General features: G+C 43.8%; 2 protein-coding genes and 1 pseudogene across 2 annotated transcripts; 2 read left to right on the top strand and 1 right to left on the bottom strand.

Moving 5' to 3' along the window:
• Window positions 1–10,628: 10,628 nt before the first annotated feature.
• LOC109753651 (DDB1- and CUL4-associated factor homolog 1) lies at window positions 10,629–20,542 on the top strand. Its single transcript, XM_020312564.4, has 14 exons — window positions 10,629–11,028; window positions 12,143–12,233; window positions 12,334–12,450; window positions 12,577–12,755; window positions 12,860–13,670; window positions 13,784–13,881; window positions 13,985–14,408; window positions 14,515–15,114; window positions 15,207–15,389; window positions 15,503–15,976; window positions 16,501–16,611; window positions 16,983–17,098; window positions 17,179–18,742; window positions 19,469–20,542. The coding sequence occupies exons 1-14, from the start codon at window positions 10,793–10,795 to the stop codon at window positions 20,165–20,167; spliced, it is 5,703 nt and encodes a 1,900-aa protein (XP_020168153.1). The 5' UTR covers window positions 10,629–10,792; the 3' UTR covers window positions 20,168–20,542.
• A 28,466-nt stretch (window positions 20,543–49,008) lies between these two features.
• On the bottom strand, window positions 49,009–51,728 carry LOC109774625 (F-box protein At5g49610-like; annotated as a pseudogene).
• A 457-nt stretch (window positions 51,729–52,185) lies between these two features.
• LOC141041866 (protein FAR1-RELATED SEQUENCE 5-like) lies at window positions 52,186–55,165 on the top strand. Its single transcript, XM_073509401.1, has one exon. The coding sequence runs from the start codon at window positions 52,365–52,367 to the stop codon at window positions 53,994–53,996; it is 1,632 nt and encodes a 543-aa protein (XP_073365502.1). The 5' UTR covers window positions 52,186–52,364; the 3' UTR covers window positions 53,997–55,165.
• The last annotated feature ends 16,924 nt before the right edge of the window (window positions 55,166–72,089 follow it).

Here is a 72,089-nt window from a genome sequence, read left to right as displayed (position 1 = left end):
GTAGCACCAACCGGGACCAATGCACACCTTTAGTCCCGGTTGGTGCCACCAACCGGGACCAAAGGTCAGTTTTCAGCAGCCCAAAGACCAAAGGTCAGTTTTCAGCAGCCCAAAGGGCGGGAAACAGAGACCTTTGGTCCCGGTTGGTGGCACCAACCGGGACTAAAGGGGTGCATTGGTCCCGGTTGGTGCCACGAACCGGTACCAATGCTCCCCTTTCGTCCCGGTTGCTGCTACCAACCGGGACCAAAGGCCTTGCGCTGCCTGCGGCCAAAAGTTTAGTCCCACCTCGCTAGTTGAGAGGAGCTCGGAGTGGTTTATAAGCCCCACTGCGGCTGCCCTCTCGAGCTCCTCTCAAATGCAGGCTTACGGGCCTAATATAACACTACACTGCATGTGGGCCTACTGGGCCTTCTGCGGGCCTGAATCCTGGCCCATGGTTAGGTTTCTAGTCGTATTCACGCCGTGGTGGCCCAGTAGGTGGCATTTTTTATTTTTCCAGTTTTTTGTTTTCTGTTTTGCTTTATTTATTTTATTTTGTTTCTACTTACAGCAAAATACTTACTGTTTTTAAGTGATTCTTTTTGCTTTTAGGTAATAAAAATTATAAACTTTCTGTTAGTGCCATTAGTTTTCCAATTTGAATAGTTTAAATTTGAATTTTTTGAAATTTGTGTGAATCACTTGTTTGTGAATAACTTTACTATAAAAATAGATTTTTGAGTGATTCTTCTTCCTGCTATTTAATATTACTGTGTTTTATCATTATATTCAATCTGGTAATTTTTTGGTTATTTGAAATGTCTGTTTTAATCAAAATTAGATTTTTTTTATTTTAGTTTGCTATTAAAGTTTCAAACAAAAAAAATTCTTTATGAAAATTCTTTTTGCTATTAATGTTTTGAACAAAAAATACTTTGATAATTTTAGTTGCATAAATTTAGTATAATTTTAGTTTCAATAATACTAGGGGTTTATAAAAGCTTTTTAGTTGATTCCTTTTGCTATTAGAGTTTCATTAAAGTTTTCTAGTTCATTCTTTTTGCTATTAGAGTTTCATTAAAGTTTTCTAGTTCATTATTTTTTCTATTAGAGTTTCATAAAAGTTTTCTAGTTCATTCTTTTTTATATTAGTTCATTCTTTGAGCTAAATGACCCTGAAATTGAAAAGCACTTCAAATGAACTCTGAAGAGGTTGAATGTTGGCATGGTATCATCATTTCACCCACATATCATGTGCTAAAAAGTTGAGAGGGTTACGGCAAAAACTGGATGCACTTCGTGTACAAAATGGACAATCTTTTTCGAAGTATCAGGGTTTCGGACCAAAACTCATCTGTTACAAAGGGATTTCATTTTTTTGAACTTATTTGAACTCCAGACTTTTTGTGTGTTCAAAATGCATCATTCAAAGCCACATCATCAATTTTCAACCCTTTCTGACTTCATTTGTTATTTTTCATGCATTTACTGATTTTTTTGAGCTATATGACCCTGAAATTGAAAAACACTACAAATGAACTCTGAAAAGGTTGAAAGTTGGCATGGTATCATCATTTCACCCACATAGCATGTGCTAAAAAGTTGAGAGGGTTACAACAAAAACTGGATGCACTTCGTGTACAAAACGGACAATCTCTTTCGAAGTACCAGAGTTTCATACGGAAACTCATCTGTTACAAAAGGCATTTCATTTCTTCACATGTAAGTGCAGTGATATTCTAGATCAAAGGCATCATCATAATAGTTGTGGAGAGAAAGTCTTCACTTTTTCTTCGCTTGTGTCCTTTGCTTATTGCGTTGTAACCATGGACAATCTTCATCGTTTAACAGGGTGCTTGGGTCAGCCTTGACTTTGAAGGGAGGAATTTCATGAAACTTTTCATAATCTTCAGACATGTCTGTCTTGCCCTCCAATCCCACGATGTCTCTTTTTCCTGAAAGAACTATGTGGCGCTTTGGCTCATCGTATGATGTATTCGCTTCCTTATCTTTTCTTTTTTCTCGGTTTGGTAGACATGTCCTTCACATAAAAAACATGCGCCACATCATTGGCTAGGACGAATGGTTCGTCTGTGTACCCAAGATTGTTCAGATCCACTGTTGTCATTCCGTACTATGGGTCTACCTGTACCCCGCCTCCTGACAGATTGACCCATTTGCACTGAAACAAAGGGACCTTAAAATCATGTCCGTAATCAAGTTCCCATATGTCCACTATGTAACCATAATATGTGTCCTTTCCCCTCTTGGTTGTGGCATCAAAGCGGACACCACTGTTTTGGTTGGTGCTCTTTTGATCTTGGGCGATCGTGTAAAATGTATTCCCATTTATCTCGTATTCTTTGTAAGTCAATACAGTCGAAGATGGTCCCCTGACCAACGAGTACAGCTCATCAGAAACAGTGTTATCACCTCTATGACGTGTTTCCAACCAACTGCCGAAAGTCCTGATGTGTTCACATGTAATCCAGTCGTCACACTGCTCTGGGTGTTTGAAGCGCAGAATGTTCTTGTGTTCATCGACATACACGGTCACCAAGGTAGAGTTCTGTAGAACTGTGTAGTATGCTGGAGACCAAGAATGCCCGTCCCTACATATTATTGAGTCCCCTCCTAGCATGCCTTTTCCAGTCAGTTTCCCCTCATACCGCGATTGAGGGAGACCAATCTTCTTAAGGTCAGGAATGAAGTCAACACAAAACCCAATGACATCCTCTGTTTGATGGCCCATGTAGATGCTTCCTTCTGGCCTAGCGCGGTTACGGACATATTTCTTTAGGACTCCCATGAACCTCTCAAAGGGGAACATATTGTGTAGAAATACAGGGCCCAGAATGACAATCTCGTCGACTAGATGAACTAGGGCGTGCGTCATGATATTGAAGAAGGATGGTGGGAACACCAGCTCAAAACTGACAAGACATTGGGCCACATCACTCCTTAACCTTGGTAGGATTGCTGGATCGATCACCTTCTGAGAGATTGCATTGAGGAATGCACATAGCTTCACAATGGCTAATCGAACGTTTTCCCGTAGAAGCCCCCTCAATGCAACCGGAAGCAGTTGCATCATAATCACATGGTAGTCATGAGACTTTAGGTTCTCGAACTTTTTCTCTGCCATATTTATTATTCCCTTTATATTCGACGAGAAGCCAGACGGGACCTTCATACTGAGTAGGCATTCAAAGAAGATTTCCTTCTCTTCTTTGATAAGAGCGTAGCTCGCAGGACCTTCATACTGCTTTGGAGGCATGCCGTCTTTTTCGTGCAAACGTTGCAGATCCTCCCGTGCCTCCGGTGTATCTTTTGTCTTCCCATACACGCCCAAGAAGCCTAGCAAGTTCACGCAAAGGTTCTTCGTCACGTGCATCACGTCGATTGAAGAGCGGACCTCTAGGTCTTTCCAGTAGGGTAGGTCCCAAAATATAGATTTATTCTTCCACATGGGTGCGCGTCCCTCAGCGTCATTCAGAACAGATAGTCCGCCGGGACCCTTTCCAAAGATTACTTGTAAATCATTGACCATAGCTAGTATGTGATCACCGGTACGGATGGCGGGCTTCTTCTGGTGATCTGCCTCGCCTTTGAAATGCTTGCCTTTCTTTCGACATTGATGGTTGGCCGGAAGAAATAGACGATGCCCTAGGTACACATTCTTCCTGCATTTGTCCAGGTATATACTTTCGGTGTGAGCTAAACAGTGCATGCATGCGTGGTATCCCTTGTTTGTCTGTCCTGAAAGGTTACTGAGAGCAGGCCAATCATTGATGGTTACAAATAGCAACGCATGCAGGTCAAATTCCTCCTGTTTGTGCTCATCCCACACACGTACACCGTTTCCATTCCACAGCTATAAAAGTTCTTCAACTAATGGCCTTAGGTACACATCAATGTCGTTGCCGGGTTGCTTAGGGCCTTGGATGAGAACTGGCATCATAATGAACTTCCGCTTCATGCACAACCAAGGAGGAAGGTTATAGATACATAGAGTCATGGGCCAGGTGCTGTGATTGCTGCTCTGCTCCCCAAAAGGATTAATGCCATCCACGCTTAAACCAAACCATACGTTCCTTGCGTCACCTGCAAACTCCTCCTAGTATTTTCTCTTGATTTTTCTCCACTGCGACCCGTCAGCGGGTACTATCAACTTCCCGTCTTTCTTACGGTCCTCTCTGTGTCATCGCATCAACTCGGCATGCTCTTTGTTTCTGAACAGACATTTCAACCATGGTATTATAGGAGCATACCACATCACCTTGGCAGGAACCCTCTTCCTGGGGCGCTCGCCGTCAACATCACCAGGGTCATCTCGTCTGATCTTATACCGCAATGCACCGCATACCGGGCATGCGTTCAAATCCTCGTACGCACCGTGGTAGAGGATGCAGTCATTAGGGCATGCATGTATCTTCTGCACCTCCAATCCTAGAGGGCATACAACCTTCTTTGTTGCGTACGTACTGTCGGGCAATTCGTTATCCTTTGGAAGCTTCTTCTTCAATATTTTCAGTAGCTTCTCAAATCCTTTGTCAGGCACACCATTCTCTGCCTTCCACTACAGCAATTCCAGTACGGTACCGAGCTTTGTGTTGCCATCTTCGCAATTGGGGTACAACCCTTTTTTGTGATCCTCTAACATGCGATCGAACTTCAGCTTCTCCTTTTCACTTTCGCACCGTCTTTTTGCATCAACAATGACCCGGCGGAAATCATCATCGGGCACATCGTCTGGTTGCTCTTGATCTTCAGCTTCCCCCATTGCAGCATCACCGTATTTAGGGGGAACATAGTTGTCATCATCCTCTTCTTCTTTGTTGTCTTCCATCATAACCCCTCTTTCTTCGTGCTTGGTCCAAACATTATAGTGTGGCATGAAACCCTTATAAAGCAGGTGGGTGTGAAGGGTTTTCGAGTCAGAGTAAGACCTCGTATTCCCACAGCTAGGGCATGGACAACACATAAAACCATTCTGCTTGTTTGCCTCAGCCACTGCGAGAAAATTATGCAGGCCCTCAATGTACTCGGAGGTGCGTCTGTTACCATACATACATTGTCGGTTCATCTGCGTGCATTATATATAATTAAGTGTGTCAAAAACCATTACAGAACATCATGAATAGATAAGTGACCAATCTTACAAGTAAGAAATTTTTTTCTTTTAGAAAGAAGATAAGAACAAGAGGCTCACCACGGTGGTGTGCCGGAGACGAGATCGGCGCGGGCGATCGACGGCGGTGAAGACGGGGACGGGATGTGACAGACCGCTAAACCTAGACAAATCTTGAGGAAAATGGAGCTTGGAGGTCGAGCTTGGAGAGGAGAAAGCTTAAGTAGTGTGGCTCGGGCATTTCATCGAACACCTCATGTGCATAGGAGGTGAGCTAGAGCACCACAAAGCTCTCCCTCGCCGGCCAGAAAAAACAGAGCAGTGGAATGCTCTGCTCGCAGGCGAGGGGGTATATATAGGCACCTCATTGGTCCCGGTTCATGGCTGGAACCCTTTGGTCCCGGTTCCAGCCACGAACCGGGACCAATGGGCACCATTGGTCCTGGTTCGTGGCTGGAACTGGGACCAAAGGGGACAGATGAACCGGGCCCAATGCCCCACGAGGCCCGGCCGACCCCCTGGGCTCACGAACCGGGACCTATGCCCCCATGGGTCCCGGTTCGTGACTGAACCGGGACTAATGGGCTGGCCAGGCCTGGACCAAAACCCTGTTTTCTACTAGTGGAGAGAGAGAGAGAGAATGGGAGTCAGAGGCGGTTGTGGCAGCTGGAGGACATCATCTATTTCGGTCAAAACCATCTAACCCATTTACCACATCAACTAAAAAAATGCTTAAGGGGGTGATTTAAATGTCGTTGCATGTACACTCGCATAAACCAGACTAAATTTCACTCCAGGAGTTATTTATCGGCTTCAAATAGACTTATCTTTACTGTTAAAGGGGGTTTGCGGTTGTGATGGTAGGTTTGATGTTTATACGTTCGTTGGTCACCCCTCCTCCTATCAGTGTTGTCCTTTCCTTCGAAACAAACATTACCAGCAACTGCCACCATACCGACCTAAAATGCTTTAGCGATGCGTATGGCAACCAACACACGTCGTACCCCCGCTAAAGCCACTGTATCCCCCTCCAGGAATGCGCATGGCTACCGTGAAGGAGGCGCAGTGCTTCCGCCCGCTCGATGAGGCGTCCCTGGTGGCCTACATCTGGGCCATCTGGCTCTCCCTGCCACGACGCGCTCACTTTTAGGGAGGCTCGGCGACAGCAACCTCAACTTCATGTACAACTCACCTCTAACCCTGGCGTCGTCGTCACAAGTAGGTTTGTGCCTCTGCCCACCGGTGCGCCACCGTCTGCTCCTTGCCCATGTTTTATCAACCTCTTTGATCCCATGCATGGTCGCGCTCACACCCGTCCTTGTCGTCGTAGCGTACATCTTCCACGTGGACCCCACCTCCGTCATCAGGGGTGATTGGTCAACGGTGCTGCGCAAGCATGTGCAAGCTAATGTTGTCGTGTACATCCCAGTGATTCCCCGACATCAAGTCCCGTGATGCACATTGGAGTTCGCAGTTGTCCGCCTATGTGTTGCACCAAAGGACACAATCGCTAGGTGATGTACTGATGTCCACTGTACCTACAAAAACTGGACTGTATTTGAAGTTAGAAGTAATTGAACCCAATCTGTTACTTGCACCTTACCTAAGTTTTGTTCTTGCAGTTTGTCCTTCGTTTCCCTTATCATCTAATTATCTGTAGAAGCTACTACATCAAATTAAGTAAGTACATCCTTCTTTCTTCTCCAAGTTTGTTCTATTATGTTCATTAAAGTGGAGTTGGGACCAAGAGAGTGGCGTAGATTTGCTTGAGGTTTTGAATTATTTTCTACTGTCATATTTGCATGTTATATTGTTTGCATAATGATCAGTGTCAAAAAGTAGTGGCAACCATTTGGTTGAGTAAGCTCATGTTTTTACTCAAATCCAGAATTACCGGTAAAACACAGAAGTTTATTGTGATATGATTTGCATGAAAACGCTCATTTGACTTTGATGAATGCTTCATCTAATGTATATTCCTCCATACAAATAATTTAATTTAATTTGAGCGGAATACTTTATGGATGGATGCAAGAAGAGGACTACTAAACACGATTCTTTTATAGTTAGTTGGCTCTTTTATTTGGAGTGAAATATAAGTTGCAACCCAATTAGTTATTTTATCTGCTATCACATGCTTCATGTGAGAAATTGCAAAGAATATGTTTTGAATTAGCACTTTAGCTCTTGATGCACCATCATTCATTGCCACCTCATAGAGATTATTGGCAAGATAGCTGAGAGGAAGAGAGTGAAACTATGATAACATATATTATAGAGATTTTAGACCCAATAGTATTTGCAGTCTTGTTGTGGATCGTTTGCAAGTTTTTTGGCTAATAAGTGTCAGCATTGCATGCCTGATTGGGTTAGTCAACCCCAATGTTCTCTATTGCAAGTTAGAAGAATTTAAGATGATGATCCTAAGCTATGAAATCAACAACGTCATTAAGCATAAATATAATCTCGATGTCGTCAATAAATGTTCTTGACAAAGCCTTTTCAGATAACATAATGGAGCTTTATTTGCAAAGTGGTAAATGGATCTAGTAAAGGTTTTTTGGACCATTATTCGTTTGATACAATTTTGTAATCTACACATGGTCGCATTTAAAACAACACTACCTTTGAGTGAGGTGAGCATTAGTGAACAATCATAGCTGACAAGGAGGAAGATGGGACAACTATGAGGAGCTCGTCATAGTGGGATCTAGGTTGTCGGTTGGCCTTGGTCAGGAGGTCGGAGGAAGGGGCGAGAGGCACCGATGATGGAGGTGTACATCCTGCTTCCCCCTCGTCTCCCTAGAGATGGAAGACCTCCTTGACAAGAGCCATGGTTAAATTTGTAAATTGCAAGACATTGTGCATCAATGTGCACATATCATAATGTAATGTGAGAAGTTTAAAGAAAGAGGGGAGAGTGTAGCTAATCATGTTTTTTTTTTTTCACTTTGATTTTCTTAGCTACGCATCATGTTTGTTTTTCTTTATATTCCTTTGGTGAGTGTAGCTCATCATGTTTTTTTTACTTTGATTTTCTTAGCTACGCATCATGTTTGTTTTCCTTTATATTCCTTGTGGTCACTAAATGCTGTCAAAGAATAAGGAGGGACAAACATCATTACGTGCATACGTCATCAGACAATGTGCCACCATCTCTTGGTGAGTCAGAACCTTTTTCACTTGTATGACACGTACAATACAACATCATCTCTCGCCGAGGACCATTTCATAGAGTTGTTATTAAAGTTATAAAAATGTGCCCACTCAATGGTAAGCTGAGATGGCCAACTTTTGAAACGACAATGGTGCCTGGTTACATTTTTTCTCTTCATGTTGTGCGTCAAATGTAACCCCCCCCCCACCCCCCCCCCCCCCCCCCCCAAAAAAAGCGCGACACCTCCCCTATCTGGTTTTCTCTTTTTTGGTTTTGTTTGCAAGGTTTTTCTTTTCTCTTACTATTTCATTTTCTTTTTTTAAATTCATGAACCTTTTTCTCAAATTCATGAACATTTTTCAAATCCATTGACATTTTATTAAATCCATGAACTTTTTCAAATATGTGAACTTTTTTTCAAATGCATGAATGTTTAGCAGATCCATGATCTCTTTTCAATCTGCATGAACATTTTCCAAAGTCCATGAACATTTTCAAATTCGTAATCAGTGAAGTTTTTCAAATTCTATTAACTTTTTTCAAATGTCATGAACTTTGTCAATATTTTGAACTTTTCTTAAATTTGTAAACTTATTTTCAAATTTCATTTTTTTCAAATCTCACAAAGTGTTTCAAATTTGTGGAGCCTTTTCCAAATTTGTGAATTATTTCAAGTTCTTGATGTTTTTCTCAAAATAGTCATTTTTTGTAATTTTTTTCCATTCTTTGTGATTTTTTTCGAATTCAGTTTTTTTGCAACTTCGAGAATTTTTTTGAAAACCGCAAAGTTTTCTCAAATTCATGAAATTCTTTTAAATTCATAAACTTTTTCAAATCCACAAACTTTCATTCAACTACACGAAACTTGTGATTGTTTTCAAATTCATGAACTTTTATGAAAGCAACCGAAATCCTCAAAAAAGTCAAAATTGCACGGTTTTTTCAATTCATAATTTTTAGATCTTTTTTGTGCTCAGATTTTAAACTGTATAAAACCAGTGGTCATGCCAGTAACATTAGGAAACAGCTAACCTAAAAGAACAACCAATGATCCTCATTTTTTTGAGGAACAATGATCCTTGTTTTTCTTTTTGAGCGGTACCAATGATCCTCTTTTTTTAGGAAGCAGCTATCCTCGCGTGAGGGAGAGGTGGGATAGTGGGTTGCGTCCTAACCCAATGAGACACAATTTTTTTTCAAATGGCTGAAGTATGGGAGCAACTAACCAAGGGGTACCCCTTGTGGGAGCCCCATAAGAGTCACTAGTGGTTGAGGGGCCACCCTGTGGCGCCGCTTGAGAGAAAGTTGTGTGCATGTTTTCATTTAAGAAAAACATGTGGTCCTCGCCTCTATCTAAAAAACATCTCAGAAAAAAATCCTCACCTCCATGTAAAAGAAGAAAAGAAAAGAAAAATACCACCGTAGCCTACCGGCGAGCGCCACTTTGCATAACCCTTCATTTTAAAAAATACGTGGGTTTCTGACCACCATCCAAAAACATTTCAGAAAAAATCTTCGCCTCTATCTAAAACATATTCCAAAAGTTTTCTCATCGCGGTCAACCAGCTTGCGCCACGTGGCATGGCTGGTTGGCCGCCAATCTCGCGATGCTTAATAGGTTTAATTTTTGGTGGGCAGAGAATGCGTCACTTGGCGCGCTTTCAGCAGTTGCCATGTGTCGCGTGCTAGACGTTACCTTGTGTTTTTTTATTTTTTTGTATGCGTTTTTGGGTATTAGATTTTTTTGGTTTCTTTTTGAATTTTTGATTTTCTTTGATTTTTCTTAGGTTTTGGTGAGAAAGAAAATGTGTGAAAAATGTGTTTTTTATGAGAGACACAGATTTGATTCTCGTGAAGCACTGGTTTGCTTCCGCTAGAGGCACATATATTTTTCTCATGGAGGCATTGGTTTGATTCCTCGAGAGGCACCGATTTGCTTCTGGTGTAGGCACATGTTTTGCGTGGAAATTTTTTGGCCAAAACATATCAACGCTGGATATAGTTTCGAAGATCTCGATGCTAGAAATCCAACGATAAAAATGTTTCGCAATTTGGGTGCACGGTTTAATAAATGAAATATTTTAAATAAACGAATCTATGAAAAAAACTAGCAGGTTGTACACATATATTGCGTTACTTGTGGCAACCTGAGAAGAAAGGTGGGAGTGCGCGAACGTCTTGGACGCAGCAGCAAAGTCTGTGTGGGAGACGTTGCTGCTGGGCCTGCACGCGCCCGGCCCCGAGACTTCGGGCTGCGCACAGCCGGCCCACGCAGCCCATGGCCCGCGAGCGAGAAGAGAAGGGAAAACCTGGCCCTGGCCGCTAGAAAGTTGCGTGTCCGGCTCCCCCACCTGCGCCGCGCCGCGCCGCAACGCCACCTCGCCTTTCCCTTCCCCCCTTCCCTTCTTCCTCCTCCCTTTCTCTCTCGCCCGCCACCATTACCGCCGCCGCTCCCCCCACGCAACCCTAACCCTACCCCGCACCCCCGCCACCCCGGCCGGCGCTCGAACCCGCCCGCGCCGATGGAGCCCGAGCAGCCGGCGGCCGACCCCGTCGCCGCCGAGCCGGAGGAGGAGGAGGAGGACGACGAGGAGGAGACGGAGGCGCCCGACGCGGAGCAGGAGGCCGCGGAGGACGAGGAGGACGCGCTGCTCGACCGCGCGCAGGCCCTGATCTCCCGCGTCGTCGAGCAGGAGAGCAACCCCAACCCGCGCCTCATCCACACCCTCGCCACCATGTGCGAGGTCCAGGAGGCCAGGTACTCTCTCACCCATCCTCCCCTCCCCCTCTCCCTTCTTCCATCCCGCCGTTAGCAAAATTCGGCTCCGCCCCGCCGCCGCCCGCTGTGTCGAATTGATCGATTGGTTGGTGTCTAGGGCTTCCCCTCCCCGCGTTTGCGACACGGCTTGTTTCTCTCGCGGGAGAGAGGCATCAGTTGATCTCGGGCGCCTTCTTGCAAAGTCTTGATACTAATTTTTTTGTTCCGTTAATATGACATTTGTACCGTTTGCTTGCGGGCTAGGAAGCTGTTGTATGTAGTGAAGGAAGGCATAAGAGATGGAGTGGCTATGCAAGTCAAGTCCAGCTAGTGGAGTGGAGTGTAGTAGAACAAAAAAACAAAAAACAAATACTGTCGTGTGCTTGCCAGTGTGTCATCATGCGTACAAAGCAGTTGGGTTGACCATGTAGACCCTGTATTTTTTCTGATTTGATCTCGGCAAAATCGGTGATATCATGTCGAGGTTTTCACAACTCGGTGCAAGTTTCATCTCTTTACTTGTTATGTAATCCACAGTAAGTGTAAATGAAGCACCTGCTTGATTGAGATTTGTAGGCTTGTAGCACATAGTGTTTGCCGAGTCACATTGCTCCTGAGACATTCTTTATAAATTCCTTTAGATGGTGTTCTGTTTGAATAACATTGATGAACTAGGAAGTTGCTGTATATGAAAGATGGATTGCTTGCCTCAGTTAGTCTAGGCAAGTTTGAGCGCACTCAGTTTGAGGCTTGCCTTTAGATGGTACTCTGTTTTAGTAACATCTACTCCCTCCGTTCCTAAATATAAGTCTTTATAGAGATTTCACTAAGAGACTACATACGGATGTATATAGATATATTTTAGTATGTAGATTCACTCACTTTGCTCCGTATGTAGTCCCTTATTGAAATCTTTTAAAAGACTTATATTTAGGAACGGAGGGAGTATGAACTAGCACTTGTTTCATTTTACCACAGGAAAATCTGCTATGTGGTTTACAGTATGAACCCTCGTGCTTGATTGAGATGTATACCTCTTAATGTTTTTGCTGAATCACATTGCTCCTAATATTTCTCTTTTCGCTGATCATAACCATGCCTATGTCCCCTGCAGACACCTGCAGGAATGCGCTAGTGATCCGTCCTTCAATAACACAAACACAAGGGGCTCCCATACTATAGGCAAGCTGGCGAGTTTGATCAGGGTGCGTCTTCTGCTTCTTTTCTGCGTCCATCAGCCTAATAACCTGAGTCTTACCTGTTTATTGCTGAGATTAATCGTTGCTGCCTCAACCGTGTCTGCAGGAGAATGATGATTTCTATGACCTAGTGTTTTCTAAGTTCTTGTCAGATACATCGTACCCTTTGCCAGTACGCTGTGCTTCTGCTAGGCTGCTCCTAAGCATCCATGATGCATTTTCGGTTAGCTTACCGCCCCTACCTCCCTCCCTTCATGCATGCACACTCTTTTGCATTGCGATCATACTTCAATCTTCTTCTGTTTCCTACACTACATTCTATTAACTTGACGCGTGTTTGTGTCCTCAGCCTCAGTTTTCTCATCCTTTTGAAGATGCTACCCTAGAAAATATAAAATCCTGGATAAAGGAAGATGGTGAAGCATCGGATGAATGTGATTGGAAGCATCTAGGAAGTGGTAAAAAACCCACAGATACTGAGATGATGAGAACATATGCTATTGGGTTGCTCTCGATGGCGTTGTATGGGTACTGTCATGTCTTACCAATACGAGATCTTATAGCATTCTTCTTTTCTTCATCAGCCTTTCTGTTATCAGTAATCTGATTGTTGCATTTTGTTCTTTTGCCAGTGGTGGGCGTTTGGTAGAAGATGTCTTGAACATGGGAGTATCAGCCAAGCTCATGCGTTTTCTGCGAATACGAGTCTTTGGTGATGCCACATCTCCAGAGAAAGATGCCAATCTTCCACTAGATACCAAGCATCCTCGGGGTAGAGATGAGAATAGGGGCAAAGTACGATTGCTTCAAGACAGTTCTATACTGGACGGAACAAGGGCTGGAGATGGAATATCGACTGACCCAACTTTGGAAAAACAGTTTGATCGTGATGTTGGGATGAGGCAAGCACACGGAGAACAGGGGATGGATGACACTGGTTACCTGCTACGTGATGATGTTGATTCTACAATGGATCCTTTTGATGCAAAGTCAGTCGATGGGGAAAAGTATCCTGCAGGTGAAAGCCTGAGAGATGAACTCTTGAAGAGAAAGTTCAGCCGTACAGGATCTCGACTAAGAGGGAAAATCAAACCAGGTGAAGGCTTGCCTGAAAGTGAACGGACACCTTTATCGCCAACAGGATTGAGAATGGGAAGTCGGACTAGCAAAGAAAAGAATGCGGCTAAGGCCGAGGACCCAAAGAAAGCAATCGATTTGAACAATATCTCTGCAGCCCCCGAGTCTGATATTCTTAGTATTTCTAAAGAAGAGTATGAGGACCGGTTCAGGGATTGCATTATCGGCTTGAAGGATATAACTGACATTGTTTTGAAGGCAGTGAGAGCTGCAGAAGCGGAAGCCAGATCAGCGAATGCTCCTGAGGAAGCTGTGAAAGCAGCAGGTGATGCTGCTGCTGAGCTTGTGAAATCTGCTGCTTTAGAGGTATGGAATAAGACATCTCTGGACCTCCCAAAATAGGAATACTTATGCTTGATACTGATTCATTTTCTGCTTCATTATATGTTAGTAACTTTTGACATGCTGTGTTTTTGAAGGCTTGGAAGAGTGAAAATAGTGGCGATGCCGTTGTATTAGCTGCTGAGAAAGCTGCAGCTACTGTAGTCGATGCTGCCATGTCCACTAGCGTCTCAAGGTAATGGAAGAAACACATCCTCTCTGTGTGTGTCTGTCTGTGTTTGTGTCGTCTTATTTCATTATATTATTGTTCTTTTTCTGAGTTTTGTTTGGTATTGCAGAAGCTCTGACCAGGTTAATGAGGAGCATGTTGTTGAAGAAGCTGTGAAAATTAGTGAGGACCAGGATCTGGAAGATTTTGTTATCATTGACCAGGAGCAGCTCTTGCTACTTAGGGAAAAATATAGCATTTTGTGCTTGCAGTATCTTGGAGAGTACGTTGAAGCTTTGGGTCCTGTTCTTCATGAAAAAGGTGTTGATGTTTGCCTCGCATTGCTGCAACGGGGAATCAAAGACCAGGAGGGATGTGGCCACGTTTCACTACTTCATGAAATTCTTAGATTGATTTGTGCCCTGGCCGCACACCGGAAATTTGCTGCGCTATTTGTTGACCGGGGTGGTATTCAGAAGATCCTCTCTGTCCCTAAGATTACTCAGACATACACTGCTCTGTCTGCATGCTTGTTTACTTTTGGTTCTCTCCAGGTAAACATATAAACCTAAACTGGCTGGTCATGCATTCTGTTGATCTGTCCATGGTTTCCCTTGACCGTTCATTTATCTTATTGCTAAGCATCCTCTGTTCTTGCAGTCTACAATGGAACGTGTTTGTGCGCTTTCACCTGACACACTCAACAATGTGGTTGAACTAGCGCTGCAACTCTTAGAGTGCCCACAAGATGCAGCTAGAAAAAATGCAGCCATATTCTTTGCTGCTGCATTTGTGTTCAAAGCTGTTCTGGATTCATTTGATGCACAGGATGGGATGCAAAAACTTCTGAATATATTACAAGTTGCTGCATCCGTAAGGTCGGGTGGTAACTCTGGAGCATTAGGATCCTCCAACGCGAATCAAGGGAATGACCGATCGCCTGCTGAAATTCTGACTCAGTCAGAAAAGCAGGTCGCGTATCATTCATGTGTTGCACTACGGCAATATTTTAGAGCTCATCTCCTTCAGCTTGTTGATTCCATCCGACCAAGCAAGAGTATCCGTAGTATTGCTCGGAATACTTCCAGTGCAAGAGCTGGTTACAAACCTTTTGACATCGGCAATGAGGCTATGGATGCTATTTTTCGTCAGGTCCAGCGGGACAGAAAGTTAGGACCTGCTCTCGTAAGAGCTCGCTGGCCCGTGATGGATAAATTCTTGGCCTCTAATGGTCATATTATCCTGCTAGAGTTATGCCAGGTAAAAATATGGTATTGTTTTTCTTTTCTACTTCCTCTGAGAAATACAATGTTTGCAGTTAAGCTGATTTGATTTACAACAATCTGTTTCAGAGTCTACCTGCTGATCGGTATCTTCATGACTTGGCTCAGTATGCATTTGGAGTTCTTCACATCATAACTCTTATGCCACACAGCCGCAAATTGATGGTGCATGCTACATTAACTAACAACCGTATTGGTATGGCTGTTATACTAGATATAGCAAACAGTGTTGTTGGCTATGTTGATCCTGAGGTGTGTTTTTCCTTCTCAAGCTATGCATTAACTAAGCTTTACAAATCCAACAGTATTTGCCTTGCTGAAATTCTTCCAAATAATGTATCCTTTTACCATCCTTTGTGCATTAGGTGATTTGTCCAGCATTGAATGTGCTTGTCAATCTTGTATGCCCCCCTCCATCGATCAGCAACAAGCCGTCCTCAGCTGTTAATCAGCAGCCTGCAGGAAGTTATTCAGAGAGCAGAGACAGGAATGCTGAAAAAAGCACTTCAGAAAGAAATGTTGCAGCGAACCAAAGTGAATCTCGGGAACGATATGGTGATGGCACACCTGTTGTGTCATCTGGAGTTGTTGGTGACAAGAGAATATCGCTAGGTGTAGGAGCTGGGGGTCCTGGTCTTGCTGCTCAATTGGAACAAGCTTATCGCCAAGCTCGAGAAGTAGTCAGAGCCAATAATGGTATAAAGATTCTTTTGCAGCTTCTTGGCACTCGGATGGTTACACATCCTTTGGCTATTGATCCTATTCGAGCCCTTGCCTGTCGTGTACTGCTTGGCTTGGCTAGAGACGATGCTATTGCACATATACTGACGAAGCTCCAGGTATCGTGGACATCAGATCAATGCACTTCTTTTCATGCTCTAGCTATGACCTGTAATGTAGAAACTTTATCTTACTATTGCATGACTACTATCTCAATAATGAGCAACTGCTAGTGACTACTCCCTCTGTTTCACATATAGGGGTCTATCCCTTCCCCCCTCTTGCCTTGTTTCGAAATGTAAGTCTACTACAGAATTAGTAGTGTAGTTAATGAGGTATTGCTGTCTTACAAAGGTTGAACACTACCTATTCAAACTAAATCATGGGATAGTTGGCTAAACATGTTCGCCTTTCCCTTTCCCCCTCAATTTCTCTTCCTTTGTCTGTGTGAAAAATGCCATGAGATGAAAGGGAGTGAGTGGCAACCAAGCCTATTCTTTGTTCTGATAATAGGGCTGGCAAACTGCCCCTCTCTGATATCCTTCTTTTATCATCTCTTTACACGTCTCCTATTCCTGGGCAACTATGTTTTTGCGGATGTGCCTCCTAGGTCAGTAACTTAATTATTAACATGTTATTTCAGGTAGGGAAGAAATTATCAGAACTGATTCGTGATACGAGTACCCAGTCATCTGGAGGTGATAATGCAAGATGGCTAAATGAACTGACCCAAGTGGCAATTGAGCTCATTGCGGTAAGGAACACATATTGTACTGTGTTACTTTGAGTTGCCCAAGATTTAATATTTGTTGAGTTTTTTGCTGGTATTTTGCTGTTCATCAAGTCAATGAACACACTGCTTGTTTTATCTCTTTGATGTTCCTTGGTTACTATGGATATTGTATAATCAAGCATGCTTATTAAAGGTAAAAGTAGTGCTGATGTGGGAGTACAACTTGTGGTCCTTTGATGTTATCCAGTTATGCTTGCTTGCAGTGGGATGTTTTATGTGATAGACTTCCCTAATTTAAGATTTTAATGTGTGCCTAACATACTGTGGTTTGAATTTGCACAGCTGAAATGGGAAAGATGAGCTGAATGAATGTTTTTTTTTTCTCCTGATAGGTCTTGACTAATTCTGGTAAAGAAACAACCTTAGCAACTGATGCTGCTGCTCCAGCGTTGAAGCGCATTGAGCGAGCTGGCATAGCAGCTGCTACTCCTGTCTCTTACCATTCCAGGTTTGACTTCGTGTGATATTTTCCTTTTTAATTACCTTTCCAGCTTCAGGATCCTACATTTGCTCTTCTTTTGTGTGTAGGGAACTGATGCAACTGATACATGAACATCTCCTTGGATCTGGTTTGGCTGCTACTGCTGCCATGTTGCAGAAGGAGGCTGACCTTGCACCTTTGCCATCAACTGCTGCAGTGCTACCTGTCCACCAGCCCGCTGCCCTGGAACCATCATCTGTTCAAGTTCAACAACAGTGGCCTTCTGGCCGTGTTCAGGGATTTCTGTCCGACAAAACAATGATTGCTGCAGATCAAGCTGGCCAACGATCAGATTCTGTTGTGCCTTCGTCTAAGAAGAAGGCACTGGTATTCTCATCCAGTTTCTCTAAACGAAATCAACCCTTTGTTTCGTTTTCTGGTAATAGAGCAAGCAATAGCCTGAAAAGTCCTGTACCTGCCGGAAATGTGGACGGTATGACTTGCTCTGCCTCTGCTGCCAATACTGGAGATGTGGAGACATCGCATAAAACACCAATGCCCTTGCCACTTAAGAGGAAGCTTGCGGATATGGAGTTTAGTTCTGCATCAGCAGCAAAGCGCCCTGCAATAATGGATCAAGCATCCCAATCTCCTGTGTTCCAAACTCCTGCTCCTACTCGCAGAGGCCTCTCTGTGGCAGTGGATTCTCCTACTGCAGCATTTCCAGGAAGGACAAACTTCAACAACATTTCCACTGAGAACTTTGAAGATTCTCAATGCACACCTGGAGTGGTAACAGGCACACCACATCTTGGTGTAAATGATCAACAAACAGGAACTTCGGAGCGCATGACGCTCGACTCATTGGTTGTACAATATTTGAAACATCAACACCGCCAATGTCCTGCTCCAATAACAACTTTGCCGCCAGTCTCTCTGCTGCACCCTCATGTTTGCCCCGAGCCTAGCCGCAGCATTAGTGCACCAGCAAATGTAACTGCTCGCATGGGCAGCCGTGAGATAAACAGGGAGTTTAGCGGGATCAAAGTGCCCCGCAGGGATCGCCAATTTATATACAGCAGGTTCAAGCCATGCCGTGTTTGCCGTGATGAGGCCTCGCTGTTGACTTGCATGACTTTTATTGGAGGTGCATCAAGGGTGGCGGCTGGGAACCATAGTGGTGAATTAAGAATATTTGACAGCAACCTTGCAAATCTCATAGAGACGCACACTTGTCACCAGAATCTTGTTACTATGGTGGATTCAACATCTGTTGGTGGAACTGAGCTGATTCTCTCATCTAGCATAGATGAGGTTAAGCTCTTTGATGCTTTCTCACTGCATACGGGGCCTTTGCACACATTTGATAACTGCAAAGCTGCCAGGTTTAACCATGCTGGGACTTTATTTGCCGGCCTTTCTACGGATGCAAATCACCGGGCGGTTCTATTGTATGATGTCCAGACGCATAATGTTGATATGCAGCTTCCTGATAACTCCAGCCTGCCAGGTTCAGGCCGGGGTGTACAACCCATTATACATTTCAGTCCTTCAGATGATATGTTGCTGTGGAACGGGGTCCTGTGGGATAGACGAAGTCCCACTCCTATCCATCAGTTTGACCAGTTCACAGACTATTGTGGTGGTGGCTTTCATCCAGCTGGAAATGAGGTAATCTTTTTCTTGGACTGCAGTTATTGATTATTCTTTCAGTTTATATTCCTTCAAACTTGTATCGGAGCATGCATTTTTGCCCTCACTAGGCCACTGATTTCCTTGCATTACCACAACCATTCCTCTACCTTCTCAGCCAAGACGTTTGTGTCAGTTAGTCGTTCTCAAACAACAACAGTCTTAGATGGAAATTAAGTTATTTTATTATAGTCATGAAGTTGCATTTATGCATATATTTTGGATGCACTATCTGTTTCTGGGATTCTACACTAACAAGTTACTCGACACAAGTCCAAGCAAGTGTGGTGTGAGATCTTCTGAGCAAACTTGTTGACCTTCCCTTAAAACAATAAAATTTGCTGTTAAGTTCAACAGCATGACCAGCTGAAGTCTATTCCAACTCAGCCACTGCCATTTAACCATAGTAAGAGAAGCATGGTAGTAAGATATTTATCGCCTGAGAAAATATGACATGGCTCGGAACGATCCATCAGAGTATTCTGTACTTGCTTATAGTATTTGTGCCAAATAGGATGTTCAGCATGTGATTTATTATTTTTAAGAGTTCAGAAGTGTATGACCGTACTTGTTTTGATGGAATACTGATGTGAATGAATTTGGTTTCCTGAACGTCACTGTAAAATCTTCCTTTACTCTGTTGTTTTTGGGGGAATTCGTTTCTACTGTGCACATCTTCTCATCTCTGTCCACATTGTTTTGCAGGTGATCCTAAATTCAGAGGTGTGGGATCTGAGAAAATTTAAGCTTCTGAGGAGTGTCCCATCCCTGGACCAGACAGTAATCAAATTCAATGGAAGTGGTGATGTTATCTATGCTATCCTCAGGCGTAACCTTGAGGATGTCACATCATCCATCCAAACCCGGAGGGTCAGACATCCCCTGTTCCCTGCATTCCGCACGATCGATGCTGTCACTTACGCAGACATTGCAACTGTCCAAATAGACCGTGGCGTCCTCGACCTTGCCACTGAGCCCAATGATTCCCTTCTCGGAGTTGTTGCCATGGACGATCCTGACGAGATGTTCTCCTCTGCTCGCATATTCGAAGTTGGCAGGAAACGGCCAACCGATGATGACTCGGATCCGGAGGACGGAGGGGACTCGGAGGAGGATGATGACGATGATGATGACTCGGACGTTGATGTCCTCCTCGGGACCGATTTAGGGCTCGGGGACACGGATTCTGAGGATGATCCAAGTAACAGCAGCGGTGATGATGGCGGTGACGATGACGACGAGGAGGATCTGGACAGTGGGGATGAAAACGATGACGATGATGAGGAAGGCGACTTTGATGTGGGAGGGGGGTTACTTGAGATGATGGGTGGAGGGGATGGTGATGAGAGTGGTGACATGATCGAGTCCTTCAGCAGCGGTGAGGATGAAGGGTGGCTCATGTGAGAGCAGATGATGATTCTTTTCTTTCTATGCATGATCGCATCGCGGTGGCGAGGCCGTCGTGTTGGGAGGCAGAAGGAGGCAAGGCAAGGCTAGGAGCTGAACGAGAAACGGCGTCTTTGGGCGTCTTTGGGTCATCGACAGGGTGCAAACAACAAATGCAAATCTGTATGCTCAAATTATGGTTGTAAGTTATTGCCTTGTTGGGAGAAAGTTTACGTTACGTGGGTTGGGAGTAGTAGCTGTTGTTACCTGTGAGAGCGCAACGCAAGTCTGAGGCATTAGGTGTTGTATGTAAAAGCAAGCTGGTAATTTTTCGCTGTTTCTCATCAGTTGAAAATTTTGGAAATATCATGTGTTGATGCTGTGCTGTCTGAAGAGTTCTGTTCCTTTTTACTGTTTACTTGGGTTGTTTCATTTCATGGCAACTTGTTCTGAGACGCTTTTTATAATTGCTGCACACCAAGTGACTTCCAAAGCACTTGACCCAGAGCCAGAGCCATACTTGATTTTTATATGGTGTTTGTTACTAGGAGCATTATTATCTACATGTATGTATGTAGCAGAGCCAGAGCCATACTTGATTTTTATACGGTCATCAGTCCAGTGGGCTGCTGCCACCGAAATCCTTTCTTTACAATCTCTCTACCTTCAAACAACACAGAAAGGGATTCAAAATATCTATTAAAAACTGTAGAAAGGAATGTCGGTACAACCCAACAAGTAAATAAATGTACTGAAAGCTGATACATGCACACACAAACACAATGCTTTAGTTTAAAAGAAAGAAAAGCGAGACACTTTGCACAAGCATCAGGTTCTTCGCAGCTGACGAAGAACTGAAAGCAGGTGAACAGAACACTCAACAATTTTTTGAAGACAAACATTCTTTTTGAAATGCATGAACATTTTTCAAATTTGTGAACATATTTTGAATCAACAAACAATTTTTGAAGCGGTGAACTTTTTTGCATTTTTTGGAACATTTTTGAATTTTGTGAATATCTTTTTACCGTTCATGAATATTTTTAAAATTCATGAACATTTGTTCAAATTCACAAACATTTTTTTGAATCCACGAACAATTTATGATTTCCCAAACAGTTTTCGGAATCATGAATAATTTTTTAATTCAGAAACATTTTAAAATATCTTGATTTTTTTTCAAAATTCAAAATTATTTTGAAATTTGGAACTTTTTTAGTCCCTAATTATTTTAAAATCACATCTGAAAATAGAAAAAGGATTTTTTAAGGAAAGTAGGAAAAAACCAAAAATAAAACCACACACAGAAAAATAAAAATAAAAGCCAAAGCGAAAAAATGGAACAAAAATCCCCAAAAGAAAACATATCTACCGAATGGGCCGGCCCATTTGGTTGCGGCATGAGAGAAGCCTCCCTTGGAAAATAGGGTTGGCCCGTCCTAGCGACCCTATGGGTCGAGGCCTGATCCGCGCTACAATGTACGCCCCGGATTGGAGTAAGTTATCGGCTGCCTTCACTAAGGTTGATAAGATAGTCTTATCTTAAGTCTTGCATGTAAGTTAGAGATGACAAAAAAACATGTCTACACCAGGTCATCTCTTAGCCTTCTCTTAAATAAGAGAAGACAAGCCTTTTCTTATGATTTCTCTCTCCTCCCCCTCGTCATTTATCCTACATGACACTCCTAAGGTAGCACCATTGTACATGCCTTAATAGATTAACATTTTTTGGGTGAGGGAGGCTTTGCTAGTAGGGTGATTGTGAGTGGGCCATCAATGATTGATGAACAAAGATTAGCTTTTATTGTCTATCGGACTGGTGACCTAGCAAGATTCGTGACATTTGGTACCCAAGTCAGGAAATTTTCCCACCCAACACCACGAATTTGACACATTCCGGACCATGTGAGAACTCTAAGCCTCAAATGGATCATGGCGGAGCTCGATCAATAGAAGCAAATGTCGGGGGCGGCGCATGAGCCCAGAAACATCGCCGTGTCACTGCCCGTGATCCAGAATCATTGAAAATGATCAAGTCAACGATTACGATGATACATCCCATCCATGCCTCCCTCAAGCCGATGGCCACAGATCACTTTGCATGGCGTTCTGGCAAGGATACGACCATGGGAATGCTTCAGACCAACATCGACGAGATCCAGGCACAACTTGCCAAAATCTTCGTCAAGTCTTTGCTCACCAGCAAGGAGGTGTGCTCTCCTTTGACTGTTGGTGGACACATGTCCCTTGCTTATCTCTGTGCGGGTGGTGACGGCCTATGTTCTCAAGGACCAAACCTAGTGCACTTCGATTCTCTTTTCCTAACATTCCTCTGCTTGATCCGGTTGAGTATGCCATTGGTAGTTCCTTGGTTGATTCGTCTCCGTGCATTTCACCGCTCGGAATTCGATGAGGGAGAATATCCCGTGAGATGGTGCATTTGATGTGAACCCTATTTTCTTGCTTTGGGTGGTGACGGCCTATGTTCTCAAGGACCGAACCTAGTGCATTTCGATTCGCTTTTCCTAACATTCCTCTCCTTGATCCGGTTGAGTATGTCATTGGTAGTTCATTGGTTGATTCGTCTCCGTGCATTTCACCGCTCGGAATTCGATGAGGGAGAATATCCCGTGAGATGGTGCATTTGATGTGAACCCTATTTTCTTGCGTTGTGCCATAGATGTGACATTGTTGGTTGATAGTGTGTTAATGTACTTCACTTATACTGTCTCCGTTTATAAGAATCACCACTTGCTTATCCTGGTCACAAAAAAGGATTGAGCCATCTCTGTATTTAGTTTAACTTGTTTTTACTTATTTAGTTGCAACTATCTAAACCATAAACACAATGCTATCAATTTATTCAGTGTTGTGCACTTCTTCCTTCATATTTTCCATGCACCAATTCATCATACTACTCATTGGGTATAACAATGTTACTTATCAAAAGGGCTACAACTGACCCCCTACACTTCTGATGTCATGCATCAACAATATCTTTTCTTTCTCTGTAGTATTTTGCTTGGCATTCATGCTTAAAGCAATCAATTTTTGTAATTATAAGATATATCATTTATTTTAAAAAATTATATCCATGCCAAAAATAGAAAACATACATTTTAGAACTAAATGACAAGACAAAACATAGTGAAAACCAAGAAAACTTTTTGGCAATGATTCAAAAGGACAAAGAAAACAGAGAAAACAAAATATTTACATATATTCATGGTAAAAAAATGCAATACGTGTCAACAACATTGTAAAATTTTGGTGAATTAATATCTTTGAGTCTGCATTTGCACAATTATCACACTCCCATACCAAAAAAACCACCATACATGGACAAATCCAGAGAAAAAGATTATATGAGGTCAGTTCTTTGTCATTTCCATTTTTGTGTCATTATCTTAGTAAAACAAACGGTACTTAGTATTAATAAATCAAGATATTTCTATATTTTATTGGGGTTATGTAGCAAAAGATTCACCAATCTTTATAAGTATTTTAACTACAAGGTATGTCAAATGTATAATTTAACAAATTTTTATACTAGATATTTATACTTATTTTTTATTTATTTTGATCAACATATTGCTTAGTGAGCACAAATAAGCTATATAGTGATGTAAAAACATTTTTAAATATAGTAATGTTTATTATAAAGTTGCAATAATATAATTAAAAATTGTAGTTGTGATGTGCTAAGATAAAATATTATTTTTTATATCAAAATTTACATTGTGATTTAAAATATCTTTAGTTGAACCCACTAAAACGTGAAAAAAATAAAGAAGTAACCAATTTACATGCCTCCTTGGATTAATTTGTGACACTTCTCAACGAATATATTGCATAAATATTCGTGTATGTGTCATTTCTCGAATATCTGGAAAGATATACCTATAGTGTATGATTTCGCGATATCTTTGTACCATTTCAGAGTCAAATAGAATAATCTGGAGTATATGAGGTGTTTATAAGGTGCTTGTCATCAAATTGTTGGCATGGTGTTACTGGATATATGTCTTGCCTTTCCTTTTTGATGAACTGCATTGTAAATATCTATTCGAAGGAGAACTCGACTTATATTCGTGTTGTATATTCAGAAAAGGCCGAGTATTTTGATTTGAGGAACAAACTGTCTAGGGCCCTTTCCCACTGATAATGCAAATAATATTATAATTGTGGCGGTTGATTATATGATAACATGGGTGGAAGCAAGTCCCGCTATCATGTAGATGCAACACCGGTATCATTTTAATTACCGATAAACGACCCCATTTTATACACGGTGTTTTTAGGAAACTCCTTCACAAATACAAGGTTACCCACTGAATTGCCTCACCTTATGATCCCAAAAATGGACAAGTGTAATCCAAATCGAGAAATCAAGATGATTTTGCGAAAGATGGCGAACATGTCAAGAAAGTATTGGTCATTAAGGTGGGATTAGAGGATTGCATTGAAAAGTCCTATGGGAATGAAACCCTATTAAACAGTTTTGGGTAAATCATGTCATTTTTTATTGGAACTAAACTTCAATCCTTTTGGGCCATTAAGTATTTGAGCTATGAGTTAAAATTTAGGATGAGAAACACTTGATATTCATGCCTTAGATGAGTAGAGAAATGAGCTTAAGAGAGTGCCACACTTTTCAAATGATATGGTCCAGTCAATTTTGTGTTATTAATTAGATGTGAATTCAACAGTTGTCCTCCCCGAGCACTGTTCATTGTCTTCCCAAGCCGACCCTTCTTCCTCCTTTTGCCTTGCCTCGCCTCGGGCAAGCTCCTGTTGGGCCTCACTAGAGATCCCATGCCTCGCTACTGGTCGATGTGACATCCTAGTCTCCGGCTCGGGATCCATCTAATCCTAGAACGAAAATGCCTCCCCACTCACACTGTCAAGCTCTCGGACTAGACTCCACTTGTGACGCTGTGGCCAGTCGCATCATGGTCGTCTCTAGCTAGCCCGCTTTGGGCCTCGGAGCCCCGCATTGTTCCTCTCTATCTATTCCAAAATGGGAGAACTTCATATTACAACCTTGAACTACCAGCGAAGTCTAATATACAACCCCAAACTACAAAACCTTCTAGTTTAAAACCCCCGACTTACAAAACCGAACAAGAAACAACCCTGGACTGGTTTTTGACTAGTCAATAACCCAGTTAGCCGCCACATTACCCCCCTTGACCCACTTAACCCTGAATTTGACTTTTTTCATTCTATTTTTTTTTAGTTCGACAAAACTTTTTGAAACTTTCCCCGAGTTTTTTTTGACTATGTACTGCAAGGCAACAACCTCACAGCTCTTTATTAAATCAAACAGGCAAAATAGTACAATAAAATTACAAACAAGGGAAGGGATGAAGGGTAGTGTTGATTTTGAGATTCCCCGAGTTAATATAAGGGTAGTGTTGATTTTGAGATTATTTTAAATTTTTTGGAAATTTTCTATTTTTGGCTAAAATTTGACCCAACATAGCTACAAATTTCAATTTTCATTCTAGTTTTTATTATCTCTAGAAAATTTTGATGAAAATTTTCCATGTTGAGTATAAGGGTAGTGTGGATTTTTAAGAATTTTTCAAAAATGTCTAGAAACTTCCATTTGTTAGTCAAATTTTGACCCAAAATGTCTCTAAATTTGATTTTTCATTCTATGTTCTTGAAATATTGTTGAAACTTTCCCAGATTGATTATAAGGGTCACTCTAGGAATCTGATAATTTGCCGTCAGGGAGTGTCTTTGCCGTCAGCATTTTGTCGGGGCAGAAGGCAAAGGCTTATTTTGCCGTCATCTACTGACGGCAAAGAGCCACTCTCGGCAAAAATGTAAAAACTGACGGCAAAGAATAACCGACGACAAAGACAGGTTTGTCATCTGGTTGACCACAAATACAAAAAACTGACATCAAAGTCTTTGCCGTCATCCCGACGAAAAACTGACGGCAAAGTACCCCTTTGCTGCTTGGGTGCTGCCGTCAGTAATTCATCCTTTTTCGTCCGTACTTCCCTGACGGCAAATTAGTTTTCCTGTAGTGGGTAGTATGTATTGTTTAGACAATTTTCAAATATTTTGGAAAAATTTGTTCTTTAGTCCAATATTTTGACCCAAAATGGATCTAAATTTGAATTTTTCATTCTATTTTTTATGTTCGGAAATTTTATTCCAGACTTTTGCAGATTGTTTCAAAAAAAATTGAGAACTTTTTCAAAAATTTCCGAGCTCTTTCATTTTTCACTGAAATGGCTCCGAATGTGTATTTGCTTTCTAATTGTCTTTTCTGTTCCTGGAAACTTCCCCAGATTGAATATAAGGATAGTGTGAATTTATGAGAATTGTTTCAAATTTTTACCGAAAGTTTCACCTTTTAAAGAAAATTTTGATCCATAATGGTCGTAAATTTGAATTTTTGGTTTTTCTGTATGTTCTACGAAACTGGATGCAAACTGGATGCTGGCTGGGTTGTTGACTAGCCAAATCCAGTCTAGGGTTGTTTCTTGTCCGGTTTATGTTGGAGGTTGCAAACTAGATGGTTTCATAGTTTTGGATTGTGTATTGGACTTTGGTGGTAGTTCGAGGTTGTAACACAAACTTCTCTCTTTCAAAATCAACTAATGCAAAAATCTTTTTCAATTGCATAAGTAATACTAGCAAAACTGAATAAAGAATCATGATGTGCCAAGAGAGAAAGCATGGGTTGGTGAGGAGGACCTGAAACTAGACCGAGATGCTCCTGCCCACAGATTGAAACCATGGACCATAATTTGGGCAGAGAATTCCTTATTTAAAGTTGTCTTCAAATTTGTTTCCTTATTTGACATTGAAAACTTTTCCTTCTATCTAAAACCGAGTCTAAATTTATTCCCTTTATGACACTTTTGACCATTTTGAGCCTTAATGGTGCTAAATGACATTTGAAAAGACCTATTTGCCTCTCATGTGGTATGTAATCAAAGTTTTAATAGATGCTAATATTGAAACAGAAAATAAATGTCCAGCTTGCTCCCGCCACTACAGCCTTACCTGCGGCTATGTAGAGTATGTGTGTACCCGTCCGACTCCGCTTGCTTGGTGTGTGGGCCAATTTCCAAGCAAAATTTCTAGGTTCTTTCATTTTTGACCGAAATGGCTTAGAATGTGTATTTTCTTTCTAGTTATTTTTATGTTTCCAAAAACTTCTTGAAACTTTCCCATATCAAATAGAAGGATAGTGTGGATTTTTGAGAATTGTTTCAATTTTTTTCTGGAAAGTTCATTTTCTGACACAAAGTTTGACCCAAAATGGCCATGATTTTGAATTTTCATTTTAGTTTTTCTTTATGTTCTATGAAACTTGTTGACACTTTCCTAGATTGAATAAAAGGGTAGTTGGATTTTGAGAATAGTTTAAAACTTTTTGGGCACTTCATTTGTTGGTTAAATTCAAGGTTAAGTGGGTCGAGGGGTGACATGTCGGCTGATTGGATGCTAACTAGGTTGTTGACCAGTCATAACCGGTCCAGGGTTGTTTCATGTCCGCTTTGGTATATTGGAGGTTGGAAACTAGATGGTTTCAGAGTTTATGGTTGTGTATTAGACCTTGGTGATAGTTCAAGGGGAAGGAAATATGCCCTAGAGGCAATAATAAAGTTGTTATTTTATATTTCCTTATTTCATGATAAATGTTTATTATTCATGCTAGAATTGTATTAACCGGAAACTTGATACATGTGTGGATACATAGACAAAATACTGTGTCCCTAGTAAGCCTCTACTAGACTAGCTCGTTGATCAAAGATGGTTAAGTTTCCTAACCATAGACATGTGTTGTCATTTGATAAACGAGATCGACAAGACCCATCCGTTAGCTTAGCACAATGATCGCTCAGTTTTATTGCTATTGCTTTCTTCACGTCATATACATATTCCTTTGACTATGAGATTATGCAACTCCCGGATACCGGAGGAATACCTTGTGTGCTATCAAACGTCACAACGTAACTGGGTGATTATAAAGATGCTCTACAGGTATCTCCGAAGGTGTTTGTTGGGTTGGCATAGATCGAGATTAGGATTTGTCACTCCAAGTATCGGAGAGGTATCTCTGGGCCCTCTCGGTAATGCACATCATAAGAAGCCTTGAAAGCAATGTGACTAATGAGTTAGTTGCGGGATGATGTATTACGGAACGAGTAAAGAGACTTGCTGGTAACGATATTGAACTAGGTATGAAGATACCGATGATCGAATCTCGAGCAAGTAACATACCGATGACATAGGGAATAACGTATGTTGTCATTACGGTACGACCGATAAAGTTCTTCGTAGAATATGTAGGAACCAATATGAGCATCCAGGTTCTGCTATTGGTTATTGACCAGAGAGGTCTCTCGGTCATGTCTACATAGTTCTCGAACCGGTAGGATCCGCACGCTTAACGTTCGATAACGATTTTGTATTATATGAGTTATGTGATTTGGTGACCGAATGTTGTTCAGAGTCCCAGATGAGATAGCGGACATGACGAGGAGTCTCGAAATGGTTGAGAGGTAAAGATTGATATATAGGACGATGGTATTCGGACACCAGAAGTGTTCTGGAGGGTACCGGGTACATATCGGGTCACCGGAAGGGGTTCCGGGCAACCCCGACAAAGATATGGGCCTTATTGGGCCAAGAGAGGGACAGACCAGCCCACAAGGGGCTGGTGCGCCCCCATATAGGCCGAAATAGGAGGAGCAGGAAAGGAGGGAAGGGAGAAGGAAAGGGGAGGATTCGTCCTCCCCCTTTCCTTCCCTCCCCCCTCTCTTTCCTTCCCCCTCCGATACTTATGGAAGGGGGGGAGGCCGACTTGGAGGACACGCCCAAGTAGGATCCCTCCTACTTGGGGCGCCCCTTTCTGCTCCCCTCCCTCTCCCACCTATATATATATGTTGGGAGGGGGGGGGGGGAGGGCACCGCTAGAACACACAACATTGATTCCTAGCCGTGTGCGGCGCCCCCCTTCACAGCTTACGCCTCCGGTCATATATTTGTAGTACTTAGGCAAAACCCTGCGCGGATCACTTCACCATCATCGTCACCATGCTGTCGTGCTGACGGAACTCTCTCTCGACACTTTGCTGGATCAAGAGTTCGAGGGAGGTCATCGAGCTGAACGTGTGCAGAACTCGGAGGTGCAGTATGTTCGGTGCTTGATCGGTCGGAACGAGAAGTGTTGGGGATCGTTGCAGAAATTAAAATTTTCTACGCATCACCAAGATCAATCTATGGAGTTTACTAGCAACGAGAGGGGAGGAGTGCATCTACATACCCTTGTAGATCGCGAGCGGAAGCGTTCAAGAGAACGGGGTTGATGGAGTCGTACTCGTCGTGATCCAAATCACCGATGATCCAAGCGCCGAACGGACGGCACCTCCGCGTTCAACACACGTACGGAGCGGTGACGTCTCCAACGCCTTGATCCAGCAAGGAGGAGGGAGAGGTTGAGGAAGAAGGCTCCAACAGCAGCACGACGGCGTGGTGGTGGTGGAGTGACAGTTCTCCGGCAGGGCTTCGCCAAGCACACGCGGAGGAGGAGAGGTGTTGGGGAGGGGAGGGGCTGCGCCTTGGATGTGTTGCTGCAGCCCTCCCCTCGCCCCTCTATTTATAGGGAGAAGGGGGAAGGGGGCCGGCCCCTCTAGATGAGATCTAGAGGGGGGGCGGCGGCCAAGGGGGGAGGGAGCTTGCCCCCAAGCAAGGGGGGCGCCCCCCCTTTAGGGTTCCCCCCAAACCCTAGGCGCATGGGCCCTAGGGGGGTTGGCGCCCAGCCCACTAAGGGCTGGTTCCCTTCCACCTACAGCCCATAAGGCCCTCCGGGGCAGGTGGACCCTCCCGGTGGACCCCCGGAACCCCTCCGGTGGTCCCGGTACAATACCGGTATACCCCCGAATATTACCGGTGACCGTATGGTGACTTCCCATATATAAATCTTTACCTCCGGACCATTCCGGAACTCCTCGTGACGTCCGGGATCTCATTCGGGACTCCGAACAACATTCGGTAATCACATACAAACCTTCCTTATAACCCTAGCGTCATCGAACCTTAAGTGTGTAGACCCTACGGGTTCGGGAATCATGCAGACATGACCGAGACACCTCTCTAGCCAATAACCAACAGCGGGATCTGGATACCCATGTTGGCTCCCACATGTTCCACGATGATCTCATCGGATGAAGCACGATGTCGAGGATTCAAGCAATCCCGTATACAATTCCCTTTGTCAATCGGTACTTTACTTGCCCGAGATTCGATCGTCGGTACCCCAATACCTCGTTCAATCTCGTTACCGGCAAGTCACTTTACTCGTTCCATAATGCATGATCCCGTGACTAACTACTTAGTCACATTGAGCTCATTATGATGATGCAGTACCGAGTGGGCCCAGAGATACCTCTCCATCATACGGAGTGACAAATCCCAGTCTCGATCCGAGCCAACCCAACAGACACTTTCGGAGATACCTGTAGTGCACCTTTATAGCCACCCAGTTACGTTGTGACGTTTGGTACACCCAAAGCATTCCTACGGTATCCGGGAGTTCCACGATCTCATGGTCTAAGGAAATGATACTTGACATTAGAAAAGCTTTAGCAAACGAACTACACGATCTAGTGCTATGCTTAGGATTGGGTCTTGTCCATCACATCATTCTCCTAATGATGTGATCCCGTTATCAATGACATCCAATGTCCATGGTCAGGAAACCGTAACCATCTATTGATCAACGAGCTAGTCAACTAGAGGCTCACTAGGGACATGTTATGGTCTATGTATTCACACATGTATTACGATTTCCGGATAACACAATTAAAGCATGAACAATAGACAATTATCATGAACAAGGAAATATAATAATAACCATTTTATTATTGCCTCTAGGGCATATTTCCAACAGTCTCCCACTTGCACTAGAGTCAATAATCTAGTTACATTGTGATGAATCGTACACCCATAGAGTTCTGGTGTTGATCATGTTTCGCTCGTGGAAGAGGTTTAGTCAACGGATCTGCGACATTCAAATCCGTATGCACTTTACAAATATCTATGTCTCCATTTTGAACATTTTCACGAATGGAGTTGAAGCGACGCTTCATGTGCCTGGTCTTCTTGTGAAACCTGGGCTCCTTGGCAAGGGCAATAGCTCCAGTGTTGTCACAGAAGAGAGTCATCGGCCCCGATGCATTGGGAATAACTCCTAGGTCGGCAATGAACTCCTTCATCCAGATTGCTTCATGTGATGCCTCCGAGGCTGCCATGTACTCTGCTTCACATGTAGATCCCGCCACGACGCTTTGCTTGCAACTGCACCAGCTGACTGCCCCACCATTCAAAATGTACACGTATCCGGTTTGTGACTTAGAGTCATCCAGATCTGTGTCGAAGCTTGCATCGACGTAACCCTTTACGACGAGCTCTTCGTCACCTCCATAAACGAGAAACATATCCTCAGTCCTTTTCAGGTACTTCAGGATGTTCTTGACCGCTATCCAGTGTTCCATGCTGGGATTACTTTGGTACCTTCCTACCAAACTTACGGCAAGGTTTACATCAGGTCTGGTACACAGCATGGCATACATAATAGACCCTATGGCCGAGGCATAGGGGACGACACCCATCTTTTCTCTATCTTCTGCCGTGGTCGGGCATTGAGCCGTGCTCAATCTCACACCTTGCAATACAGGCAAGAACCCCTTCTTGGACTGATCCATATTGAACTTCTTCAATATCTTGTCAAGGTATGTGCTTTGTGAAAGACCTATGAGGCGTCTCGATCTATCTCTATAGATCTTGATGCCTAATATGTAAGCAGCTTCTCCAAGGTCCTTCATTGAAAAACACTTATTCAAGTAGGCCTTTATACTTTCCAAGAATTCTATATCATTTCCCATCAATAGTATGTCATCCACATATAATATGAGAAATGCTACAGAGCTCCCACTCACTTTCTTGTAAACACAGGCTTCTCCGTAAGTCTGTGTAAACCCAAACGCTTTGATCATCTCATCAAAGCGAATGTTCCAACTCCGAGATGCCTGCACCAGCCCATAGATTGAGCGCTGGAGCTTGCATACTTTGTCAGCATTCTTAGGATCGACAAAACCTTCTGACTGCATCATATACAATTCTTCCTTAAGGAAGCCGTTAAGGAATGCCGTTTTGACGTCCATTTGCCATATTTCATAATCGTAGAATGCGGCAATTGCTAACATGATTCGGACGGACTTTAGCTTCGCTACGGGTGAGAAGGTCTCATTGTAGTCAACTCCTTGAACTTGTCGATAACCCTTAGCGACAAGTCGAGCTTTATAGATGGTAACATTTCCATCCGCGTCCGTCTTCTTCTTAAAGATCCATTTATTTTCTATCGCTCGCCGATCATCGGGCAAGTCTGTCAAAGTCCATACTTTGTTTTCATACATGGATCCTATCTCGGATTGCATGGCTTCAAGCCATTTGTTAGAATCTGGACCCGCCATTGCTTCTTCATAGTTCGAAGGTTCACCGTTGTCCAACAACATGATTTCCAGGACAGGGTTGCCGTACCACTCTGGTGTGGAACGTGTCCTTGTGGACCTACGAAGTTCAGTGGTAACTTGATCATGATCGTCATCATTAACTTCCTCTCTAGTCGGTGCAGGCACCACAGAAACATTTTCTTGTGCTGCGCTACTTTCTGGTTCCAGAGGGGTCATCTCATCAAGTTCCACTTTCCTCCCACTTACTTCTTTCGAGAGAAACTCTTTCTCCAGAAAGGACCCGTTCTTGGCAACGAAGATCTTGCCTTCGGATCTGAGGTAGAAGGTATACACAATGGTTTCCTTAGGGTATCCTATGAAGACGCATTTTTCCGACTTGGGTTCGAGCTTTTCAGGTTGAAGTTTCTTGACATAAGAATCACATCCCCAAACTTTAAGAAACGACAGCTTAGGTTTCTTTCCAAACCATAATTCATACGGTGTCGTCTCAATGGATTTCGACGGAGCCCTATTTAAAGTGAATGCGGCAGTCTCTAAAGCATAACCCCAGAATGATAGCGGTAGATCGGTAAGAGACATCATAGATCGCACCATATCCAATAGAGTGCGATTACGATGTTCGGACACACCATTACGCTGAGGTGTTCCAAGCGGGGTGAGTTGTGAAACAATTCCACATTTCCTTAAGTGTGTGCCAAATTCGTGACTCAAATATTCCCCTCCACGATCTGATCATAAGAACTTTATTTTCCTGTCACGTTGATTCTCAACCTCACTCTGAAATTCCTTGAACTTTTCAAAGGTCTCAGACTTTCGTTTCATTAAGTAAACATACCCATATCTACTCAAGTCATCAGTGAGGGTGAGAACATAACGATAGCCACCGCGAGCCTCAACGCTCATTGGACCGCACACATCAGTATGTATGATTTCCAATAAGTTGGTTGCTCGCTCCATTGTTCCGGAGAACGGAGTCTTGGTCATTTTTCCCATGAGGCATGGTTCGCACGTGTCAAATGATTCATAATCAAGAGACTCCAAAAGTCCATCTGCATGGAGTTTCTTCATGCGTTTGACACCAATGTGACCAAGGCGGCAGTGCCACAAGTATGTGGGACTATCATTATCAACCTTACATTTCTTGGCATTCACACTATGAATATGTGTAACATCACGTTCGAGATTCATTAAGAATAAACCATTGACCAGCGGGGCATGACCATAAAACATATCTCTCATATAAATAGAACAGCCATTATTCTCGGATTTAAATGAGTAGCCATCTCGCATTAAACGAGATCCAGATACAATGTTCATGCTCAAAGCTGGCACTAAATAACAATTATTGAGGTTTAAAACTAATCCCGTAGGTAAATGTAGATGTAGCGTGCCGACGGCGATCACATCGACCTTGGAACCATTTCCGACGCGCATCGTCACCTCGTCCTTTGCCGGTCTCCGCTTATTCCGCAGCTCCTGCTTTGAGTTACAAATATGAGCAACCGCACCGGTATCAAATACCTAGGAGCTACTACGAGCGCTGGTTATGTACACATCAATAACATGTATATCACATATACCTTTGGTATTGCCGGCCTTCTTATCCGCTAAGTACTTGGGGCAGTTCCGCTTCTAGTGACCGTTTCCCTTGCAATAAAACACTAGTAGGAAAAGGGGCTTTTACCCCGGTTCATAAGGGCCTTTAGTCCCGGTTCTGGAACCGGGACTAAAGGGTCGTTACTAATGCCCTAGCCCTTTAGTCCCGGTTCTTACACGAACCGGAACTAAAGGCCGTCCACGTGGCCGGTGCGGGGAGCCCAGGCAGGAGGGCCTTTGGTCCCGGTTGGTGCCACCAACCGGGACCAATAGGCATCCACGCGTCAGCACCTGGCAGGAGCTGAGGTTTTTGTTTTTTTTTGAAAGGGGGGGGGGGGGGTTTGGGGGTTTTGGGGGGTTAATTTAGGTTGTTATTAGGTAGCTATTAGAGAGAAGTGTCCTCTCTTATATCTCCGTGTTTGGTTTACCAACGCTACGTACTGCTATGCCTAAACATGGCTTAGATTGAAGTGAAGGCAACATGTGGTGCATGTCGAAAGTAATACTAATCCGGACTTGATCAAGTTTGGATTGTACTACTTTCGACACGCACCACATGCATGTTGCCTTCACTTCAATCCAATCCATGTTCATTTCACCCGCTGATATATAATAACTCTTCATGCGCGCATCATGCATCATCATATATAATAACAAGTCCTACTAATCATCATCATACAACTTCTACTCGTTATTAATAACAAGTCATACGATCATCATCCTCACAGTCATCGAACCAACCCTACTTAATTGTTCTTAGCACATGATCATCAGTATTAGGTAGGACCGAAATACCCTCTTTAAGGTAAAATAGCATAAAACAATATAGACCCTGACTCTCCATTATGGAGAATGGAGATCATCCTGTCTCCAATTCTTGCGCCTCACTTCCTTTTGCTTCCAAGAACCTCCTTGCGTCTGTCCATACATTTTTTCCATTCTTTGATTTGCATGTCCCCACTTCTTTTAGAAATCCGGTATGGACAGTTGAGATTCGTAGGATGACCTGGTTGTATATTCAAAACATCAAGCCTACCATTCTGATACATCAAATGAGGCACACAATCCTCTGGGATTATCTGTTGAAAAACATAGTAATAACTTCATAGTTAGCAATGATAATGTACTAGTTTTAGAACTATGCAAAATATGCACGGATGTCGTAATAGTAAGAAATCTTACCAGGGTATCTCCATAGTAGTTACCGTAGTTCAACACGTGCACTAGTGGCACGTATTGACCATAATGTTGAGGAGTTTGATTGTAATTCTCAATATCAGTACAAAATCCGACCAGATGAGTTTTCTCCTTATAAGTTAACTCAGAGCCATCGGTGTAGTAGGTTCTGTCTACCATGTTCCGCACATTGTTTGAACAATCAAAATAAGCTGTCAATGAAAATAAGTTGTCAACTATTTTCAAATGAAAATATAAATTAGCTAATAACTATGTTTGAGAAACTCACATAGCGGTAGAATTGGAGGCGTATCAACAAGGACCCAAATGTCCATATTGTCTTGCTCGATGTCAGGATCACCAAAGATCCATGGTGACAAGCATACCCTCATCAAAACCATACATCTTGCAAAATGCTTCCCAATTTTTGCAACCAAAATGGGTTACGCTCTCAGAATTATACAGCTTTACTTCAAAATCTATATCATGATGGGTCCTTAGGTGAATTTTCTTTGTTTCCATACTTTCATGGTCTTCAAAACCCATCCTCTCCAAGACGTAGCGTCTTGCATGGCATGGGATAAGCTAGCCGAATTGTAAAAGATGAAAAGTACACGTTGAAATAGTTGAAGTCGTGCTTAATTACGAAAAAATAACACTTGTCGTCGTTGCGTACCGTTTCAACATCGAACGTCTCCTCCAGCTTAATACTGAAGCGCCGATCTTCGTCCAGGTGAGGCCTGTCGCACTGACCTCGGTCGTCGTGGCACCAGTCGCACTCCCCCGGGAGACTTTCGTCGTCCGAGTACGACATTTCCTATGTTCATAATTCAAATATTAAGCATCTACAATTAAATATATGTACTAAAAAACCTAAGTTAGATCATTATTATTCATCACGGGTTGACTATCGGTTTGTCGAGTCTTTTCTTCAAAACTCTCAGCTCACGTGGTGTATACATTCGACCGTTGGTGATGGTCGCTCCTCCCTTTGTCCCCGTGTGCATTACACCAAAATGTCTAGCTAGCACACGGGAACAAAGGAGAAGCGACCCCCACGACAACAGTCGGGATTCTTCGTCCTCTCATATATATATGGTGGAACTCTCCCTCACTGATTCCTCTCTGACATTTGCGACCGTCAGTGATGGTAGCTCCTCCTTTCGTTCTCGAGTGCATTACACCAAATTGTCTAGCACACGGGAACGAAGGAGAAGCTACCCCCACGACAACAGTCGGGATTCTTCGTCCTCTCATATATGGTGGAGACTCGACAGACTTACAGTCTACCCGAAATATCATTTAATTATCTTTCTAAAAGAGGATTTGGCTGGTCTCACCTCGATGTCGGAGGGGGCGGTGACGGGGACGACGGCGGGGATGATGGAGGGGCCGGGGGCTCCTAGATTTCTGCGAAAACAAAAACCCTATAAGCTATCAACTAATCATAGTGCTCTCCAATTTTAGCATTCAAAGTAGGATCGGAGTAGTTTTCCACTTTGAGCATTCAATAAGCAAAATCAAATCACAAAATAAAGTAGTATTCAAATTAGGATGCATTCAATCATAAGCAAAACTACATCATCTCCATGCGTCCGTACATCGTCGAATATTATCACTAATACACCTCGAATACTATCATACATATAGCATCGCTAGTACAGCTAGAACAGTAGCGCCCGACGGGTATCGGCGCGGGCGGTGGACACCCAAAGGGACGGAACCATCACAGGATCATAGCTCCAGTGAGATCCCTGACGAACCTGCCAGGTATTGTCGAACCTGCCCTCCAACGCAACCATGTAGCGACGGACGTGCTGGTACTCCTCGCTGACATGGTGACGTACCACCTCCGCGGTGTCCGGAAGCCTCGGCACCGTCACAGGCCCACGCGAGCGCCACCAAACAAGGATCGGGTCAACGACGGGCTGGTTCCTCACCAACCTACGCCCACCGGAAGGTAGCACCTCCCAAAACCAGCCCGGCGGAGCCCAGTCCCGGACATGGCCCCTCTGATCAAGCCGGCCTCCTCCGCCGAGTCGACGACGAGGATGTGGGATAGGCATCGTCGACGTCGATGCGGGAATAATTGCTTTAACTAAAAAAACAAACTAGTTCTATTAATTTCCTTGCTAAAAATAAACTACTTCTATAGTAAAATAAACTAGTTTTGTTAAATCAACTAGTTCAACTACTAATTAAGCACTTACTATAAATAAAATAAAGTACTTTTATTAATTAATCAACTAGTTCAACTACTAAGCACTTACTATAAATAAATAAAATAAAGTAGTTCTTACTAAAAATAAACTACTTCTATATATAGTAAAATTTAATAAAATAGTTCTATTAATTAATCAACTAGTTCAACTACTAAGCACTTACTATAAATATATAAAATAAAGTAGTTCTTACTAAAAATAAACTACTTCTATATATAGTAAAATTTAATAAAATAGTTTTATTAAATCAACTAGCTAGTTCAACTACTAAGCACTTATAACCTAAAATCATATAGCTACATTATATTCATACATACATAGTTCTATAAAATTGTATGAACATTATATTCATACATACATAGCCACATCCATTCATCATATAGCTAGCTACCACATACATATATATATACACATTATATATATGAAAAAATGCAATGAACAAAAAAATAATACAAATTATATGAAAAAAATAAACAGAGCCGTGGCGTGGCGGCGGCTCACATCGGGCGGCGGAGGGCGACGGCGTGGGCGGCGGAGGGCGACGGCGTGGGTGGCGGAGGGCGACGGCGACCGCGGCGGGCCGGGGGCGGAGGGCGACGACGGTAACGTACAGGGCGACGGCTCGGGGGCGCGCGGCGGAGGCCGACGGCGACGGCGGCGGGGGGCGGAGGACGACGGCGACGGGCGATGGCGTGGGCTCGGGGGCACGGGCGACGGCGGGGCAGCCTGGCGGCGTAGATCGAGCTCGCGGCATCGTCGGGCGGGGGGACACTGGCGATGGAAATCAGAAAATTTCCTAAGTGCTGCTTATATAGCAAAGGCTTTGGTCCCGGTTCAACGCACAAACTGGAACCAATACCCACCCTTTAGTCCCGGTTGGTGGCACCAACCGGGACCAAAGGGGAGCATTGGTTCCGGTTGGAGCCGCCAACCGGGACTAATGTGCTGGCGCGGTGCGGTGGGAAGTTTAGTCCCACCTCGCTAGCTGAGAGAGCTCAGCACATGTTTATAAGCTGCGTTGCACCTCAGGTGCTGAGCTCCTCTCTAATATGCAGGCATTACATGCCTACCTTTGTCACTGCCATGTTGGGCCTATTGGGCCTGCGGGCCTGCATCCTGGCCCATGTGCAGATGGGTTTCTAGTCGTATGCAGGTCGTGTGGCCCATTAGGCGGCATTTTTTATTTTTTCCAGTATTTTTTTGTTTTTTGAATTATTTATTTTCTTTTGATTTTTGCTTTATTTTTTTATTCTTTTTGCTTTTAGCTCAGAATAATTATAAACTTTCTGTTACTCCATTAGTTTCCAAATTTGAATACTTTAAATTTCATCCGAAAACTCGTCTGTTACAAAGGGATTTCATTTTTTAAAACTTATTTGAACTCCTGACTTTTTGTGTGTTTAAAATGCACCATTCAAAGCCACATCATCATTTTTCAATCCTTTCTGACTTCATTTGTCATTTTTCATGCATTTACTAATTATTTTGAGCTATAAGACCCTAAAATTGAAAAGCATTTAAAATGAACTCTGAAAAGGTTGAAAGTTGGCATGATATCATCATTTCATCCACATAGCATGTGCAAGAAAGTTGAGAGGGTTACGGCAAAAACTGGATGCACTTCGTGTACAAAACGGACAATCTCTTTCAAAGTATCAGGATTTCATCCGGAAACTCGTTTGTTACAAAGGGATTTCATTTTTTAAAACTTATTTGAACTCCTGAGTTTTTGTGTGTTCAAAATGCACCATTCAAAGCCACATCATCATTTTTCAATCCTTTCTGACTTCATTTGTTATTTTTCATGCATTTACTAATTATTTTGAGCTATAAGACCCTAAAATTGAAAAGCATTTCAAATGAACTCTGAAAAGGTTGAAAGTTGGCATGATATCATCATGTCATCCACATAGCATGTGCAAGAAAGTTGAGAGGGTTATGGCAAAAACTGGATGCACTTCGTGTACAAAACGGACAATCTCTTTCAAAGTATCAGGATTTCATCCGGAAACTCGTCTGTTACAAAGGGATTTCATTTTTTAAAACTTATTTGAACTCCTGACTTTTTGTGTGTTCAAAATGCACCATTCAAAGCCACATCATCATTTTTCAATCCTTTCTGACTTCATTTGTTATTTTTCATGCATTTACTAATTATTTTGAGCTATAAGACACTAAAATTGAAAAGCATTTCAAGTGAACTCTGAAAAGGTTGAAAGTTGGCATGATATCATCATTTCATCCACATAGCATGTGCAAGAAAGTTGAGAGGGTTACGGCAAAAACTGGATGCACTTCGTGTACAAAACGGACAATCTCTTTCAAAGTATCAGGATTTCATCCGAAAACTCGTCTGTTACAAAGGGATTTCATTTTTTAAAACTTATTTGAACTCCTGACTTTTTTTGTGTTCAAAATGCACCATTCAAAGCCACATCATCATTTTTCAATCCTTTCTGACTTCATCTGTTATTTTTCATGCATTTATTAATTATTTTGAGCTATAAGACCCTAAAATTGAAAAGCATTTCAAATGAACTCTGAAAAGGTTTTGTTTCTACTTACAAAAAAAAACTTATTTATTTTATTTCTAATTACTTATGTATTTTACTTTAATTATTTTATTTTTATTTATTTTACTGCTGCTATTTTTATTTATTTTACTGCTGCTATTTTTACTTAATTTATTAAGGTTTATTTATTATAGTTACTATAGTTTATTTTATTTTATTTTATTAAGGTTTATTTAGTTTTATTTATTTTATTAAGGTTAATTATTTTGAGCTATAAGACCCTAAAATTGAAAAGCATTTCAAATGAACTCTGAAAAGGTTTTGTTTCTACTTACAAAAAAAAACTTATTTATTTTATTTCTAATTACTTATGAATTTTACTTTAATTATTTTATTTTTATTTATTTTACTGCTGCTATTTTTACTTAATTTATTAAGGTTTATTTATTGTAGTTACCATAGTTTATTTTATTAAGGTTTATTTAGTTTTATTTATTTTATTGAGGTTTATTTATTTTATAAATATAAAAAATGAACATAGATGCGCTTATAGAGAAAATTAAACCTAAATTCACTGTAAATTTCAATTTACTGTGAATTTAGGTGAAATTTTCTGTATAAGGGCATCTATTTTCACTTTAAGAGAAGCTCAACAAGGCATAGAGGGATGGGCTTATAAACTGGTGTGAGCGCCCTTCGGTTGGCGAGGTGGGACTAAACACTGGCCGCAACTAGGACCAACCCTTTAGTCCCGGTTTGTGGTATGAACCGGGACTAAAGGGTGGTGGGCCAGGAGCGTGGCCCATTGGTCCCGGTTTGTACCACCAACCGGGACCAAAGGGTCCATACGAACCGGGGCCAATGCCCACGAGGCCCCGGCCAGCCCCCTGGGCTCACGAACCGGGACCAATGCTCACATTAGTCCCGGTTCGTGACTGAACCGGCGCTAATGTGAAAACTGCCCTGTGACCTAAGCCCTGTTTTCTACTAGTGAAAGCACTCAGTCTTAGGCTTGGGTCCATTCTTTGTCTTCTTCCCGGCAGCTTGCCGTCTTTCTTGAAGTTCTTCTTACCCTTGCCTTTCTTGAACTTAGTGGTTTTATTCACCATCAACACTTGATGTTCCTTTTTGATCTCCACCTCCGCTGATTTCAGCATTGAATATACCTCAGGAATGGTCTTTTCCATCCCCTGCATATTGAAGTTCATCACAAAGCTCTTGTAGCTAGGTGGGAGCGACTGAAGGATTATGTCAACGACCGCGTCATCCGGGAGATTAACTCCCAGCTGAGACAAGCGGTTGTGCAACCCAGACATTTTGAGTATGTGTTCGCTGACGGAACTATTCTCCTCCATCTTACAACTGTAGAACTTGTCGGAGACTTCATATCTCTCGACCCGGGCATGAGCTTGGAAAACCATTTTCAGCTCTTGGAACATCTCATATGCTCCGTGCTGCTCAAAACGCTTTTGGAGCCCCGGTTCTAAGCTGTAAAGCATGCCTCACTGAACCAGGGAGTAATCATCACTACGTGACTGCCAGGCGTTCAGAACGTCTTGAGTTGCTGGGAAAATAGGTGCATCACCTAGCGGTGCTTCTAGGACATATGCTTTCTTGGCAGCTATGAGGATGATCCTCAAGTTCCGGACCCAGTCCGTATAGTTGCTACCATCGTCTTTCAGCTTGGTTTTCTCTAGGAACGTGTTGAAGTTGAGGTTGACATTAGCGTGGGCCATTTGATCTACTAGACATATTATAAAGGTTTTTAGACTAAGTTCATGATAATTAAGTTCATCTAATCAAATTATTAACGAACTCCCACTCAGACAGACATCCCTCTAGTCATCTAAGTGATACATGATCCGAGTCAACTAGGCCGTGTCCGATCATCACGTGAGACGAACTAGTCATCATCGGTGAACATCTTCATGTTGATCGTATCTGCTATACGACTCATGCTCGACCTTTCGGTCTCTTGTGTTCCGAGGCCATGTCTGTACATGCTAGGCTCGTCAAGTCAACCTAAGTGTATTGCGTGTGTAAATCTGGCTTACACCCGTTGTATGCAAACGTTAGAACCTATCACACCCGATCATCACGTGGTGCTTCGGAACAACGAACCTTCGCAACGGTGCACAGTTAGGGGGAACACTTTCTTAAAATTTTAGCGAGGGATCATCTTATTTATGCTACCGTCGTTCTAAGCAAATAAGATATAAAACATGATAAACATCACATGCAATCAAATAGTGACATGATATGGCCAATATCATTTTGCTCCTTTTGATTTCCATCTTCGGGGCGCCATGTTCATCATCGTCACCGGCATGACACCATGATCTCCATCATCATGTTATCCATCATCATGTCTTCATGAAGTTGTCTCGCCAACTATTACTTCTACTACTATGGCTAACGGTTAGCAATAAAGTAAAGTAATTACATGACGTTCCAGTTGACACGCAGGTCATAAATAAATTAAGACAACTCCTATGGCTCCTGCCGATTGTCATACTCATCGACATGCAAGTCGTGATTCCTATTAGAAGAACATGATCAATCTCATACATCACATATATCATTCATCACATCCTTCTGGCCATATCACATCACATGAGACTTGCTGCAAAAACAAGTTAGACGTCCTCTAATTGTTGTTGCAAACTTTTACGTGGCTGCTATAGGTTTCTAGCAAGAACGTTTCTTACCTACGCCAAAACCACAACGTGATATGCCAATTTCTATTTACCCTTCATAAGGACCCTTTTCATCGAATCCGATCCGACTAAAGTGGGAGAGACAGACACCCGCTAGTCACCTTATGCAACTAGTGCATGTCAGTCGGTGGAACCTGTCTCACGTAAGCGTACGTGTAAGGTCGGTCCGGGCCGCTTCATCCCACGATGCCGCCGAATCAAGATAAGACTAGTAACGGCAAGTAAATTGACAAAATCGACGCCCACAACAACTTGTGTTTTACTCGTGCATAGAAACTACGCATAGACCTAGCTCATGATGGCACTGTTGGGGATCGTTGCAGAAATTAAAATTTTCTACGCATCACCAAGATCAATCTATGGAGTTTACTAGCAACGAGAGGGGAGGAGTGCATCTACATACCCTTGTAGATCGCGAGCGGAAGCGTTCAAGAGAACGGGGTTGATGGAGTCGTACTCGTCGTGATCCAAATCACCGATGATCCAAGCGCCGAACGGATGGCACCTCCGCGTTCAACACACGTACGGAGCGGTGACGTCTCCCACGCCTTGATCCAGCAAGGAGGAGGGAGAGGTTGAGGAAGAAGGCTCCAACAGCAGCACGACGGCGTGGTGGTGGTGGAGTGACAGTTCTCCGGCAGGGCTTCGCCAAGCACACGCGGAGGAGGAGAGGTGTTGGGGAGGGGAGGGGCTGCGCCTTGGATGTGTTGCTGCAGCCCTCCCCTCACCCCTCTATTTATAGGGAGAAGGGGGAAGGGGGCCGGACCCTCTAGATGAGATCTAGAGGGGGGGCGGCGGCCAAGGGGGGAGGGAGCTTGCCCCCCAAGCAAGGGGGGCGCCCCCCCTTTAGGGTCCCCCCCAAACCCTAGGCGCATGGGCCCTAGGGGGGTTGGCGCCCAGCCCACTAAGGGCTGGTTCCCTTCCACCTACAGCCCATAAGGCCCTCCGGGGCAGGTGGACCCTCCCGGTGGACCCCCGGAACCCCTCCGGTGGTCCCGGTACAATACCGGTATACCCCCGAATATTTCCGGTGACCGTATGGTGACTTCCCATATATAAATCTTTACCTCCGGACCATTCCGGAACTCCTCGTGACGCCCGGGATCTCATCCGGGACTCCGAACAACATTCGGTAATCACATACAAACCTTCCTTATAACCCTAGCGTCATCGAACCTTAAGTGTGTAGACCCTACGGGTTCGGGAATCATGCAGACATGACCGAGACACCTCTCTAGCCAATAACCAACAGCGGGATCTGGATACCCATGTTGGCTCCCACATGTTCCATGATGATCTCATCGGATGAACCACGATGTCGAGGATTCAAGCAATCCCGTATACAATTCCCTTTGTCAATCGGTACTTTACTTGCCCGAGATTCGATCGTCGGTATCCCAATACCTCGTTCAATCTCGTTACCGGCAAGTCACTTTACTCGTTCCGTAATGCATGATCCCAGTCTCGATCCGAGCCAACCCAACAGACACTTTCGGAGATACCTGTAGTGCACCTTTATAGCCACCCAGTTACGTTGTGACGTTTGGTACACCCAAAGCATTCCTACGGTATCCGGGAGTTGCACGATCTCATGGTCTAAGGAAATGATACTTGACATTAGAAAAGCTTTAGCAAACGAACTACACAATCTAGTGCTATGCTTAGGATTGGGTCTTGTCCATCACATCATTCTCCTAATGATGTGATCCCGTTATCAATGACATCCAATGTCCATGGTCAGGAAACCGTAACCATCTATTGATCAGCGAGCTAGTCAACTAGAGGCTCACTAGGGACATGTTATGATCTATGTATTCACACATGTATTACGATTTCCGGATAACACAATTAAAGCATGAACAATAGACAATTATCATGAACAAGGAAATATAATAATAACCATTTTATTATTGCCTCTAGGGCATATTTCCAACAAGAAGTTTGACTACATCAACCGCGTTGTCAAACGCTTCCGCTTTCGGTCTACGAGGGTATGTGGACACACTCTCCCCCTCTCGTTGCTATGCATCTTCTAGATAGATCTTGCGTGAGTGTAGAATTTTTTTGAAATTACATGCTACGTTTCCCAACACAAGGTTGTAAGATGAACTTCTCTCAAAATCCAATGATGCAAAAATCTTTTTCTCTTGCATAAGTAACACTAGCAAAACCAAATATTGAATCATGACGTGCCATGAGAGAAAGCATGAGTTGGTTAGGAGCACCTAAGAAGGACCAGGATGTGCCCGCGCACAGGTTGAAACCGTGAACCTTAATTTTGGGAGAGAATTCCTTATTTAACATTATTCTAAAATTTGTTTTCTTATTTGACACCGAAAAACTTTTCCCTGCCTTATCTAACACGGAGTCTAAATTTTAAGCCCTTTATGACATTGTCGTCCATTTTGAGTCTTAACGGTGCTAAATGACACCTGAAAAGACCTATTTGCCCCTCATGTATGGGATCAAAATCTCTGCTATCAAAGGGCAGTACGTAGGTTGTTTCATTCATTCATGAGCATCTTTTCGCCGAGAACTCGGTTGCGGGGAATGTATAGCTGACCAACCGTGGATCTGCGACGCTTTCTCTCCGGGCCCTTCTCAAATTTGTCCACGAGATGCAACAACACTAGGTTGTCGACATCGTCGTGCAAGATCATCTCTTCTATGTTTGAATCATCCGACAAAGACGATGACGTAGACAAACTCCAATCCATCTAAAAAGATGTCCGACCATGAATTTCTCGCGGTCAACATTGAATCAAAATATTCGGCAGGCATTGAACATACCTTCCGCCGAAGCAAAGTCGGGCGCCCCTTTCTTCTCTCCGTCAGCCGAAGCAAAGCCGGTCGCCCCTTTCTGCTTCCCCTCCGGCCAAAACCCCTTCCTCCCTTGCACGCGGCTGTCCCTCACCGGCGCCGGAAACAACCAGATCCGCCGGCTACAAGGCTGCGCGCCAAGCTCCGGGGTGGATCCATGGCGCCGGTGATGGCCACTAGCCTGCGAACACAAATGGGCACCCCTGGTTGCCAAATTTGGTGGAATAGATGCGGTGTGGGGCGGTGGATCTAATGGATGGCGCGGGGCAGCATGGGGCACCAAGAACTGGCTGGAAGATGCGGCGGTGGCGGCGGGGAGTGAAGCGGGAACGAAAGCGGGCGGAAATGGCCTTCACGCCAAGGAAAAGGGATCCGGCAAAACAGTGGCGAATCCCGTAGGTATGGCAGAAACGACACGAAGTATGCATGATCAGGCCAAAAAAATATATTCGAGATGGCCGATTTTGCGGCATCTATTCGGGCTGGAAAAATCGCCCACATCCCGTAAACCGGCGGTTATTATTCCGGATGGCCCGTTTATGGGATATGGTATAGATGCTTTTAGACCGCTCGTATGTGGGGGTAAATATTTGGTGCTCCCATTGCTTAGATGCTACGAAACTTAAATTTTGAAGGATAATAAATTTTGAAAAAGTTTGTGGATGTTCAAAGGTAACTGTGTACAACCTTTAAAATATTAAACTCCAAACAAGAAGACAAGAGACAATCCCTACATTTTGGTACCCTCTAGGTTGAGTTTTGTGGTACCTTTCAGGAAATGTAACAAGGATGATGAGTCCCTGCCCAGCTAGCTAGTACCTCGCTATTCCTAGTTGATACTCTTCAGCAAGTTTTCACTTCGATTGTAAGATGAGATGTGCTAGGAAGGGAGAAATCCTACAAATTCTAACAAAAAATAAAATTAATCCAATTAGAAATTTAGTGGGCCTGGCGTAACCATCCTTGACAACAAGTCATTTGAAGTAACATCTGTATATAGCTAGGTGTACCAACCCCTCAGAAAAGAAAAGAAAAAACTATGTATGTACCAGAGCCATACTTGCTATAGACATGTCTGACCATACATGCTAGTAGCCCCTCCTTCAAGGTTTTGAGGAGGCCCATTCAGGCTATTTTTTTTAAGTAATACATTTTTTTATTAATTTTCATAAATATTACGCTGGATAAAAAAACTTCAAAAATAATACACCGTCGGCCCGCTGCAGGCCGAGTGGGCCTAGTCGGCCCACAGCAGGCCGATTGGACTCCAGTCGGCCTACAGCTGACCGACTGGCCCCTGTCGGCCCACTGTGGGCTGATTGGGTCCTGTCGGCCAGCTGTAGGCCGACTGGAGCTAATTGGCTCGCTGTGGGCTAATTGTTTTTGCAAAAAAAGTAGGCATAAAGAATATATGTTTTAAAAAATATTAATTACGTAATTAAAAAATGTTAAACGTGTATAAAAAAATGTTCCTGATGTATACAAAAAATGTAGAATATATATGCAAAAAAGTTGACATAAAAAATATGTTTTAAAAAGTGTTAAGCATGTATTTAAAAATTATTAAATGTGTGTATAAAAAATTTCCTTATTTATACAAAAAATATAGAATGTGTATGAAAAAAAGTTGACACCAAAAAAGTATGTTTGAAAAAAAATGTTAATCATGTATTTGAAAAAATGTTCCTTATCTATACAAAAAATATAGAATGTGTACGAAAAAAGTTGACACCAAAAAAATATGTTTGAAAAAAATGTTAATCATCTATTTGAAAAAATGTTCAACGAGTACACAAAAATGTTTCATGTATTGGAATAAAAGGTTAAACCTGTATACAAAAATGTTCCAGCTCCGGATCCGGTATGGGAGCATCACGGACCTAAGTATGATTGGTTGCTCTTTTTGTATGGAACTGGAACATTTTTTTCAAACATATTTTTTTGGTGTCAACTTTTTTTCATACACATTCTATATTTTTTGAATAGATAAGAAACATTTTTTATACACACATTTAACAACTTTTAATCATGTATTTGAAAAATGTCAACTTTTTAAACATATTTTTCAAACATATTTTTTTGGTGTCAACTTTTTTTCATACACATTCTATATTTTTTGTATAAATAAGGAACAATTTTTATACACACATTTAACAACTTTAAATACATGCTTAACACTTTTTAAAACATATTTTTTATGTCAACGTTTTTGCATATATATTGTACATTTTTTGTATACATCAGAAACATTTTTTTATACACGTTTAACATTTTTTAATTACATAATTAACATTTTTTAGACATATTTTTTATGCCTACTTTTTTTGCAAAATTAATTAGCCCACAACGAGCTAATTAGCTCCAGTTGGCCCACAGTGGGCCGACAGGACCCAATCAGCCCACAGTGGGCCGACAGGGGCCAGTCGGCCAGCTGTAGGCCGACTGGAGTCCAATCGGCCTGCTGTGGGCCGACTAGGCCCAGTCGGCCTGCAGCGGGTCGACGGTGTATTATTTTTGAAAAAAATTTACCCAGCATAATATTTATGAAAATTAATTAAAAAAATGTATTATTTAAAAAAAATTAGCCCCATTCAGTCAAGCCCATCTGGTTAATACAATTTTTCCCAATCATGTTGTATACATGCACAAAGGTCTGGAGCAGTCTTAAACATTCAATCCAGTCGGCTGCTGGTTACTACAGTATGCCACCAAAATCTTTTTCTACAACCTCTCTAGAGTTTTCAACTTCAAACAACAGAAACAAGTGGATTGAAAATAACATACCTTAACCAGTTAGTAAAACTCTAGAAAGAAATGTCGCTACAACCGAACAAGTAAATAAATGTACAGAAAGCAAATGGTTGCTATTTGTTTCTGGAAAAAAGGTGGTCTCCTTTATTAAAACATCAAGCTCATACATGCACACACCAACATGATGATATACTGTAGTAACCAGCAGCCGACGAAGGAAAAAAAATCTCTTAGCTTCACGGCGAGACACTTTCCACAAGTATCAGGCTCTTCGCTGCCGACGAGGAGGTGGACTCCGAAATGATGTCTCTACGGCCACCACCTCAACTGTTAAAGTGCCTAAGCTCAGCATTCTTATCTTAAATCGGCAAAACTGACACCATATGTAAGAAAGATGAACCAAAAACAAAGCGCGTATTTATCTTGCTCCAGGACTGCACACCTTCAAGTCGACCGTTTCTACGCAAAACAAAAAGCAGCAAGCAAATTAAACTCCAGCCAATACTCCCACCACATGACCAAAGGTTCTTTCTTCCATCATAGCTTGCAGCACCAAGGTAACAATCAGATGCAAATTTGTGCTAATTGACTGCCATAATACACACAGTTACATATGCAATCATGGCCCCGATGAAAACATGGTGACACAAGCAGCAGGATCAACCGAGTGCTACAAGCAACAAGTAATACTCAAGAGTTTGCATTCTGAACAACCAGCCTTGCAAGGAGAGATCCAGACTAACCATAACATTTCCGCAACTAAAAATGCAGTATCTAACATCTAAGGAAATGCTAGAGTGCGACTCTGTCCGCCAAAAGCAATAACTGAAAAAAAAAGACAAGCTCTGGGCCCAATGGCAAAGAAAGCCAGGGAAGGAGTCTTTGAACCTTCAGAGACACCCCGTGGAGAACGGAGTCTCCACATCTTCTTCTTGCATCTCAAGGGACGGAATTGGAATAATGCTCTCTTGGAAGCGGCGGGGAGTAAGCGACATACAGTATTGACTCTCTCCAATCTTCACCAACCCCAAGACCTTGCCATCAGTGTCACAGCGCAACACATGCTTACCATTAAACATGATCAGCAGCTCACGCTCGTTAAGCGCAACCATATCATTGAACCATCGCACTTTTGAATGAAGTGGTGTTTTCTTTTTCCTTTTGCAAGAGGTCAGCTAAAGTTGCCGTGATGCGTCGACCGTTGCCAGGTCAATCCGGTGCTTGAAATCCCAGATTCCAGCCTTGTAGTCCTGCATCACCCAAATATCCAAAGTGGTGAAACTCAAACAACCATCTGCATCACCCTCGATTGAGCTGCCCCAGAAACCAAGTGTCCCATTCATATCGAAGAAGCTCCTATTAGGGTACAGCTGGTCAGGACTGCACATCCACCGGAATGACTCCGCTTCTGTGTCGAACACAACAATGTCTCCGCTGCCTCCAGTAATGTCGGCGACACCACAAACAGAAAAAGGACACCAGTGCAGGCTGCCACGGTGGTGAACTGCTGGTGGACAATGGTTCAAATAGCACAACACGCTCATTAACTTATGTTTCATGGAAGGTGACGAGACTGTTGGCATTCTGACTTTGACGTGCCTCCGCTCATCGGATCCCACTGCGAGGATGTATAAGCTGGGTCTGACCACCGAGAGACGACGGAATACGGCCCAGAGCACCCTGTATTCTCCAGTTGGCTAGTGCCGATAGAAACCAATTATGTCTCTCCACCCAGTGTTCCTAGCTCGAGGGTCCGGTAGGAGAGCACGCTTGTCGATGACCGGGTTGTAGATGTAGTATTCATTTCCCTCTATGAGGATGAGGAAGCCATCACAGGCGACTGAGAGCCGAGGTTTTTTACGGTAGTGCTTGAAACCCGGGATGAAGGGCCAGAGCTGTTGACTGGAGGCGCCAGCGCGAGAGCCTTGGAAGACGACGAAACTGGCAGGCTTCCCGCACCCGTCGATGATGGGGAGCGATGGCTGGCGGCGGTGGTGTTCGAGCATAAATTCGGGCATGGAGGTGGCACTGCGCCACGACGTACTGACAGCACGGCACCGGCCGACATCCTTGGGCGGCAATCGGATGAGTATCCTGTCAATGATTTCCTCAGGGAGGTCCTCGAGCAGGGTCTCCTGTCCGGCATGGTGCTCTGCTGTCGAGTCCGGTCAACTAAACAAAGCAGCAAGCTGTCCTTAATGAATTGCTTCGGCGACCAGCTTAAACGAAAGAAAACAAGTAAGAAAAACACATACATGTTGTCCCTGGAAGGCGAACGCGCAGAGTAGCAGGTTCCAGCGACGACGGTGAGAACTGTGGCTGTAGACACGAATACAGGAACCCAGTTGAGTGCCAAGGGGGAGTAAGGTGACGTGCTTGTCCGAAATCAGGCCAAGAGGAGGGAGCTCGGACAGGAATCCATTGCAGGAGGTTGATCCAGAACCAAGGGCACTCCAGACTGCAACTTTTCACAAGAAGAGAATCAGCACAGAGCAAATTATAAGTAGAACAGAGTATTGAAGCAGAAACTGAACATTTACAAGAAGATCATTGCAGAGCAGATTATACTAGAGCAGGTTATACAAGAAGAGAATACAGAAGCAGATTATATGGAAGCAAGAACTGAATAATTACAAAGCAGATTATACAAGAAGCAACAAGGGCAGATCATGCAAGAACAAACACTACAGGGAAGAACTGAATGAACCAAAAACAACATTTAACACATTATTAGGAGGGTTCAATTCGGTAGCAGCATCTGATAGGAACTCAGGCCATTTCATAACAGTACTCTCGTCTCGCCCACAAGATGCTAAAACATCTGCTGGGTCAATGCGTCGAACGGTTGGCGTGCGCCAGAGAAGATGCATGAGCACGATGAGGTGGCAGCGTTCACCTGCCCCTGCGAAGCTCGGGGAGAGGTGGACGGGTGGCGCAGGAGGATGGCAGGACAGCCGAGGGTTCGGCTCCTCTGCAGTCACGTTATTACTGCACGGGTACGGTACCAACTCACATTAGCCGTCCATTTAAATCTGACGACTCTCAGTACCCCCACTTGATTCTGTTAATAAATGGAAACAAACAGCTAATTATGTGGTACAAAATCTCCTACGGCTGCAGGATTGCCGCCAAACAGAACCACGAAGATACTCACATTAGCGCCAAACAAAACACACCCTGATAATCGCCTTGGCGCCAAACAGCGACCTCTTTGCATTTGTCCCGCTCATCTTCCTTGTTCCTCCTTTTGCCCTATCTTTCTTCTGATCGTCCTCCATGTTCAGAGCGCAACCAAGGCAAGCTAAGGAGCCGAACCCTGGCGCAGATCAACTCCCTTTTGCCCTATCTTTCTTCTGATCATCCTCCATGTTCAGAGCGAAACCAAGGCAAGCTGATCCGTAGGCGATGAAGATTATCTCCCTTTTGCCTTCCTTCTTCTAGCAACAAAAAAGAAGACAATTAATCTCAAGGTATGTGACATATGCTCTAACTGTATTCATATTCTGAAGGCACACAATTTGTAGATTGAGTTTGCTATGGTACTATTTTCTTAAATGGAGGATGATAAGGGCAAGATGCAAAACTTATTTTCTGCACCTTTTAGATTATGTTAGAGTGAAAAAAATAATTTTAATAGAAGTGATCTCTATTGTTTTGGACAAGCTCAAGATAAAATGCATGAATATATTCAAATATTTACTTGTAAGATAGATGATTTGCTCATCAAGTTTACAGGAGATTAATGCAGATGATCTCCCTTTTGTTGTCCTTCTCCTAGCAACAAAAAAGAAGAGAAAGTCTAATGGAGAATATGACTAGCTCTAATGAGGATGCTAACAGGTACCGACAGTTTTGTTAAATTCTCAGGTCATATCACCTTATGATTGTAGTGTAAACATACAAACAAATAATTTATGTGTAATTTTTATAGGAAAAATGTGGTTCCTAGTTGGATGCCTCAGATTGGTATGAAATTCAATTCCACAAAAGAGGCTTGGAACTTTTGGACATGTTATGGAGGTCATATTGGTTTTGATGTAAGGATAAATTATGAAAACAAGAGCAAACTCGATGGAGTAATCACTTCAGCAAGATATGTTTGTTCCAATGAGGGCTACAGAAGAAAAGACAAAAGGGATAATAGTACAAAGCGTCCTCGTGCAGAAACAAGGACCGGCTGCAATGTTCGAATGGGAATTACTATAGACCGAGAAGCAGGAAATTATGAGGTGCATGAGTTAGTTGTTGAACACAACCATGTCTTGCAATTACTTGGGACCAGCCACTTGATGCCATCACAGAGGAAGATTTCGGCCTTGCAAGCATTTGAAATTGAAACAACAGATGATTCAGGAATTGTACCTAGAAAAGCCCATGAGCTAGCAAGTCGACAAGTTGGTGGTCCACTAAACCTTGGCTACACATGTCGTGATCGCAAGAACCACTTCCGAACCAAGCGACAAAGGGACCTGATGTATGGTGAAGCTGGAAGTATGCTCAAGTATTTTAGAGATAAAAAGAATGAGAATCCTGCATTTGAATATGACATGCCACTAGATTGCGATGAAAATATAGCAAATATCTTCTGGGCTGATGCAAGGATGATAAATGACTATGCTCATTTCGGTGATGTTGTTACCTTTGATACAACATTTGGGACAAACAAAGAGTACAGACCCTTTGGTGTGTTTGTTGGGTTCAACCATTTCAGAGAAATGGTCATTTTTGGTGCTGCACTTTTATATGATGAGACATTTGAATCATTCAAATGGTTGTTCAACACGTTCCTATCAGTGCATAACAAAAAACAACCAAGGACAATCTTTATTGATCAAGATGTAGCAATGGATAATGCAATTCAGGCAGTATTTACCGAAGCATGGCATGGGTTGTGCACTTTTCACATAATGCAAAATGCCATCAGGCACTTACCTCATAAGAAAAAAGACGAGGATGGACCAAATGTACTTGCTGATTTCAGTGCTTGCATGTACAAGTATGAGGAAGAGGAAGCCTTTGAAGACGCTTTCAAGTCCATAAGAAGCAATGTGGAAACACAAACTTGGTTGGACAGCATCTACAAAGTAAAAGAGAAATGGGCAAGATGTTACATGAGGAATGCTTACACTATAGGCATGAGAAGCACACAATTAAGTGAGAGCTTGAACAGTGACTTGAAAGACCATCTAAAGTCTGCTCTTGACATCCTTCGGTTTTTCAAGCACGTAGAGAGGGTTGTGCAAGGAAAAAGAGATAATGAGGTAAATGAGGAATATGAGTCTAGGAAAAAATTACCTAGAGTCAGAATGAGGACTCCTATGGTAATACAAACGAGCAAAGTTTACACACCATGCATATTTGAATATTTTCAGAATGAATATGAAAGATCCATCTCAGCATACATCAAGCCATCGGTACAACACAATGTTTATACTGTTGTGATTGCAAGTCTTGACCCAGAATTTTCATATGAAGAAGAATGCAAAAGGTTCTATGCAATTGTGGGCAATTTGAAAGAGTTGGTATATTGTGTAGTCATGCTTTGAAAGCCCTTGATGTCATGAATATTAAATATCTTCCAGGCCACTATATTTTGAAGCGATGGACTCGAGAAGCATGAAGTGGAACTATTCAAAACAGTCATAGAAACATTGTTTTGGAAGACCCTAGATCGGAAGATAGGCAACAGTTGAAGTTTTTCATGCACGATCTCCATGGCATAGCTTCCCAAGCAGTTGCATCAAAAGAGTGCATCAAACTAGTAGATGATGCTTTGAGGATTCTTAGGAAGCAAGTTGAAGAAAAAGCTCCTACTACTACATGCACAACTGAAGATATATCTAAAGAACCAGAGGATTGTCTACAGGCCGCTTGCCTAAAGAAAAAAGAAATTCCGAAGAAGAATCCGAGACGAAAGAAATCATGGCTTGACAACCAGCACCCCAATAAAAAGGAGACAAATAAAGTTGTACCAAAAAATCAAACTCATCCGGTAAATCTCTTCCACCTATCTAACCAGAGTACTTGCTAAAAAGACTAACATTTGCTCGGTTTTCTTTTCATAGAGAAGAGAGAATGACATTCCACTAGCACAATACCAATCACCTATAGAGCAAATGGCTGGAACAAGTGCAAATGGGTTGCAAGAGTATGGGTACTATGCTCGTTTATTGACGGTATTCCACTTATCATGTCTAAAATTCCTTGAATTCAGTGTTAAGCAATATGATTTCTTGTGTAATCAGTTATGTCTCCCTTTAATTTCAGAGTGAAGCCGGTGATCTTTGGGACTTACAAAACTATCATGGGATATGACAATAGGTTGATGCATGTGTGTTGTGCTGTCTTGTTAGATCGATAGATGATGCAGAAGGAATAATTGAATCAGCACACATAAGGCGCAATCTGTTGACAGTTGATTGCTCGTCATTTCCAATCAGTTTAATTTCAGTTAACTCTTGGTTTATGAAGACATGCACAATCAGTTTAATTTCAGATAGCTGCAACACTGATCTGTTGAGTGCTCATCTCTTGGTTTATGAAGTATGTTTTTTTTTATCTCCATACAGGTGTGCAATCAGATATAACATGGACTGCTAGTAGCCTAGTATGACTAGTTGATCATCAGCATGGGCACTACTCCAGCTAGTGATCTGAATAGTTTGACAGAGACACAAGTGACCACAAAGTAACTGAAATTAAACTCAGTACACATGCATGTACCACTACTGGTTATTGACTAACCATATGGCCGTGAAGAATTAACGGATTATCAAACAATCACATGCTCTCCCTTGCTCTGCTTTCACTCTTCTAACATCAAGAAAGCTGCAGTACAAGACGAACAAACAATGAAGAAAAGAAGAAATCGGTTCTAAGTAACAGGCTAGCAGCAAGAAATTCACCTGCTGCGCGACGACCATTGGGTTCTGCTATCGGGGCTTGTCGCTTGGCTGGGCAGGAGGGCTGCGAGGTCCCGCTGCCGCGCCGCTGCCACTGTTTTTCCAGTGGATTTGACCGGATTTGGCCGGAGACACGCCGCTGCCGTCAGACGCCTCCTGCGGTCGAAGAATCTTGGGGCGCCCATCGTGAAGGGCGTCGCAGCGCGGCGGGCCGGCGGCCCAGGCATATGAGAATCGCCGTCCTCTGGCTGCTACCCTCCTATGGCGTAGACGACCCCTCCTATGGCTGCTACCCTCCTCCGCTTCCAGGTCGCTCGGGCTACTCTGGGAATCGCCGTCCTCGTATTCCTTATCGAGCCCGCCGGTATGAGCCTCCAGCTTGCCGTCGTCGTCGGGCTCGTTGAGCTCGCCATTGTGCGGCAGCAGCGTCTCAGGTGGATTCGCGCGGCACCTTCATCCCCCGAACATTCATTGCAGCAGCCGTTAGAAGCCATGGGGGCACGCGGATGGATAAGAAGCAGCGCAAAGAGGTGAGCCTACGAAGGGAGGGCATCGCCGGAGCAGTACAAGCTGACCGGATTTGGCCGGAGCAGCGCTTGCGGTGGGGAAAAACAGTGACCAGTCCTCTCTAGAGGAAGGAGACAAGACAGAGAGGGGAACAGTGTGGCATGTGGGTCTTTTTTTTATGAGTGGCCGGTGCGAGGCTTGTCACCCAGCGATTGAGCCATTGGATTAAAATGAACGATGGATCCTAGCAGCTACAGCACGCGTGTAGTAATAACGTGACTGCAGAGGAGCCGAACCCGACAGCCGAGGGCGGAGGTCAGGCGGCGTCGGGGATAAGGGCGCGCGCAGTCGGGACAAAGCTCCTGTGGAGTGCGCAGGCTGTGCTGTGCGGAGAAGACGACGGAGGCAGCACGCCCTACGCGGCGGCCCGCGCCATGTCGAGCATGGTGCGGAGAGAAGAGGCCACGCGAGGGTGCCGAAGCGGCGGTCGCCGGAGTCGAGGGTGGCGGAGGTGAGGACGGGCACGGGAACGGCAAAGCCCAGAGGAGCTCCTGTTGCGCGCTGTGGCTAGGCCGGCCAATCTTCCTGGCTCCTGAGAAACAGAGCCCAAGAAGAACTTCACTACTCTAGTCGACTTTGTTACATCATTCTAAAAAACCCCAACTTTTCCATACAAAAATTTCAGAAAAAATTGAAAAGTATTAGAAAATGTTACAATTTAAATAATATATATACATGTTTAAAAATGTTCAAGAATTTTACAAAATGTTTGGGAACTTAAAAAATGTTCATAAGGCCCTGAATATAAAAATGAGCAGGTAAAAAAGCAAAAACCCAAAAGATAATCGGCAGAACACACAAAGAAGCACATTGAGAACGAAGGAAAAACAGAATCCCAGATGAATAAGCTTTTAAAAACTTTCCGTAAAAAGTGGAAAAAACAGAAAGAAAGAAGAAAAAAACCCGCCCTGCTACGACATCCAACAGAATTATTCTTCCACCAGAATCATGGTCCTTCGACACAATTATAATGTCAACATTAACCATGAAAAAGCCCTCCGCCGCCAGGGTCCCACATGATCCGCTGGTACATTCATTTCTGGCCTATAGGTGGTAAAGCGTCTTTGTAAATTGTTGTACGCGGCCTTAGAGGTGGCTTGGCACCGGTGTACGTGAAATACTCCTGAAGATGCCATTACACATAGAATTTACATCATAAAGAGGGTAAGCATATATGGCTGTTTGTAAAATCTTGCGGAGGGTAATCTTCATGTGTGCAAGCTGGATGACTACATAGATGGGATTCTTGACGTGGTAGGAGACCATGTAGGGATCAACAAAACCTAATTGCTGGTCTTTCTACTCTGTCTAGAGAATGGCTTATAACAGGTGGAACCTTCCATCTATTGCTCCCACTGAGTTGGCAAAATGTTGTTCTCTGCCTGTTACTGAGACTAGATTAGAACACGTTTTGGAAAGGGGTTACTGAAAAAATAGAAAAAAGATGCGCATGCTGGCAGGGGAGGCTGTTGAATATGGCAGGGAGAGTTACCCTGGTACAATCCCGCCTATCAAACATGCCCATGTATATGATGTCGTTTTACCCCTTGCTAGTAGGGGTCAGAAAGAAAGCTGATTTCTTCAAAGCTAGACTAGTGTGGCAGGAGAATGAAGATAAGAAAAAATATCACCTGGTTAATTGGAAAACCTGCTGTCTTCCAAAAGACTTGGGGGGACTGGGGATTTTAAATCTAGAGCTAATGAATAAAGCACTCTTAGCTAAATGGCTGTGGAAACTGGAAACAGAGGATGGGATGTGGATAAAAATCCTTCTTAACAAGTATGTGAAAGGAAAATGTATCTCTGGACTAAAAAAGAAAACGGGAGATTCCCAATTCTGGGGGAGCCTCATGCAGATCAAAGACGTATATTCTCGAAACGTTATGAAAAAACTTGGAGATGGCAAAGGCACACGCTTCTGGGAGGATTGGTGGGTGGGGGCTAAACCTCTAAAAGAGGCCTACCCAAGTCTTTGCTACATCAATTTGAATCATAACATTTGAGTGGCTGAGGCCATTCACATGGGATGGGCTGGGTTTAATTTCAGAAGAAACCTATCTACAGACAAAATTGCTTTGTGGGATAGTTTGAAATCAAGATGTGAGAGAGTGAGAATGTATGAAGGTAAAGATCAGCCACAGTGGATGCTGACAGCGAACAGACAATTTTCTGTTAGATTGCTATATCACTCCTTGATTAAAACGGAGGTGGGATTCCCACAGAAATTTCTTTAGGAAATTAAAATACCAGCTAAAATCAAAATGTTCTTCTGGCTTATTGCTAAAAAATGTGTGTTGACCAAAGATAATCTAATAAAAAAAGGGTGGCGAGGGAGGCAGGGCTGTGTGTACTATGGACAAGATGAAACCATAGATCATCTGTTCTTCACTTGCTCTGCTGCTAGACTTTTGTGGAGCCTAATAAAATGTTTATTTAATTTGAACAATCCCAAATGGGGTGGACGATTGTTTGGGAACTTGGATCAGAAGTTTTGTTAAGATTGAGAAGAAACTTGTGCTAGTTGGAATATCTGCCCTATTATGGGCCGTCTGGAAATGCAGAAATGATATTACTTTTCGAGATAAGAAAAATAATGATCCTATGAAACTGATAAAACTAACATGCAACTGGATCGTGGATTGGTCTGTTTTGCAGAGAAAAAACCCAGAACAAAGCTTACTGATGCTGGGGGCAAAGCTAATCGAGCGAGTAGCAAGTGAGATCTACAAGGCATCACAAGGATGTAGGCCTGGAGTGCTGCGTCTGACAGGCTGAAGCGGACTTGTTCTCTATTCTTGTTCGAAAAGCTAGTAGTTTTTGCTTGTCTTTCTCCAATTCGGGGGCTGCGTCCCCTTTCTATCCTTGCCGCCTGTGGCCTAGGCAGTTAGTTGATCTATATTTGAACTGCTAAGGTTGGTAATTCCCTCTTAAAGGGTTAGTCATCTAGGGATCTGTAAGAACCTGCTATCTGAATATGTTCTCGTGCGTTGGTTTCGATAATGAAATCGGAGGGGAGCCCCCCCTCTTTTGCTAAAAAAAACTAACTTTTGAAAGGAAAAACAAAGCATATGGTATTAAAATCTGATGTTCAGTTTCTCATCGATCCCCAAGAACAAATACTCAAAGTCAAACTATGAGCATAAAAGGTAAACAATATTCTGCAGTAACTATTAACCCATGATTTGCAATCACAGTATTACTACTCCATATCAGTAGCCGACTTGGGAACTTCACCAAGCAATGCAACTTGTTTGAATTGTATTGCATTTAGAACAGCACTTACCTGCAAACAAAATCACCGAGAATAAAGGGTATCAGATGACAGGAGGAAAAAATAATTGTGCTTTGAATAAAAGGATATCAATGACATACCTTTGGTAGAGAAGAAATCATACAAACATGAAGAAAAATAAATCATATCCAAGCTTGTGCAAGCTGAACCTGTTTATGCCACTGGAAATTAGAAAACAATGTACACCATAAAAAAATGAAGGACTCCTTCCAGGGAACCAATGGATATTTATTTTACTTAAGTGGTCATAAAAAATCCTGCGGCAGGCGGGATCAGCAATCTACAAATCTTTCTATGATATATGATTTCAGAAGTGGTCATAAAAAATGCTACTAATTTAATATGCAAGAATAGTGTGCCATTTAAAGAATTTTGTTGATAAAAAATAGTCATCATATAATATATCATCTAGTATATGGCACGGATATTGCAGTACCATTTGGACAATCTAGTTGATTATCGTAACTTCTAAACCGAGTCAAAACAAATTACATGTCACATCAGAATCATTTTGTAGCCTACACCTATTAAAAAGTTTCTATACTACGTATATATTTTGTAGAGAGAATTTATGAGTGATCAATGTATACAATAGATTTATCAGTGATCAATGTATACAATAGATTCAACCATCACTCACTTTTCTATCATAAAGTCAGGCACATTGGTTATCAAGAAAAACTTGTCCATCTTCAGTTAGAGGAGAAATTTTGTTTGAAAAATCACGGGGATGGGGGGGGGGGGGGGGGGGGGGGGTGGGGGGAGCTCCCCACCTGAATATATTTCTCAAGTTTTGTAATCCATCGTATGACTGATTACAAAGAGGTGAATTACATAAGCACGTGTAAGCGTGAGGACAGGTAAGAACGCCACGAGGAGACGGCCTGTTTTTCTTCTGGCTTCTTCATCCGGTGGATCCAAAGTATAAGGTTTTGTACGATGTTCTTGAGGGTGGTGATGCTGTGGTGATTCTGCTTCCTGAAGGCCATGGCATTCCTGGAATCCCATATCTTCCATAGAATGATGAGCAGCACTGAGTTCCAGATTCTGTGATCGGTGTTGGTAGGTATGTGGCAAAATATCACTAATCAAACCAAAGTTTAGAAAGAACATAATTACCTCCGAGCACAAGGACAAACTCCCTTGTCCAGTGTAGTAAAAATCAGTCAACAACACTATTGCAGTGTTCAGATTTCAGATAAAGCTTACACAGCGTACTTCTAGCTTTTGTTTATGACAAAAGTCTGCAATGAAAAAGAAGATAATATTATCACTTCGATGATATGAGACTGCAACGAAAAGAAAGTACTCTCACCGAAAATAAAACACAACTCATCGCATTGACAGCAATAGAGCATAGCAGTTTGAGAAGTGGATCAGATAATCGCAGCCTGGACATAGTAATCGTTCAACGTCCGGAGAGCAGTCGAGGCGAGAGAGGTCAGTCCTTCTGATGATTAAGAGAAGACCGACGGGAGCCGCGACTAATGGTGAGTAACAAAGAACCCGCCAGGATTCAACTCCTCGAGAAGAATCACTCCAGCAAGAAATCTAGACGAGCTCATGGGCTACTGACGGTGTGCTACACCCTGGGTGTCCCGTCGAATGGTGTTCCATGTGCTGGGCTGGCCCTAGGGGGGAATGTATCCGGTGCACCCGCACTTGTGGTGCTACTGGTGCACCGGATGCCATAAAATATTTTAAAAAAACTAAAAAAAATCTAGCACGTTAACGCAACATCAATGTATGATGTCACAAAATTACATATAAAAATTCAAAATAGTTTTTGAGATACAAAAATGACAAGTTTGACATCAGTGTGATAATGGGCCAAATATAAAGCTCAAGTTGTGTTATGTGCTATTCGGTGTTGAATTTATCATTTTTGTTTTCCGAGTTATGTTTCAAATTTTGATTTTAAATTTACTGACAACCTACATTGGTGTTGTGTGAGTGTGCTATTTTTTTTAGAATTTTTTGAACATTTTAAAAGCACAATATGAATTCGGTGCACCGGTAGCACCACAAGCTCCGGTGCACCAGATATTTTCCGGCCCTAGGGGCTAGTAGGACGTGATAATTCTACGGGCCTCTAGCCAACGTAGGAAGCCCCACCAAGGCACGAACTCGTCCACCGGCTTAGGATTCTTGTAACCCTAGGTCTCGTCGTCCTTTATAAGGTGATGAGAACAGGGACAACTCGGGGCATCCACTCCATGGTCATCATCTCGGTAGCTATAACCATCTTACATTTGTAACTTCCTCATGCATGTGTTTTCATCATCAATTTAATCAAGGCAGGAGTTGGGTTTTACCTCAACCATGAGGACCTGAACCTGGGTACCGTGTGCCATCCCCTTTGGTACATCCAGTCACACTCTCCACACCCTACCGAGGCTATTGATGATTTTCAGCACCGTCGCTTTTAGTGTTGTATTTTTGAACCTGGTTTAGTTGTAAGATAGGGTGTTCTAACTGAACATGGTTGTGATTACATTTGACATGGAACCAGGGAATCGACGCCTGATGATCTAAAAAAAGGGCAAGACATAAGGCGTAAACTAAAATAATGTAAAAATGTTGGTGATAACGGCTCCAAGATGGACTTAAATTTGACGTTTTCAGAAGTTTGTCCAGGTGACAATAGAAAGCACAAAGATCAAAAAAACAATTAATAAATAGTAATGGCTTGTATTACAATGAGCTACTGCTCAACCAGCCCAGATGGACCGATTTATGTTGGGAGCTTCAACGTAACTCAAATAACAACATGATTCAGATAATTAATCACTTTCAGATAAATTACAACCAGGTAAAGATTTCAGATACCTTCCCTAGTTCGACAGCTTATGTATGCGTGTTTGGCTTCAAATAAGAGAAAGCGACGCTGCCAAAATTTCACTCGATGCAGTTCCTATATTACCCAAGAAAATTGGCTTCAAAATATGCCAAAAAAGAAAGGAACAACTAATCTAATCTATTTCCCTAAAAAAAACTAATCTACTCTATGAACCAAGTGACCGATAACAGAAACTCTAAAAAACTCAGCTAAAATATAATTAGCAGACAAATTAACGAACCGTAAAACTCACTTTGCCAATCGCACTTGAAGAAAAAAGAGAAGCATGGAAACGACCAAAGTTAGTCTTGCGCTGAGATTTGCGTTGGACAAAAAATTCAACTGAGTGCCAATTGAAATCGGGCGACTGGAATTAGGGAAAAATGAAACAAGGAACATCCGTTCATGGTAGTGTACGGTAGAGAAACCACTCTAATATCATGTTCGAGCATACACATACTCCTCTATAAGGTTTACGCACTGATTCTTGGAAGAAGAAGAAACTGATAAGGTGGAGAACCAACTTGTGATTGGAGGGTGGTTGTATCCTCTATCCACAAGGGATCAAACTTTTAGCTTGACACATGCGTGTCTTGTTAAGGATGAAATATTCTCTTAGTAGAAGACGATGTTTCCGGCAATAACGAGAAGCCTGTGGTGACATCCTTAATTTCAGTCTCTTAGGGCCGCTCATAAGGGTAAGACGTGCATGCATATGTTTTTATGAGTGAATGTACATGCTTATATTTGAGCGTTTGTAAGTTGTTTTGAAAAACTGCAAAGGACCACATGACACATGTGGTAAGCAATCCAAATAATTAAAAAAAAAAGGAAAAAAAGCTGCAAAGGAAAACTAAACTACGGATATGAAACTTTGCCCATGCACGTGACAAGTTCTTCATCGCTGGGATTATATAGGGATGCCCGGCCGGCCTCCACCCCAAGCCACACCACAGTACCCCAACTCACATTCTGGTTAGATTCTGGCTGAGTACTGCTCCGGCCATCAAAATGGACGGCGGCGGTGTGCAGATCATCTCCCGGCGTATGGTCAGGCCGGAGTACCAAAAGAGGGAGCCTGAGACCACCGTCCACCTCACGCCATGGGACCTGCAGCGGATCACCGTGGACTACGCCCAGAAGGGCGTCGTCCTGCCCAAGTCCAGGGAGAAGGAGACCCTGGTGGATGATCTTAGAGAAACCTTTGATAATCTCCGGGTTTACAAGATGATGCTTAACCCGGCCAAGTGTGTTTTTGGTGTTCCCGCAGGCAAACTCTTGGGTTTTCTGGTTTCTCACAGGGGCATTGAAGCTAACCCGGAAAAGATCAAGGCAATCACCTCTCTGGCTAAGCCGGCGTGCATAAACGACGTCCAGCGTCTGGCGGGCCGCATCGCTGCTTTGAGCTGGTTTATAAGCCGTTTGGGGGAAAAGGCCATGCCACTGTACCAGTTGATGAAGAAAGCAGATGACTTTGTCTGGAATGATGCTGCTAATGCTGCTTTTGAGGATTTGAAGAGACAGCTGGCTGAGCCCCCAGTTCTTGCTGCTCCGGTTGACAAGGAGCCCTTATTATTGTATGTAGCCGCTAACACACGAGCCGTCAGTGTGGCTGTGGTGGTGGAGCGCAAGGAAGAGGGTAAGGAGTATCCGGTTCAGCGGCCGGTTTACTACGTCAGTGAAGTGCTCATTGAGTCCAAACAACAGTATCCACATTGGCAGAAGCTTGTTTACGGGGTATTCATGGCAAGCCGGAAGCTTAAGCATTATTTCCAGGGTCACCCTATCACTGTGGTTAGTTCTGCTCCCCTAGGAGATATCATCCAAAACAGAGAAGCCACAGGAAGGGTGGCTAAGTGGGCTATAGAGCTTGGGCCTCATGGTCTGAAATATGTGCCACGCACTGCTGTCAAATCTCAAGCATTGGTGGATTTAATCAACGATTGGATAGAACTGCAGGTGCCTAAAGAGAAACCGGATAATACATATTGGACTATTCACTTCGACGGGTCTAGGCAATTGGAGGGCTCGGGGGCTGGAGTTGTATTAACTTCCCCTCGAGGTGACAAGTTTCGTTATGTGCTACGGTTGATGTTTCCCTGTACTAACAATGCGGCTGAGTACGAGGCCTTGCTCCATGGTCTTCGGATGGCTAAGGAGATGAGCTTGAGCCGGGTAAGGTGCTTTGGCGACTCAGATTTAGTGGCTCAACAAGTGTCGGGCAAGTGGGATTCCAAGGACCCTCTCATGGCGGCTTATCGCCGCGAAGTTGATGCCATTGCTGGACACTTTCAGGGTTACCAAGTAGAGCACATCGATCGCAGGAAGAACGAGGCGGCTGATGCATTAAGCAGGCTGGGCTCTCAGCGAAAGCCGGTGCCGCCTAATACTTTCTTGGACATCTTGCATAACCCTTCTCTTAAGTTGCCTACAGAGGAAGACTTGGCTGTCCCTGACCCGGAGGCACAGTTGGTGGCGGCTCTCCACATTACCCCAGACTGGACAATACCATACTTGGCTTACATGACCCGGGGAGAATTGCCTGAGGATGAAACTTTGGCCAGACAAATAACCCGGCAGTCTAAGTCAATGATAATTATCAATGGTGAGCTGCATCGTCGCAGTGTCACTGGAACTTTCCAGCGTTGTGTTTCCCCTGAGGAAGGTCAAGAAATTTTACGTGAGATTCACGAGGGGGATTGTGGCCATCATGCCGGCTCAAAATCCCTTGTGGCCAAGGCTTTTCGTCATGGTTTTTATTGGCTGACGGCTCATGCTGATGCGGAGGACTTGGTCAGTAAATGTGACGGTTGTCAGAGGTTCTCACGACGGGCTCATGTGCGGGAGCTGAGGATGATTCCAATTACTTGGCCGTTTGCGGTTTGGGGGCTTGATATGGTTGGGCCTTTTAAAAGATCCAAGGATAAGAAGACTCACCTCTTGGTGGCAGTCGACAAGTTCACAAAGTGGGTTGAAGCAGAGCCAGTTAGTAAGTGTGACGCAGCCACAGCGGTTCAGTTCATGAAAAGGGTGATATTTCGCTTTGGTTTTCCACACAGCATTATAACTGACAATGGTACCAATCTATCTAAAGGCGCCATGGAGGAGTTTTGTCAACGAGAGCATATTCGCCTTGATGTTTCATCAGTGGCTCACCCTCAATCCAATGGTCAAGCTGAGAGAGCTAATCAGGAGATCTTGAAGGGCATCAAGCCCCGGCTTTTGGTCCCTTTGCAACGGACGCCGGGTTGTTGGGTGGAGGAGTTACCCTCCGTGTTATGGAGCATCAATACTACTCCTAACAAATCTACGGGTTACACGCCTTTCTTCATGGTTTATGGAGCGGAAGCAGTCCTCCCTAGCGACATCCGTCATGATTCGCCTCGAGTGGCGGCTTATGTTGAGGCGGATAATGAGCGGGCGCGCCAAGATGCTCTTGACTTGTTGGACGAACAGCGTGATGTGGCAGCAGCTCGCTCGGCGATTTACCAACAAGACCTGCGCCGTTATCACAGCCGCCGGGTTAAGTCCCGGGTCTTCCAGGAAGGTGATCTGGTGCTCCGGCTCATCCAAGATCAAACAGATGCACACAAGTTATCCCCGCCTTGGGAAGGGCCCTTTGTGGTCAGCAAGAACTTGCACAACGGGTCATACTACCTTATCGATGTTCGGGAGCACAAAGATTCACGTAAGTCGGAGGAGGAGACCCGTCGGCCGTGGAACATAGCTCAGCTTCGACCTTATTACACTTGAGCCACCGGCTCTCATAATGTACATATTTCTATAGCCATGTATATATTATGATAAATAATAGAGCAGGACCTCTGTCCTTTTCTCCTCCAAAGGTAAATGTGTTATTTCCATTACAACATTACATGGTCACTTGGAGGTGGGTCCGGCTTACGATCGTATCCGAATCTGGCCGTTACCAATATGATCACCTGGGGGCTTCCTGTTCAAACATAGGTCGTATTCGAACCAAAGAGAACATAGCTGTCGATACCCACTTGATTGGCAAATCGCCGAGCTCATTGGGGAGTTTTTCTTGATCATATTTGAATCATAGCTCAACCCCCTTTGGGAACCGACGTGGATCGTATTCGAATCAGCGTCGTTAAACAACTCTCAAGGTCATTTGGGGGCTTCCTGTTCACACATAGGTCGTATTCGAACCAAAGAGAACATAGTTGTCGGTACCCTCTTGATCGGCAACGCCAACGCCACTGGGGGCTATATGATCGCATTCGAATCTTAGCTTAACCCCTTTGGGACGGTTCTCTGGTCGTATTCAAATCAGAAGCCCTTAAGTTTTGATCTTTTGGTTTGCAACAAGTTGTTTTGATCATATCAACATTGTGCAAGGGCGGTTTTTGCTCTGCCGGCTTAACTTTGATTAACAATGTTGATAGCGCACAATAAGCATTATCGATACTGGTGAACCGGAGCTGAGTTCTCAACCTCATTATTTGGGTTACATAAACCGGAAGTATACTTGAAGGCTTGTAAGTATGTTATTATGGTTATGTCGAGGATATAATTGAGGGCCAGTCTTTGGTGACTTTGCTTCATATTCCGGGTTATATATAAAGTATATGACTCTCAGTGCGGTAAGCCGCCCAGAGACTTGTGATTTGTTTTCTATGCAGGACGATTAAAGATAGCTCTTTAACTTAAGGAAAGTAGATGGTCGAACATAACCCGGAGGAATATAAAGAAGCAGCTTCAATGGAGTTAAGCATTCAACACGTGCACGATGGCACGACAAAATTAAGTGTTTGTCCTACTCTATTACAAGACTCCCCGAGTCCAAAAGGTGAGGCATTGTTTTTAAGGTGTAACCATGAGCCGCCTAAAAAGTCAAGGTGCTTGTTGGGTCGAAGCTTCCGGCTCATCCCTCTCCGCTCCTCCGGCTGTTCCCATAACCTGGAAGGTTGATGATTTCCAGTCAATGCCGCTCAAAGCTTCAAATTGAGCCTCATCATCAATTAACCCGGCCGGGTCAACTTCTGGGGCGAAGGTGTGCTTACGAGTCGGCGGGATCAGGCTGACTGCTTCATAGCGTGGAGTTGGGATCCTCTGATTCTCCGCGTCATAGCCCGGCTGATACTTGGTAAGATCTGTGTCATTCCCAATCATGGTAGCTACCGGGCGCACGCTTTTCACACAGGCGGCGAAGTCTTTTTGGTCGAAGGGGGTTCCGTCTTCCTTCAGGCTGGGGTATCCAAGAGCGATGTCGGCCGGGTCTAGCTCCGGGAGAAAAGCCTTGGCCCGGCTCAGAGCAGCTATAGCTCCGGCTCTTGCAGAGGCCCGTCTTAGCTCTTGGAAGCGCTGAGGAAGAACGGCAAGCCGCCTGAGTACATCCGCCAGGTGAGTCGGAACCTCATTGGACAGAGCCACAACGGCTAAAGCACGCTGTGACCCGGTGTAGAGTTGCTCCACCAAGGTGTAAACAGCCTTCAGCTTGGTCAGAACATTCTGATTAAGGTTGGAGCTTCTGGGACCTGTATAACAAAGTCAGGTGAGATGATGGCAATGGTGGGACTTATAAGACATAAAGAATGTAAACTTGTTAAAAGCTTGCAGAATGGCTTACCGAAGATTGCGGAGACCATCTGTGACACATGGCGCTTTAAGCCGGAGAGTTCGGCGGTTCTCTCAGTCAGAGCAGCCTCCGCTTGTTCGGCCCGGCTGAGCAAGGCAGTTTTCTCCTCGGCCCAAGTCTTTCTTTCTGTTTCAAATTTCTTCTTCAGTTTTTCTTGTGCAGCAACACTGAACTCAAATTTGGCATTGGCCTTCCGGGTCTCAGTTTCCTGAGTCTTCAGGCGGTTCTTCAGCTCAGAGATTTTAGATTCAAATTTCTTGCAGACAGCCTGTACAAATTCCGGGTTACAGTTTGAGTAATTATCATGCAACATTAAAGTCCCAAGCACTTTGCAAGCAAAGACACTTGGCACTTGGGGGCTAATGTATGCTGAAAGATTCTATTTATAATTGCCGGTTTATGAAGGTAAGACGGAAGTTAAGTCTACAACATATTCTATCATAAGTAATAGACTTGGGGGCTAGCATGGTAAGGATGACTATGGAGCAAGCAAGAGAGTTGTACCTCAGATTTTTGCTGTATCTGCTTCACCATGTCAATCTCCAAGTCCCGGCTGTTGTGCACTTGACCAATGTAACCAGAAACAATGTCTCCAATGCTCAAGTTAGCATAGTCAGTGATCTCCAGTCTGGCCCTGCGGCGCTCCAGCAGTTCTTCTTTGGCAGAGCATCTGGCCAGCACAGTGGGTCTTCCCGGCTCAACATATTCGGTCCGGGTAATCACCACATCCGGGTCATCGGCCGGTTGAGCTGAGCCGGGAATCTCCGGGTTGTCAGAACCCGCCATGGTTTGTTCTTCAGTTGAAGCGGCGGTTTCCGGAGCTGGTGCAGATGGCGGCTCAGAGGCAGAGGCGTTGGGTTCAGTTAAGTCCGGCTCTTCGACCGGTTTATTTTTCTTTGCCCTCTTGCTGAGCTTGGCTTGGGCACTGAAAGTCAAAAGGTTAGTACAAAAAACATAAATAAGATAAGCACAAAATGAGATGATTATCATTACCCGGGTGCGGTCTTGAAAGCCGGCAGGTTAGATTGCATGGAGTCACCGGAGGAAGGTGAAGTTTCCTGATAGTTTGAATCAGACGAATTGAGTGGTTGACGAGTGACGCCCGCTAAAGGATGAAAAGGGTATAAGTTGGAGATAACCTCAGTCCGGCGCTTCCTTGATGCTTCAGGTAAGCCGGAGGAGAGGTCTGCATCCTTGTTGGTCCGGGTGTGTCTCCGGCTCTCATGAATCTGTCGCTTCAAAAGAAATTGAGGATCTTGATAAGCTAAAGGATGTGAAAATCTTACTTTCCGGGTTACTCTTCGGACTTTCAGCCTTGGCAAGGGCTCCGGGTCGGAGGAAAGTATAGTTACCTCTTCAATCACCGGGTTACTCGCTCCGGTATCATCCTGCTGATAATCAGTGTCAATAAGGTGGTTAAAAACAGACAAAAACAAAAGAAGAGCCTAAAGAATCAAGGGCTACCTCTGACTCGGAGCTATCATCCAACTGAAGCAGCTCTGAGGCGCTAGGCTTACTCCCCTTCTTGCGGGGAGCGGCTCTCCTAGCAGCTTTTTTAGCCTTCCTGGCTTTTTTAGCAGCCTCATGGTCATACCTGACCTTCCAGAACTTGTCATTAGCCTGAAAAAATGCAACAAAGGTTTCCTTGAAGATAAAACGAAAATTGTTAAAATGGAAAGTAAAGTGCTCAGATCGGTAGCTTACCGCTGGAGCCGGGTTAGCTTGGCAGAAGGGGCTTAAGATGGTCCTCCCGCAGTCTGCTAAGCTCTCGTTCAAGAGGGACTTGGTCATGTCGTCAACGACGTCCTCAGGTAGGTCGTTGGGGCTGTGCCGCAGAGGATCATCCTTCCGGCCCGTGTAATCACACATTAAGCCGGGGCGGCGGCTCAAGGGAATCACCCGCCAAGCAATCCAGACCCGGACCAGATCAACGCCGTTAAGGCCATTTCCCAGAAGAGCCTTAATCTTGTTGATGGTGGGGATCAGCGGTTGACGCTCAGCTTGAGATAGTTTGTCTGGCAGGGGGTGATTTGGCTCCAGACGCAGGGCACGAAAGCCGGGCAGAGGGTTCTTATCAGCCGGAGAAGTATCTTGGCAGTAGAACCATGTCTGGTTCCAGTCCTTTGGGTGGCTTGGCGGCTCAGCATAAGGAAAGAGGCAATCTCTCCGTCGTTGAATGGAGATTCCGCCAAGTTCCAAGCTAGGCCCGTTGGCGCATTCATTCTGGCGGTTCAAGTAAAATAACTCCCTAAAGAGTAGCAGGCTGGGTTCCTCTCCAAGGTATACCTCACAAAACACTTGAAAGTTACAAATGTTCGACACGGAATTGGGCCCAATGTCTTGAGGTCGCAGATCAAAAAAGTTCAGAACGTCTCTGAAGAATTTTGAGCCGGGAGGAGCAAAGCCCCGGCTCATGTGATCAGCAAATATCACAACCTCTCCGTCTCTTGGTTGAGGTCTTTCTTCGGACGGGTCAGGGGCACGATAGGACATGACCTCCTTTTTAGGCAGGTAACCCGTCTTCACGAAATCATCTAAAGTATCATTAGTAACATTGGATCTCATCCAGTTGCACGTAATGGGTGCCTTGGGAGCCTTGGGCGGCATTGTGAAAGACGAAAGCCTATGACAAAAGGAAATGTCCGGTTCAAATATAAGCCGGAGGAAGATTACAGTTCAGCATTCAAGATGGCGGCTTATGAAGGGGCCTAATGATATATGGCTAATTGTGTCGGGTTATCTAAGTCGCTGTTGGCATCATGAGTAATTCAAATTGTTTAAAACTCTATCATAAATGAGTCGGAAATTTCACAGCGCATGGCCTCTTTTAAGCCAGAGAAATGAGCCGCCATAGCTAACAGATGCAATTTTTGACTAAGTGTGGCACAAACAAGTTTCACAGATCGCAGTAATTATTTTGGATCAAACGATCGTCTAGAAAGGAAAAATTTCTAGACCTAGAAAGCTGATGCAGAGAAGTTCATAAGCTCAGAACGAGGTCTTTTTTGCGCCAAAGGGGATCTACCAGCATAAAAGTGAGTGAGAAACTACTACCGCAGGGAGTCTATACCGTTTTTAGATCAAAGGGAACCTCGGTGGCGGAACTGTGAAGAACTTGAGATGAACAGCGAAGAACAGGGGAAGAACGACAGAACCGTAATGCGGATCTACTGTAGAGAGGTGCAAGGACTTACTGGCGCTGATGAGATGCGGAGGTCGCCGCCGTTTCTCTGGACTAGTTCAGGGTGATGCAGCGGCCAAGGTTGAGGAAGACAAGGGGCGCGGCGGCGGCGGAGCTCGAGCTCTCGGGCGTCAGAGGAGGAAGACGATGGAAGAGAGGAGTGAATGGAGGCTTATGGGCCGGGCCTATTTATAAGGGTGACTGATAAATGGGCGCGAGAAACGAGGAGGCCAAGACGTGATTATCTCGCCATAGAAACGCCTCGATTTTCGGGATGGTCATTAAAGATAAGATCCGTTGGGATATGACAGAATAAAAAATGAATTTAATGGGAGATGACGTCACGGCGGGTTACCAAGAATCAGGAAGATGACGTCACGGCGGGTTATAACTTTCGCACAAGCAGAAGCTGGAAGATTTTCTTTCAAAGGGATTGAAGATTGACATGAACCGGTTCAAATCAATCTGGGGCCTAATGTTGAGGATATAACCATTAGAGTCACCCGCCCAGGAGGGGCCGGGTTACGTCATAATGATCATCACGTGAAGCCCAATACCAAGCTTGAGGATGTCGGATCAATAATGGGCTTAAGACCCGGAGGCGGCTTAAGGCCCGTAGTGATAACCCGCCGTTATGGCAAGACTTGTAATGTAAGGCAAGAGTAGTTAAGAGTCCGAGCCGGATACTGTTATAAGCCGGCCGGGACTCTGAGAGCCGCGGGGCGTCAACCTCTCTATATAAAGGGACGACCCGGCGGCGGTTCAGGACGAGAGACAACAGATCGAGAGCCGGGCATAGCGATTAAGCTCCCTGGTCATCGAAACCCTAAGTGATACCACCTCAACTGGACGTAGGCTTTTACCTTCACCGTAAGGGGCCGAACCAGTATAACCCTCGTGTTCCTTGTCCCGTTTAACCCCTTTAAACTTCCTAGCGGCGATGACTCCACGACTAAGTCCTAACACGAGGACATCTGCCGTGACAATTCCACGACAGCCTGAAAACCCCAGCTTCAAGTACCTGGCCGGCGGCGGCGCGGCGATCATGGCCACGGGGTCGCCGCGGTTCGACGTGTACGGCAACGACTTCGGATGGGGCAGGCCGGTGGCCGTCCGTAGCGGCCCCGCGAACAAGGTGGACGGGATGGTCACGGTTTACGGGGACGGCGGAGGGAGCGGGGGCTTGGAGCTGCAGGTGTGCCTCGCCCCTGACGTGCTCGACAGGCTCGTCGCCGACGAAGAGCTGCTGACCTCGT

This window comes from Aegilops tauschii, chromosome 2, assembly GCF_002575655.3.
Source record: "Aegilops tauschii subsp. strangulata cultivar AL8/78 chromosome 2, Aet v6.0, whole genome shotgun sequence".
NCBI classification, from domain to species: domain Eukaryota; kingdom Viridiplantae; phylum Streptophyta; class Magnoliopsida; order Poales; family Poaceae; genus Aegilops; species Aegilops tauschii.
Note: the sequence above shows the minus strand (reverse complement) of the source record. Positions and strands in the feature narration are given on the sequence as shown.

What these genes read in the sequence shown, in the direction of transcription:
- LOC109753651 (XM_020312564.4), top strand. Translation starts at nt 10,793, where the DNA reads ATGGAGCCCGAGCAGCCGGCGGCCGACCCCGTCGCCGCCGAGCCGGAG. An exon ending in AGCTGGCGAGTTTGATCAGG is followed by an intron (nt 12,234 to 12,333) that starts GTGCGTCTTCTG and finishes CCGTGTCTGCAG; the next exon opens with GAGAATGATGATTTCTATGA. An exon ending in CTCTCGATGGCGTTGTATGG is followed by an intron (nt 12,756 to 12,859) that starts GTACTGTCATGT and finishes TTCTTTTGCCAG; the next exon opens with TGGTGGGCGTTTGGTAGAAG.
- LOC141041866 (XM_073509401.1), top strand. Translation starts at nt 52,365, where the DNA reads ATGTGTAATTTTTATAGGAAAAATGTGGTTCCTAGTTGGATGCCTCAG.